At 49.6% G+C, this 71,477-nt stretch overlaps 2 long non-coding RNA genes across 2 annotated transcripts; one reads left to right on the forward strand and one right to left on the reverse strand.

Annotated features, from left to right (window-relative positions):
- Positions 1 to 32,417: 32,417 nt before the first annotated feature.
- On the reverse strand, positions 32,418 to 38,397 carry LOC117202500 (uncharacterized). Its single transcript, XR_007472052.1, has 3 exons — positions 35,375 to 38,397; positions 34,092 to 34,495; positions 32,418 to 33,899 (listed from the first exon to the last, which is right to left on the reverse strand). It is a non-coding gene; the product is annotated as an uncharacterized LOC117202500 (long non-coding RNA).
- Positions 38,398 to 45,778: 7,381 nt separating this feature from the next.
- Positions 45,779 to 48,786, forward strand: LOC117202499 (uncharacterized). The gene is made up of 3 exons (XR_004484927.2): positions 45,779 to 46,626; positions 47,497 to 47,674; positions 48,281 to 48,786. It is a non-coding gene; the product is annotated as an uncharacterized LOC117202499 (long non-coding RNA).
- The last annotated feature ends 22,691 nt before the right edge of the window (positions 48,787 to 71,477 follow it).

The raw sequence follows: 71,477 nt of genomic DNA on the forward strand, positions 1-71,477 counted from the left end.
TGCCCTCTCCTCACGCCCTGCCCCCGTGGTTGTTTCCTCCACTCCCAGTTCTCGGTGTCTGTCCAGCGATGAGAGCCCAGGCTCGCTCCCAGGGTTGATGTCCGCCTCCCACAGAAAGCCCACCCCGCAGCCCGGCAGTGCCCGGGGCTGGGGAAGCGCTGATGAATTTTCGTCTCCACCTTTCCCCCTGTTTTCCCATCATCTCTTTTCTTGGAGCCTCTGCCCTGAATCCCAATAACTCTGGAAGCCCCTGGTGACCTCCCATCCCGTATACACGTGTCACTTCTGCCTAGGCCTGCCAAGGCCAGCACACCCTGCTTAGCTCTGCCTCTGCTGAAACCGCCACGTTCACCCCTTCTGCCTTCCTCCCTCCCTCCCTAGTCCTATGGGAGTACAAGTCTAGTCCCAGGGGAAGCCACGTGGCATACCACACAATGCACCAACCCTGTTCTAACCCTGCACAGACTCCCACCCCGTCTATTTCCTTCTTCTGTTCCTCGGCGGTAAACACCCATTGGCTCTTTCTTCCCAGGGCCGCATCTGTGCAGAGGGGGCCAGGAAACAAACTCACTCAGAGCCTGAGGAGGAGTTGGGGCTCTTTGAATGCTGCAGCCCTGCACGTATAATCAGCAACCCCAGGGCCCTTCTAGGGCTGGCTGCCGGGGAGGGAGCGTGCAGGTTAAACAGAGAGCACAGGAGAGGCGCAAGCAGCAGGGGTAATTAATTTCTCTTGAAGGTTTATCACCCTGTCGTTAATTTCCTTGTTGCATGTGAAAAAGTAGGCACAGGCTCAATTAAGAGTGATGCTCTGGTGCCAACCACGCTTGTCTTTTAATCACACTCTTTGCATATTGATTTTGACATCTCGGTTTAATCACAGGCTGTTTCACTGCGTTGTGAAATCCTTGTGCAATTTGTGGGGCTTTTCTACATCTCCCAGAGTTGGGAGACAGCTCCCAAGATGGGACCGAAGACAGCACTCAGCTGGCAGCCTTCCCGCACTGCTGGGTTTCTGTGCTGTAAGGATGTGAAGATCCTACCAGAGAGCAGTTACTTTCTAAGGGAAGGAATACATTTCCAGGTTTGCAGAGGAACTTGTACTGGAGGTTGGGAATGAGGACTCCAGCAGGACAAGAGCATATTTTTTTCCATCCCAGTGAAGGAGAAATGGAGAAGGCAAGAAGCCTGGCTGGTGGCAGTCCCTGGAGTCAATGAGGTCGGTAGGCTCTGGTCACAGCAACAAAGGGCTGAGCCCCAAGTAAGTGCTGTGTAACCAGAACACAGGAATATGCCTCCATCCCAGCTGCGGGCATTAGACAGGGCCGTGGGGCTCAGTGGCTTATCTCTGGGCCCCTGTGATTACTGTGCTTAGCATGGGTCCCCTCCCCCACTCCCATGAGGTCCTGTCTGCACACCTCACTGGCACTGAGGATTTCAGACTGTCCTCACCCTGGGTGATAGGATGAACGCTGACAACTCATGATGCTACATTATATGAATATGTGGAGGGATGTGAGCATTTAGGAAATTTGTGCCTTATAGACCACTATGATTATTATCTCCACGCTACAGATGAGGAAACTGAGGCTTAGGGTAAGAAACTTGTTCAAGGTCACACAACTGGTAAGTGGTGGGGTTGGGATTGGAACCCACATCTGGCCTCAGATCCCTGACTTGTAACCTCTACCATAGCCCCAAAGGTCCTTCCTGTCTTTAGGGTCTGTGGTTCACTGGCCCCTTCTTACATCCCCAGTGAAGACAAGCCTGGCCTTTGTGTCCCCGGTCTGAGGGCAAGCCCTGGTTTTCTGGAAGATCGTTTGGTGTCAGGACAGAAGACAGACCTTTGGGAGTCTGAGCACTGATTTTCCTGGTTATTCTGAAAAGGTGCAATTTTCTCATTAAAGATGCCCCAGAGGTCTGATCTGATTGTGGGCTGGTTTAAAAGTGCTTGCTGTGACCTCCAAGGACATCTGCTGATTGGCTGTCCAGCCACTCAGACCCCACCGTGCACCAGCGCTGGGCTAAGTGCTGCATGAGGATTTATTCATTTGATCCTCTCAACAGTTCTGTTTTATTTCTAAATTGGGAAACAGGCACAGAGCAGTAATTAAGTTCGTTAGTAAGTGAGAGGGCTGAGATTTGAACCCAGACTGCCTGGTGCCGGGGTCCAGGCTTCTAAATACTATTCTGTGTGGCCCCCAAAAGGGCCCCAGGCTGCAAGCGCAGGGACTTTTGTGCGGGGGACGGTAGAGCCTGTTTCTCTCAGGGTCCTGCAGGGCCTGCTGGGAAGGGCGGGTTGCCGTGACTGCCTCTGCCAGGAGCCCCGTCCCTGGCCCCTCCCACGATCTGCTCCTTCTCCTCCAGGACTCAGGGCCAATGTCCCCTCCTCATTCCCTGAGTCCCTATTCAGGTGCACCCCCGCCCGCCACTCCATCACTTCAGCCTGGTTAAAGTTCTTCCCAGTACACGTCTCACTCTCTGGAATCGTCTGCAGGGTTGCCTTGATTTCTTGCTCACTGTGTGTCTCCCGTCACGAGGGCAAGGTCTGGGCTGCATCCCCAGGGCCTGGAACCGTGCCCGGCACAGAGCATGGGCTCCCCAGCGCCTGTGGGATGGATGACATGCGGGCGGAGAAATCCCCAAGGTCACCCCCAACCTGCTCACTTGACAGAGGACGTGTGCCCTGCCCCCCCGGCTGCACTGCCACGTGGACACACGTCCTGGGCACACATGACACAGGTCATCATCGACCCTCCAGCAAGAACGAAGCCGTGTGTGCCCAAGACTCAGCTCAGACCCCAGATCCCACTTCATGTGTAAGCTCCAAACCTAAGACCACGGCCCTGCGCCCCTCAGAGGGACACTGAGCGGGGAGGTGGCGCGTGGGCAGGACCCCTCCACACACACCTGTACTGGGGGGGATGGAACATAAATGGGGGAGGGGCGTGGCTCACCATCCCCAGCCAGGACGACGTTCAAGCCACCCCATTTCGCATGGCTTTTCTCCTCTGGAAAAAATCCTGACATTTCTTTCTTTCTTTTTTTTTTTGGCTCTTTTAGCCTGAGGAGTGATGAGCCACGGGCTGTGGTGGAATAAAAACCTGGGAGATTTGCTTCCCTTGTCACGTCCTGAGCTCAAACCAGGTGGCGTCCTTAGGAGCTGACAGTTGGTGGCGTTGAAGAAAAGCGTCACGGTCACAGGAGGAGGCTTTTCTCCCAGGAGGGGACTGTGGGGAGTTTGTGCCCATGAGGTCTTGGCGGCGGAGTTGCTTTCCTAAAATTCTACCAGCCTGTGGCTTTAACTGCAGAGGCGCCTGGAGATGGTGTATGGTGGGAGCGCATGGCAGCAGCAGAGATCCTGGGTGACGTGGGTGGAGCCTTTGTCCTGGGCGGCAGCTGGTGTGATGGGACCTTCCTGGGTCAGAGTCTGGGGCTTCGGGGTCCAGGCCTGGGGCTCTGGCCTCTCACCCGTGTGACCTCTGGAGAGCGTCTCAGCCTTGCTTAGCCTCCTTTCCCCATCTTTGCAACAAGAACTATCCTGTCTTGCCTTCTCTCGGGCTTGTTGGGGAATCATCTAAACGGATGCAGCATATGTAGTTGCTCTCTGCCTGCAAATTATTCCAAAATCTGATGTGGAGTTTCCAATTCCTGACATGTTTTATACCTGCTTTAAGATCAATTATTGCAGAAGTAGCCCCTTACACTGTGGCCGCTTACTCTTTGCTTCTGATCCATGATATGAACTATTTTGTATCACAAGCCAACATATACTCGAATTTACAGATCTGATGCTATCTGATGATATTCTATTCTACTCTCTTCCATTCTTTTCCAGCTTCAAACTACTGTCCAAGATGCACTAGATAGAAGTAAGGATCCACGATAGCTCCTTACCTGCCCATTTGAAAACACCACCTTGTCGCAGGGCTCGCTCCCACGGCTGTTGCTGCCGTGCATGATTTTTCTCTGCTGACCAGGCCATGAACTCCGTGAGTCTGGGCAGTTCCTTTGATTCTGTGCATTGCCCATACTGGGCACTGGGCCTGGCACCTGGTTGCTGGCTGGAAACCGGAATCCTTCTCTCCTTTTCTCCCATTTTGTATAATTGTCTAATTTGGGGATGCTGAATGCTCAGTAAGTAGCATCCCGTTCTCCTTGCAGAAATGGTGAGGGTTTAATGGGATTCTCTGACAGGCTTCAGCGCTAGGAACGAAATGGCTTGGCATCGTGTGAAGAGCCTCCCCCAGGCAGTGATGCCGCTGGGACTGTGTCCCCCACCCCAGTCCCCATCTCCACCCCCCCGGACTGAGTTCCAAAGGCATTTTGTGTGTCAGATTTGCATGCAAAGCTGAGTGAATGGAAATGAGCGAGGGTGTTCGGATTGTCACAATGGCTAGGGAAAGGGGTGATCTGCTGACATCTATTGGGCATAAGCCAGGGACATGAAATGTCCCGTAATATCTCTTGACAGTTCCACACAATGAAAATTGCCTTGCACAAAATGCTTGTAGCATCCACTGTTGAGATGCCCTGAGTGAGGCTTGAAGTTTCAAAGTTTTGAAATAAAGATGGTCATAGGAGAATTTGTTTCATCTCCCCAACTCTCTACCCCTATTTTCTTTCTTTACAAATGTCAGAGTCTGTAAGGCTTCCACCCAGAAAAGCTGACCCTAGGACAACTAGGGGGCACCGTTTAGAGAACCGCCTGGCCCGACACACCAGCTGGGTTAGAAGCAGCAAGTCCAGACAGGTCCAAGCTCCCAGGCCCTGGTGGATGGAATGCGCTGGGGGCTTTAATCACGGTGAGCAGAGGGATAAATCGGTTGCAGTTACCGCCTGGCCTGCCTTTCTAATCGCAGCCCAACCACAAGGAACCATCCCGCCTCGCTGCACACAAAGGCTCTGGCCTCTGGGAACAGTCCCCTGGGAGCAGAGGAATGAAAAGCGTTGGGTCTACTTCCTGCCTCGGGCTGGGCCTTGAGGGCAGGTGGGCTGGCCCCTCCTCAGGTGTCCTCAGCGCACTCAGCCCTCGCTCACCCATGCTTCAGTGAAAGCCTTGTCAATCCCTTGATCTCTTGCTTTTTCTCTAGTCAATTTGACAGGGAAAGAGTAAAGGGACAAAGGAGGTAATTAAATAGTTAGTCCCACTAGGGGATTGTAAGTAAAGAAAAAAGTATGGAGACCCCTGTAAGTTAATGGTCACTCCAGAAAGCAGGTTTGCTTAACCACGAAACCAAGCAGGCTTGCTTAGCAACAAAACCATGCAACAGAAGCATGAGACATGCCCCAAAACAATAAAACAATGGTGGCATGAGACCCACATCCTGCCCAGTGAGCTCAGTAAGTTAATGACCCCTAGGACATGCTCTTTGCACACATAAGAAACAATAATTTATGGAAAGGTGACATTTCAAAGTGAAAGACCCCCCCCCCCCCATTGCACTGAGACCTGAAATAATTTTTCCATAGTGCCATGACAGTCCTGGCTTGACCATGTGGGGACAAGAAAACTCCCCTGCCCAGCCTGGAGGAGGAGCTGATGATAGAATCTTATATGGAATCTAAAAAAAAAAAAAAAAAAAAAAAAAAGGTCCTGATGAACCTAGGGGCAGGACAGGAATAAAGACACAGATGTAGAGAATGGACTTGAGGACACAGGGAGGGGGAAGGGTAAGCTGGGACAAAGTGAGAGAGTAATGTCGACATATATAACTACCAAATGTAAAATAGCTAGCTAGTGGGAAGCAGCTGCATAGCACGGGGAGATCAACTCGGTGCTTTGTGACCACCTAGAGGGGTGGGATAAGGAGGGTGGGAGGGAGAAGCAAGAGGGAGGGGATATGGGGATATACGTATGCATATAGCTGATTCACTTTGTTATACAGCAGAAACAAACACAACGTTGTAAAGCAATTATACTCCAATAAAGATGTTTAAAAAAAAAAAAAGAATGAGGAAGAAGGTGGTCTTTTTTCCTCTCCCTACTTTTCCTTTGATTATAAAACTGTAGCCCACTAAGTTCTCATGGTGTGGCACCCTCTCACCTGCCTGCTTGTAAGCTTCACAAGCATCCTATTCTAATAAATCACTTCTTACATATCACTTTGCCTCTTGCTGAATTCTTTCTGCACTGAGACATAAAGAACCGGAGCTCCTCAGAGCCCCACGAAATGCCACCTAGCGGTCTCAATTTCATCAGCAAATCTTCTGGTGACCAATAGTCCTGGTGTGCCTGGGATTGAGCAGGTTCTCAGGATGTGGGACCTTCAGTGCTAAAGCCAGCAAGTCCCAGGCAAACCAGGATGTGTTGGCCACCCCTTTCTGCACAAAAGGCATTGGGTGGCTGGAGTGGATGATCCAGGTGGAGACTAATAGCCAGACTAAAGAATCTCGTTCTAGATGTGATGGGGAGACACTGAAGGGATTCGAGTGGGGATCATATCTGATGGGATATGATGTATTAGGTTGGCCAAAAGGTTCGTTCATTTTTTTCCGTAAGATGGCTCTAGTAGCACTTAGTTGTCTTTAACTTCATTCAAAACAATTTTGTTAGATTGTATGTGACAGCTGTCATATCAGCGTGCATTTTTAAAAAGACGTCAAAATTGGTGAATTTTTGTGTAACCACTTTTTCTTCCATTGAAGATGGAAGAAAAAAGCAACATTTTTGGCACATGATGCTTTATTATTTCAAGAAAGGTAAAAACGCAACTGAAACGCAAAAAAAGATTTGTGCAGTGTATGGAGAAGATACTGTGACTGATCGAATGTGTCAAAAGTGGTTTGCAAAGTTTTGTGCTGGAGATTTCTCAGTGGATGCTGCTCCACAGTTAGGGAGACCAGTTGAAGTTGATAGCGACCAAATCGAGATATTAATTGAGAACAATCAATGTTATACCACACGGGAGATAGCCGACATACTCAAAATATCCAAATAAAGTGTTGCAAGTCATTTGCACCAGCTTGACCATGTTCATTGTTTTGACGTTCGCGTTCCACGTAAGTGAAAAAAAACCTTCTTGACTGTATTTTTGCATGCGATTCTCTACTGAAATGTAATGAAAATGTTCCATTTTTAAAACAAATTGTGACGGGCGATGATAAGTGGATACTGTACAACAATGTGGAACGGAAGAGATCGTGGGGCAAACGAAATGAACCACCACCAACCACACCAAAGGCCGGTCTTCACCCAAAGACGGTGATGTTGTGTATACGGTGGGATTGGAAGGGAGTCCTCTATTATGAGCTCCTTCCGGAAAACCAGATGATTAATTCCAACAAGTACTTCTCCCAATTAGACCAACTGAAAGCGGCTGTCAAGAAAAAGCATCCAGAATTAGTCAACAGAAAACGTAATCTTCCATCAGGATAACCCAAGACTGCATGTTTCTTTGATGAGCAGGCAAAACCTGTTACAGCTTGGCTGGGAAGTTCTGATTCATCCACCATATTCACTAGACATTGCTCCTTTGGATTTCCATTTATTTCGGTCTTTACAAAATTCTCTTTATGGAAAAAATTTCAATTCCCTGGAAGACTGTGAAAGGCACCTGGAACAGTTCTTTGCTCAAAAAGATAAAAAGTTTTGGCAGATGGAATTATGAAGTTGCCTGAAAAATGGCAGAAGGTAGTGGAACAAAAGAGTGAATACGTTGTTCAATAAAGTTCTTGGTGAAAATGAAAAATGTGTCTTTTATTTTTACTTAAAAACTGAAGGCACTTTTTGGCCATCCCATTCTTTTCTTAAATTACCCCAGGCAGTGGTGGGGTGAACAAATCATCATGAGGACCAGAGTGGGAACCTGGAGACCAGCGAGAGGGCTGGGGTGTTTGTCCTGGTCAGCAAGCCAGTGGCTCGGACCAGGGCGGTTGCCGTGTACGCTGTGGCGTGCCACCCCATCTCCCCCTCATGACCCCGGCCCTCATTTCCCTGGGGGCTGGAGGTGGTGGGGTGTTGGCTGCCGACAGCTCACAGCTGGGTCCTTCCCTGGGTGTTACATTCTTGCGTAGCCCACATCCCGTGACTGGTTGACACAGGGCTGCAAAGATCCAACTCCCTATCCTCAACTGGGTACAACTCAACAGGCCATGCCGATGCCAGGGCTCCAGTGGGATTTGCGGAAGCCTCACAGTACAGGCTCTCCCTCCACCCTTCCCTGCTTCCTTTGCTTGGTCACAGGTGGTATTCTGGAAACAGTAAACCATTTATTGGCTACCCTCATCTCAGCCTCTGGGTCCTGGTAAACCTGATCTAGGACAGTGGTACAGTGAAAGTGGGGAGAAGGGGTGGTGTGTGTGCATATATATGATTGCATACACACATTTTAGAAAATAAAATTTGCATACTGTAAATGCACAAATCTTAAATATACATCTTGCTGAATTTTAAAACACATATTCATCTTTATAACCCCCACTCAGGTCATGCTATAGATCTCCTTCATGACTAGAAATTCCCTTGTGACCTTTTCCAGTCAGTAACATCCCCAAGATAACTACCATCCTGACTCCTGTAATAATCTCTGATCATAGATAATTTTTTGCCTGTCCTTGAACTTCATACAAATGCAATCGTAAGTAGTCATTCTTTTGCCTAGCATCATGCTTTTGAGATTCTTTAATGTTGTTGAATTTATCCATTGTTCTTTTTCATTTCGGAGTAAAATGTGTTTCTTTTAAAGAAGTTGAGTCTAGTTTTCTTGTTGGTTTATTTATTTCAATCTTGCCTGATGATCTCTGTCTTTTAAGTGGAGTATTTAGTGTGTCTTATTTATTCTTTGTTCCTTTGGCCCTGCCTTTATGCCTTATTTTGATTTGTCAAGACTTTTTATTACTTCATTGTGTTTCCTCTTTTGTCATCATTGTACCTATTCCTTTCAATTAATATTTTTGTGGTTGCTCTAGAGACTACAATATGCATTCCTAATTTATTGCAATTAATATATTTTTTAAAAAAATTTTGGCCGTGCTGTGCGGCCCGTGGGATCTCTGTTCCCCGACCAGGGATTGAACCCACGCCCCCTGCATTGGAATCGTGGAGTCTTAACCACTGGACCACTAGGGAAGTGCCTGTAATTAATCTTAAATTAGTCTCATATTCACATACCAAATAAGAACTTTACAACAGTGTAATTCCACTTCCCACTCTTGTCTGTTCTGTTATTGTTATATATTTTCTTCTACATATGTAATAAACCTTACAATACATTGTTGGTATTGTTACTTTAAGTCAGTACTTAATTTATTTGAAGTAGTATTTTATATTTACTTCAGTATTTATCTTCTGGTTGCTCTTCATCCCTCTCAGTAGATCTGTGCTTACATCTGGCATCATTTTACCTCAGCCTGAAGAACTTCCTTTACAGTTTTTGTGGGGTAAATTGATTGGTGACAAATTCTTTCAGATTTTGTTTGTTTGAAAATAGCTTTATTTCATATCCATTTTTGAAGGATATTTTTGCCATGTGTAGCAAATCTAAGTTGGCAATTTTTGTTGTTGTTTTTAACCTCCCAGCACTTAAAAATTATTCTTTGCCTCACGACGCCCACCGTTTCTTAGAGAAGTCAGCAGCCATCATTTTGATTGTTTTGCTGAATATCATGTATTTTCTTTAGCTGGATTTAAGATTTTCTCTTTACCTTGGTTTTTAGAAGTTTGATTATAACGTACCTAGATGTGGCTTTTTTTTTTCTTTTTTTTTTTTTTTTTGTATTTATCCTACTTAGTGTTCACAGAGCTTCTTGATATTCAGTTTCATGTCTTTAATCAATTCTGGGCAAATTTCACCCATTTTAACTGCCAACGTCGTTTCTTCTCTTTCCTTTCCTTCTGAATCTCCATTTACACGTATGTTAGACTGCTTGATATTGTCCCACACGTCGCATAGGCTCTCTTCTTTTTGGAAAAGTCTTCAGTTTTTTCTTTCTCTACTTCAGTTTGGATAATTTCTATCAACCTGACTTTGGGTTCACTGATTCTTCTTCCTTTTTTTTTTTTTTTTTTTTTTTTGCGGTACGCGGGCCTCTCACTGTTGTGGCCTCTCCCGTTGTGGAGCACAGGCTCCGGACGCCCAGGCTCAGCGGCCATGGCTCACGGGCCCAGCCGCTCCACGGCATGTGGGATCTTCCTGGACCGGGGCATGAACCCACGTCCCCTGCATCGGCAGGCGGACTCTCAACCACTGCGCCACCAGGGAAGCCCTCACTGATTCTTCTTTTACGTCCAGCGTGTTATTATGCTCATTAAAGACGTTCTAATTTCAGGTATTGAATTTCTTAGTTCTGAAATGTCCTTTTGGCTTTATTTTAAAGTTTTCATTTCAATATCTTTGTTGAAATGCTCCACTTTGTAGTCTTTTGTCCATCTTTTCCTCTAAATTCTTTAAAGTTGTTATTATATCTATTTTAAAGAACTTTTGTACTTTTATAGCAGTGAGGTTGAGAGCTCAGATATTCTTGCAGAATGCCTAGGTTCAAATTCCACTCTGGTATTTACTAGGTGCGTGATTTAGGAAAAGTGAATTCTCTGATCCCCAGTTTCCTCATCAGTCAGATATACATAATAATAATACCTACCTCATAGGTTTCCTGTGGCGGTTAAATGAGTCATGGGTAATAAATAATTGTTAAAACAATGCACCACACATATTAATATTCAATAGCTATTGTTGTTATTATTAACAGTTTTATTGAGATTTCCCAGAGAGCACCACTAGAATATCTGAACTCAGCAAAAGTGTATACCATTTCTCTATTTCAAGCATTGACGAAGGAATTTATTGTCACTTGGACTCACATTTCCTGGGTTTTTCATGACATTGAACATCTTTCCTTACCTAAGGCTAGTCATTGGGATTTTCCCCAGAACCACTCTGGGCTGTGATATACTTCCAGATTTCCTGATGGAGCTAATTTGCTCATCTCTCTCTTTAGAATAAAAACAGGCACCGTGTGCCGTGCATTCAGAGTCACCAGTATTGTCATTTGCTCCAGCGTTTCTGTCTGTACTCCTCTTGGAGATGTTTCAATAGCAAATATTTCTGAGAGCCTACTATGGGCTAAGGAATGTTCTATGGTTTGGAGGTGCAGCTGTGAACGTAAGAGAACTTCTGCTTTATGAAGCCCACCTGCCCTCTTCCAACCACCCAGCCTAGCTGTCCTCCCCTTCTCGGTGCTAGTGTATATAAGGTACTCACTAAGTGCTTGATGCATGAACTGATGCATTAGCAAAGGTGCAAAGTTTTAAAAAAGTAATGGCCTAAAACCCTCAAAGGAGATAAACTGAAGCCCACTTCTTCAGCCAACAAAGGTAAATGGGACATTCACTTGGCACTGACCTTGGCACTGGTATAACATAGAGGTTTTCTACTGGGGGCAAGTTTGCCCCCCAGGAGATAATGGCAATGCCTGCAGACTGTTTTGGTTGTAACAGCTGGGGTGGAGTGCTACTGCATCTGTGGGTAGAATCCAGGGATGCTGGTGAATCTCCCACAATGCACAGGATGACCCCCACAACAAAGATTACCTAGCTCAAAATGTCAGTAATGCTGAGATTGAGAAACTCTGGTGTCATACAAGAGGCTGACCACCTCAGGGGGTTCATCATTTCACTAGAGATGAGATCACACACAGGCAATGGATGCAAAGCAACACGTCCCCAAAGGAAAATGTGTGACACCACTTTCCATTAAGGAAGTAATAAATGAATTCAAGAGATATTTATTCAGTGCCTACTTTACATCAGAAAAGAGGCTGAGTTCTAAGCAAACAGCAGTGAACGAGGTAGACAAGGTTCATCTGTTTTCAGGAGTTTCAGTCTACTGAGGGATGATGGGTAATTTACAAAAGAACATAATATCAGGTTGTAAAAAATGCAGTAAAGGAAACAGATCGGGTGACAGGATAAATAGTGACTTGGGGTGGGGCTACTGTCTCATGTTGGGTGGTCTAAGAGGGCCTCTGTGAGGAGGTGACATGTGGGCTGAGTACTGAAGGATGAGAACCAGTCACCATGGAGCAATCTGAGGGAACAGTGTGCTAGGCAGGGGGAACAGCAAATGCAAAGGCTCAGAGGAGGGAAGAGATCTGGGAAGTCAAAGGACCAGAAATGAGGCAATTGTGTGTGAGGGCTGGGGAATAGTGAGTGTGGGGGAAATGGGGACACGGAACTACCTTACGAACTGCTTAGTGGGACAGAAAGAGGAGGGAATAGTGATGTTTGATTCCTGCAGCCACAGTGGGGTTTTTGGGTCCTCAATCCTTTCTCTCATTTTTTGGTCCACTCTCATTATCAGGGGAGAGGAGAGTTTCCCCACGATCACCCCAATTTTCTCTTGACTTTTCACCACTACTGAAGCCCATACTCTCTAGCCAGTTACTGCCTGTGACATTATTCTTTGTTTAACAGAAGCTAAGAGCAGACACATCAACATTTATCAGCCAAGCCCCAAATCAGATTGAAGATTTAGACAGAACATTAGATGAAATGGAGCCAGTGATCCTCATTAAACAAAAACATACCTCCTTTGTCCTGGCTAAGGAATTAGGGCCCCATACTGCCAGTTTAATATTTAAAAACAGGTAAATAAAACTTAATCTCTCCATAGAAACTGGGGGTTCTGAGGGAAATAAGGATTTACTGGCTTTAGTCTTCAGCAGTAATTTCCACAGCGCCTTTTGTTTGCATAATATGTCATACTTTACACACATTCTTTTGTACATTTTCCCCATTAATAAGTATTTATATGTAACACGTCATTACAACTTTTTTCTCAACCTAACAATAATAACAAAATGCCCACAGTCCCGCTGACTTTCTCATAAATGTATCCTTTCCCTGCCTCCAACTGCGTCCTCATATGTCTCACAGTGTGTTCAACACTCTATGTGGGTTTCTTTCTTGCCTCGTTCACTCACAAAGGGACAGTGGTTGCTTTTGTCTGCCGGGCACCTGTTTCTTCTTCTCCTGGAGGTCCAGCCTGATTTTCTTGTTGGTGACCTTTTTCTCCCCCATCCCCTCTTTACTCCATCTGAAAGAATTGACTGCACTGGCTTCCAGTTCTCGATTTAGGTTCATGACCTGGGTCTGACCAATCAATATATTCTACTCTCCCCTCTCCTTGGCCAAAGTCATTCACTGATGGTCAGATGACCCAAACCAGGCCGATAAGAGCTACCTGGAAAAAGAAACCAGAACCCCTTACTGTCAGGATGGAAAACTGGGCCCCCAAGCTGAGAAGGGCTTGCCTGTGTGTCAGGTCAGCACAGAAGAAAACAGAGTCAAGAAATGGAGTCCTGACATTGCTTGAGCTACTGGACCCAGCCATGTCTGAAGCAGCTATCTGCCCAAAGGAGAACTGTACCTTTGAATGGGTAGGGGGTATCAAAACTAAGTCTTTGAACTCTCTATGATGGAGGTAATGCCTGTATTTTAGGGACATCAGTTGGGGAGAAAGGCACCAGATCTGGGTTATGGATAAAGGACAAATGAGACATTCAAGCTGCAGGCACCATAGGCAGTCAGGAGAGGAAAAGATCCTGAGGAACTCTCATGCATAGGGAAGGCTTCCCAGAGGAGGGGAGATGTGAGCTGGTCTTGAAGGGAGCGGGAGGTGTGACAGGCGGGGGAAAAGCCCGAACGTGATCTGAATAATAGTTGTCCCATCTGGACTGAGTCACTGATGCAAAAACGCAACCAAGTTAGTGAATAAGAGGAATAATCAAACCCTGATCCCAAATACAAACCTGCTGGGTTTCATAAATCTGGCCGCCAAGAGTCTTACAAATTCCCCTCTTGGGAGTGATGACTTCCTGTCCGTCAATCTGATCGGCTCAGACAACACAGACTAGCCCCCGGTCTGTCTCAAAGGGACCTTCCAGTGTCTTGCAACTCATTCTAGATGAGAAGAGTATTTCTTAGGTCTGCGGAAATCCAGAGCTGAAAACTCATTTTATGATCTGAAGGGAGATGAAAGGCATGTCTTAACAGAGCATTTCAAATGCATTCGTGCTCCTCGCAGGAGCATCCCCAGTCCCTACATTATTTAGAAAGTTGCAGGAGAGGGGATAATGAAGGCAGAATATGCGAGCGATTCATTTTGATTTTTCAAAAATGCCACCAAGCCAGAGAAAGCTTTGCAAAATGTCGAAAGACAAAACTAAACAATATCTCTGAGATTCGCAAAGTCACGGAAATTAAAGCGATGATAAAGCAAAAGCAAACCCGATACCTTAAAGGACCCAAGCATTCTGATTTTTAAAAGGTGGCAAAAAGGAAAAAAACAAAAGCCATAAAAGGGTGTCTGAGGGGTAAGGAAACTGTTATGAAAATGGGAATTCTGTGCTCTGAGCTGTTCACAGCTCTGTCTCTGGAGTGTGAAATTAGCGACTGAAGGCAGATATCACAGGCACTTCCGAGGAGCCTGGTGGCGGATTTGCGACGGGGCCTCTCCGCCAAGTCCTGCCCACTTGCAAGCTGCTGTCGTTATTCGTGCAAAGCACAGATAATCCTGAGTGTTTGGAGCGCTTTGCATTTATATGGAACGCAGCCTCTCCCTCCTAACAGAGTGAGTCTAGTGCTGAATGCACGTCGGGGCGGAGGGTGTCAGGGAGCATCTAGGAGACCAGCATTCTCACGGAACTCCTATTTTCTCCTGACAAAAGAAAAATCTATACGGATCACATTGGGAATTATACTGGCAACTCTATAGGAAATAGGAATTTAGTGAAAATGTTAAACATTGATGGGGGAGGGATAAATTAGGAGTTTGGGTTTAATATATACACACTACTATATGTAAAATAGATAATCAACAAGGACCTACCGTATAGCATAGGGAACCCTACTCAGTATTCTGTAATAACCTATATGGGAAAAGACTAGGAAAAAGAATGGATATATGTATATGTATAACAGAATCACTTTGCTGTGCACCTGAAACTAACACAATATTATAAATCAACTATACTCCAATATAAAATAAAAAATTAAGTTAAAAAATGTTAAACATTAAAATCTTCCCAAGGGATTCTCCCGGTCTGGGTCTCAGGACTATAACAAATGATGACATTCTTTGTGTCCCCATCATGTCACCAACCTGGGAGTGGAGCTTAACAGGAAGTTCAACTGATTAAAAAAAAAGATGGGAGATGATGAATTTGGAGGCATGAGCTACACGTTTCTCATTCTCCCTTTCTGTGTATCCCTTGCACACTTATGTTGTGCACATGAAACAACAATCAAATAGAAAGTGTGGTCACAACTTTTACCTTTCCACACTTTCATTAGTGATCGTGGTCAGCTGGGCCAACTTGAAAAGGTCCCAGGAAAAAGAGATCATTTTAAGTAAGTACAGTTAACCCTTGAACAACACCGGTCCACTTATACGTGGATTTTTTTTTTCAACAGTAACTACTACAGTACTACACGATCCGCGATTGCTTGACTCCGTGAATACAGAACCGCGGATACAGAAGACTGGCGTATAGGGAGGGCCAACCATAAGTTATACTCGGATTTCCCACTGCGTGGAGGGTTGGTGCCCCTGACCTGCACATTGTTCAAGGGTCAACGGTAGCCGCTCATGGAACCAGAGAAAGGTTTGTTCTTGGGTAAAAGTTATCTTATTTGGTTTATCATCTTAGGAAGAACTTGTGATCGTTTTTATTCATTATTTTTAAATACCATTACATTTTCAAAAGTCCACTCATTCTTGATCATTAAACTATCACCTTTTTGGTGCTCTCCCTTCATGATCTCCAGGGTGATGAATATCAGGTAACTTTCAAACATGGTTCTGGGTATTCTTGCTAAAAGTAGACAAAACAAACAAATGACGGTGATCACAGTGACAGCAACAAAAAATCTAGCGCACAGTCGTCCATCACACACCATGAATTCAATATGAAGTAAGATGAATTTGCCCAACTTTCATAAAGGTTGCTCTGTCACACCACGTGTTGGCTCGTATCACTGGAAGGGAGGGGGCAGGTGGGCTGCAGGGGAGGTTGATTCGGCAACCTGCAGGTGTCCTCGAGGACACCTTGTCCTCAAGGACGCTCCTCAAGGGCACTCTGCTTGCCACAGTCTAGGCTTCATCTCCTTCCTGTCTGACCTCTTTGCTCCTGTCCAGCAGGGGAAACAGAGCCACTTCTGGAATCTCTCCCGGGGCGTTGCTCATAAACCCCCAGAAAATACCTCCTAGAATGTCCTTGGCCTTGGTTGGGTCACATGTCCACATTTCACCCAATCACAGGCAAGGAAGATGGGATTACCCTCGGAGCAGGGGTGGGGTCCTCCTCCCTGAGGCTCCCGGGATGCAGAGGGGAGCAGGATATTCCTGACCAGGCCAAGGACCGCTTAGTAGTGAGGATAGAGATGGGAGATGCCAGATCAGCAATACCCACCCCTGCACAGTCACAAAGGCGCCTTGATCACCTTGGGTACCAGCCTAAGCATGTGTGTGTTGGGCTGAATTGGCTAGAATTCCAAATGAAGTTAACATAGTGTTGGATGAGTCGTCCCTCCTCCAAAACAGAGTGCCTCCAAGGACGTGCAAGGAATGAAAACCACACAGCTAGTTGTCATGGGCATCCACGGGCTGGAAGGAATCAAGTTTGTGTTCTCAAGATGACTCTTTCTCTTTCTTTCTGCCCACAGGGTTCAATGTTTTTTAGGCAAGGCTGCCCTGCTTCCGTCCCCGTATTCTTAGTTTCTGTTCCCACTTCACTCTGCCCATCAGGGATCTGGGCTGGTTGTGGCACCAGGGCAGCACCCTGACATCCTGGGCTTTATGCTACAGAACCATCACTCACTCTTACTTTCTACCTGAACCATCCGTTTCTTTCTACACGTGGTTTTATAGCATGAGTTCAATTTTCTTTTCACGTTTTTTGCCTCATCAAGGATCATGATGTTTAAAAAATGATCAAAAAGGAAGAAATAAATGAAACCCCAGTTGGGACAAACTGGGCTGATTGCATTGGCTCCCCACTCGGTTCTGTATATCGAAAGAGAACAACAAAGCCCTCTGGGTCTCCAGATGCAGCCTGTTTACTTATTACATGTTGTGGCCTCTCCACATATTTGGCACCTCTTATGATTTATGGGAAACAGATTAAAATTAAAGTATCAGTAGGATTACATTCTACTGTGAGTGACCCAGGCCCCAGATAAAGGAAGGTTTAGCACAATATAAATTTATTTTTGACTCGTGTAACAGGCTGGGGGTGGGAGCTGTGCTCTACCAAGCTTTCAAGGGGCCTCATTTCTTCATTTTGTTTTTCTGCCACAAGAGGCCTCCATTCCCCGGGTTACCTCATGGTCCAAAATGGTGGCTCCAGCTCCAGCCATTATACCCACTGCCCAGCCAGCAGCAAAGAGGAAGAGATGGAATTGAATGGGGACAAAGGATACACTCCAGGATTCTTCTAAGTAGTTTCCATTTTTACTCCTTCAGTTACAAACTATACCTGGCTGCAACTTTTTTTCTGATGGGTTCAAAATTTTAAAATTTGATTAATGAATACTATGTAATAATAATCATTCATGCTTAACTAGTTGTTACAATGTGCCAGGTCCACTTGTAAGTGCTCAACATATTTCATTCTCATAGCAGCCCCATTGTGCTCACTGAATAATGTCTCCTGGGAGACGACCATGTCCTAATCCCCAGAACCTGTGAATATGTTGTTTCACTTGGCAAAAGAAATGTCACAGGTGTGACTAAGTTAAGGTTCTTGAGATGGGGTGATGAGCCTGGATTATCAACGTGGGCCTAACGTAATCACAAACCTCCTTATAAGGGGAAGGCAGGAGGTCAAGGAAAAGAGCAAAATCTACGCTGCTTTCTTTCAAGATGGAGGACGGGGTCTTGAGCCCAGAATGCAGTCAGTCTGTAGAAGCTGCAAAAGGTAAGGAAACAGATTGTCCCTGAGAGCCTGTAGAAGGAACGCGGTTCTGTGGACTAATTTTAAACTTCTGACCTTCAGAAACATAAGATACTAATGTGTCGTTCTAAGCCGCTAAGTCTGTGGTCAGCTGTTACAGCAGTTATTGGAAATGGATGCCCCCATCATGCAGTTACTATTATCTCCGTTCACAAAGGAGGAAAATGGGACTTCCCTGGTGGCACAGTGGCTAAGACTCCGTGCTCCCTATGCAGGGAGCCTGGGTTTGATCCGTGGTCAGGGAACTAGATCCCCCATGCGTGCCGCAACTAAGACTTTGCATGTGCTGGAGCCCACGTGCTGCAACTAAGACTTGGTGCAACCAAATAAATAAATAAATATTTTTTCAAAAAGGAGGAAAATGAAGCACAGAGAAGCTACGTCACTTGCCCCAGATCACATGGCTTACTGGTGGGAGGAAAGTTCGGATCTGAACGCCGGCAGTTCCTCTCTGGAATTTACCCTTATAAGCACTGTTTACCACATGGAATACATGTGCCGTCTGTCTGGGGTTTGATTTTGTTTACAATTTTTTATGCAGTAGATTTTTACAGCCTTTCAAAACTTTATTGCAGATTTTGGAAAATTTAAAACAGATGTGAAAGGAGAATGACGTAGTGAACTCCTCAACACCTATGGCCAAACTCGTTTCATCTGTGACCTCGCCTTGTTTTTTTTTCTTCCTCTCATTTATTTTGAAGTAAATCCCCAATATTACTTCATTTGTACATATTTCTTAAAAAACTCTCTTTTGTAACAGAATCATCACCCCTAAAATTCTAATTTTTAATATCTTTAATATCACCAAATACCGAGTCAGTTTTCAAATTTCCCCAATTGTCTCATTTTTTTTTTCAGTTTGTTTCTTTGAATGAGGATCCAAAAAAGTTCTATATATTTCCTTAGATTGATGTGTCTCGAGTCTGTTTTAGTTTATAAAAGCACCATTCAATAATAATACAAGCCACAAGTGTAATTTTGAATTTCCTAGACGGTAAATTAAAAAAAAAGAAATAGGTGAAATTAATTCTGATATATTTACTTAATCCAATGTATCCAAAACATTATTTTAACATATAATCTATCGAAACATTATTAAGAGATATTTACGATATTTTTTTCATACTCAGTCTTTAAAATCAGATGTGCATTTTACTCTTAGAACACATCTCAGTTCAGACTAGCTGCATTTCGGGGGCTCAGTGGACGGCAGGTGGCTGGTGGCTGCTGTATTGGATGACGCCATCCTGTCCTTTTTGCTTGATATTTATTTTTTGAAGAAAAACGGGTCATTTCTTGCATTGTGGAATTTGCTGATTGCGTCTCTGGGGACATAGGAGCTTTTCATTGAAAAACTATTATTCCAGCATGCTCTGATGCCAGGCATCTTGCCTCCTGGGGTCTCTTCTAGGGAAGCATCTGGAGGAGCTTGTCTTTCAAAAACCAAAGAAAGAACAGGGCCCTCATAGAGCAGAGTTCTCAGGCTGAGCTTGCCACCCATCAATGGGTCATGAAATCAATTTAGTTGGTCACCATCAGCATTTTAAAAGTAGGAAACAGAAAAGAAAATAGCAGAATTGAATAAGATGGAACGCAATGGAAGAGAAAATACCTCGTGCCTGTATGTGGCGAAGGTGCTGTGTTCTCATGCAGTGTGAGTGTGTGTGTGAGTGCACACGTGTGCTTGCACTGTGTCTGAGAAAATATGCATCTCTAACTGTGGGTCGCTGCCTTGGTCAGCTCGGCTGCCAAAACAAAATACCACAGACATTTATTTTCTCACAGGTCTGGAGCCTGGAAGTGCAGACTCAAGGTGCCAGCAGGGTTGGTGTCTGGTGAGTGATCTCCTCTTGGGTTGCAGATGGCCGCCTTCTTGTTGTGTGTGTTCCCATGGCCTTTCCTCCACACATGCAGGTGGAGAGAGAAAGAACAAGCTTTCTGGGATATCTTTTTATGAGGCCACCATCTTGTCAGATCAGGACTCCACCCTATGACCTCATTTTACCATAATTACTTTCCTTAATGACCCCAGATACAACCACACTGGAAGTTAGGGCTTCAACCTAGGAATTTTGGGAGGACACAAACACTGAATCCACAACACAGTCAAAAAAGAGTGAAAGAGCCTGCTTTAGAGAATTTGCCCACCCATCTTTCCCAAAGTCAAAAGGACCACCACTTGCAGACTCCTCTGACTCAGCTATCATGGATATCTTGGCTAAGGCGTTCTATCTGATTCACTGGGACCGGGACACTTTTCCCTCTCTGCAGGCGACAATGAGGGGCTTGTGTGTTTTCAGGGAGCAGATGCTTCTATGGAAAGTATGACAGGCCTCCTCTGCCCCTCCGCCGAGTATTAAATATGATGGCACTGAAGTCCACGCCACCCACCTGCCCCGACTTTAGAGGGAGAAATGCTTACATAAAGGGGCATTGATCCTTTTGCATTTTTGTAGCCAGAGTCATGTCTGAGAAAGCCAGGGGTCTGGAAAAACCACCTTAAAAATCCCACTGCAGCAAAGGTAGGAGGGAGAAGAGACATGTATTGATAGCAGAGTTGAAGTTTGGAATGTCAGAGCAAAGTCAGTAATTATAGTACAGATGAGGTCACTAAATGTGCTTGATTATGCAAATCCAGGTGGAATGCAGAATGCTAATTATGTCAGCTTCTCCAGCTCAGAGGGAGGCTGTCAGAATGAGAGCCCAGAACTGAGGAAGCAGGAGGGATGGGTCAGGCCGGAAGAGACAGGAGCCCCAGGAGTTGGATATGGTCCCACGTGGGCTTAGCCTCAGGCAGTGAGGGGTCCTGTACCCAGAAACAGCCGGGTGGGGAGGGCGAGGCCCGAGATGGAAATAAGGCCCTGCTAGCATGGGCAGGTCCACCGAGGCGAACAGCAGGAGGGATCTGGGGCAGGGACAATGCTTCCAAAATTGTGACCTGCTTGCCACTGGTGCTTGGAGAAGTGAGTTAGGTGGCACGTGGAAATTTTTCTACGTGGCAGTTACATTTATGGCTATGTTTGTATGGTGACACGTTCCAGGAGCAAGTGTCCCGATTCTGTCCATTGAGCTTCTGTGCCATGCAAGGCACCAGGGATTCACAATGAGCAAACCAGGCATAGCCCTGCCCTCATGCAGTTTTCATTCTAGTGCAGGGAGACAGATGGATACCTGCTTACACTTATTCTACTTAGATGTAGCCAAGTCTGCATCTTTATGGAAACAAGCCTCGAGCTTTTTTTGCCTCTGGTGCCAGGAAAATCACACCCCCCGAGGGGCGACACACTTTAACGTTTATGTGAAAAGGAATTACAGCCTGTGTAATTCCAATCTTCTCTGTCACGGTTGTCTCTTTGGTCTTGTGGGGTATTTTTAAGCAATAATAGGAAAAAGAAGGAGAAAATCCAAAGAGACCACCCCCAAAGTCTGCAATCCCGTTAAACCTCAGACAAAACCAAACCCACCAGGGCTTGACGGAGTAAGCTCATAAGCAGAAAAGACTTAGTGGTGAGATTCCGTGTGTTCCTTTGTAACCCCAATTCCTTCCATCCGGACAGCAGGGGACAGGGCAAGTTTCTTATTTTCTAGATATTCTGATTGAGCTACTTGGAACAGAAGGGACCCTTCTTTGATCTGTGGATTTTGTTCTTATTTTATTTTATTTTGTTTATTTATTTTTTTGCAGTATGCGGGCCTCTCACTGCTGTGGCCTCTCCCGTTGCGGAGCACAGGCTCCGGACGCCCAGGCTCAGCAGCCATGGCTCACGGGCCCAGCCGCTCCGCGGCATGTGGAATTTTCCCGGACTGGGGCACAAACCCGCGTCCCCTGCATCGGCAGATGGTCTCTCAACCACTGCGCCACCAGGGAAGCCCTGTTCTTATTTTAAAGTTACATAAAGAAATGTATTATTTTTTGTATAGCCCTGGTCCTTTTAAAAGGTAGGGGCAGAAATTATTACGTAAGGTATGTAGTAGAGCTAGAAATAGGGCTTGAAAATATTTTATTCTCTACTATTTAAAGTGAACATCCTGACAAATTAGGGGCTTGCCACCAGGAAGTAGAGGAGGGAAGGAGATATTCTCCCTAAAATCCTAAGATCTTAATCAATGCAGGACATTTTTCTAAGATAGAGCAGAGCTCCTCTCTATAGCACTTTCCTGAAGGCATTGTAATATCCAGAGGACGATTGCTATGAAATTCTCAAAAATAACACAGATGCAAAATCCCAAAGCTGGGAACAGCCCGAATGTTCTCCAATGTGTAAACAGATAAACAAACCCACCATGGAGTACGATGCATCTGTACAAAGGGAGGAATATTGCTACACACTACAATTTAGATGAGTCTTATAGGCTCTGTGCTGGGGACAAGGCCAGTCCCCCAAATTTACGTACTTCGTGATGATCCCATTTATTTGACATTCCCAGAAAGACAAGATGGTAGTGATGGGAAACAGATCAACACTTGTCAGGGATTTCTTAAAGGTACAGCATGAGGGAATTATGAGAGATGATGCAACTGTTTTGGATCCTGATGGAGGTGGTGGTTGTATGAGTCTCTACATGTGTTAAAATTATTAGAAATATACACATAGAAAAGAAAAAAAAATCAATGTTCCTGGATGATAATTAAAAAAATTATTTTTAAAATTTATTTTAATAATTTTTAAACTTTAAAACTGTCAGGAGTGAAGTTTGAATTCACAGTGGTGTATAACTCACCTGTTAGTCGCCCTGTGTGATGTACATGCTGTATGTGGACCTCTCTGTGCTCCCCTGGGACCCCTCTTGGACTTCATCAGCTTCCATTTCCAGAAATGCTCGTCCCACTCAGCCACCCTGGGCCCTGTTCCTCCTTCAACAAGCCAAGCTTGCTCACCTCTGATTTTTTCTACTCGCCATTCCCTCCTCCGGAATGCTCTTCCCTCAGGGAGTCCTGGTTTGTCTGAGACTTTCAGTGCTGAAAAATCCCTGGGAAACTGTGATGTGTTAGTTGGTCACCTTCAGCCAGATTTACACCCTCACTTCATTCAGATCTCTGCTTAAATGTCTCCTTTTCAAATTGAGTTTCCCCCAACCACTATGGAAAATCACACCCCTCACATCCCCCTCGATCCTTGAACCCCACTTGATTTCACTCCATCCTACTTCTTATGTCCTGTCCCTACGCAGCATGTCTATTTTTATTTGCTTATTACACGTAGATCCAGTGGAATGCTTTATGGTAGTTAGGTTTAAACAAAAAAGCAAGCTGCAGAGAGCCACCTGGCATGCACACGCCATTTGAAGCATACAAACCGTGCTAATATTTGCAGACACACAGACATGGTAAGTCATGAAGCTCTACAGGGGAGGCACCAGGTGGAGGCTTGTGGGCAGACAGAGAAGGAGCTGGGGTGAGGGGGCACAAGGGACTTTAATCAAGGTGTATGTTTCATTTTAGAAGAAAAACATCTGAAGCAAATACAGTATGATAAGATTTCACAGAGCTGGCTGATGAGATCATAGTCATTCGTTTTATTCTTCTTTATATTTTTTGACTGGCTTGAAATATTCATGATGGAAAAAAAGGCAAGACCAAAGATCTGTTGCTGAAGGAAAAGTGATTGCTCTGTTTAGGATACCCCCAGAGTGACCACACTTTCTAGATGATGACTGTCAGCTCTTCATGTCCCTTACAAATCACTTCACATCACATCTGAGACATCTGCTGAGCTCCTGCCCCAGGAGAGGGAGACACAAAGATACTCAGACACAGCCCTTGCCTTCAGGGGGCTCTCCGTGGAGCAAAGGCATGAAAAGAGAAACCAGAGTAAACGATCTTTGTTCATTCGAGGCATCACTAGGTGATCGCTGAGCACACGTACTTGGGCTTTGGTGCCCAATGACTCGTTTGGTAAAGAAAAGTAGAAAACACCACCAGGGCCTTTCTAGGCACCAGAGACAATACTGGGAAAATTTTCCATTTTCTTGGATTTGTGGAGGAGATGGCCTTTCAGTCCTGGTATAAAGAGGGCTATAGTTGCATGGAGGGAAAGAAGGGACAGCTTGATTTCGTCACCTAAGATTGAATCTGCCCAACGCTAAGACATCCAGGCAAAGAGAGGTGGGCATGTTTCCATAAATCTTCCCATCACCTGGGCACCTGACTTCAGCGTCCAGTTTGCTATGGGGGCTCTGTTGGTGCCAACGGGGTCAAATGACCAGTGAGATGGGGGTTCACGCAGGCTGAGAGGAAAAACGCTCAACAGTTCTAGGGCAAAATGATCCAGCCACAAATGCTTACTGAGGAGCTAGTGACCAAGTCATTCATTCATTCACTCATGCATTCATCCACTCATTCACCTAACAGGGATTTATGTATTGAGTACTTATGTATATTATGTCCCTGGCACATTCTAGGTGTTTGAGGGAGAGAGAGGTAAATAAGAAAGATGAGATCCTTGTTCTCCTGGAGCTCACACTGAAGATACACTCAGAATATTTAAAATGGTGACAGGGCTATGAGGCAATCCAGCAGGGCGGTGGACCGGCAGAGGGCGGGGGCAGCATCGGGGCCCCTAAGACACTGTGTCCCTCTGAGCCGCTGTTAGAGCCTAGAGTGGAGGTGGAGGCCGGCGTGTGAAGGTGGGGTGGAGCGAGCATCAGTGACAGAGTCTGGGGAGGGGACATCACCTGTCTGTGTCTCGGGGAACAGCAGGGCGCGCAGAGTAAGACGGGGAGGCGGCAGGGCCGGGGTCAGGCTCGCAGCCCTGGTGGGGAGACACTCTGTCCCCAAATGGAAAACAAAGGACCGAATCCTTCGTTTTCAACTCAGTGCTGGGAGGTGCCCACTCCTCCTCTGACTGGAAACTTCTCACAAGAAGAAAGCACTCCCTGCATTTAATTTAATTTGGGCCCTTGGAGCCTATCAAGTTATTCTGTTCCCATCCCCTCGGGTCCTTCTCCTTCCTGCCCTTGACCCTCCGTCTTCCACCTGGTCTGTCCACACGGTGACAGCTTGCCCCCTGACGCTGCATCCCTAAGCCACCCAATTTCCTGTGCGTTGTTAAAATTGTGAAAACACAAGATCCAGGTGCAGCTGTTATCTTACTGTTGATCTGGACAGGAAAGGAACAGGCAAAGGAAAGAAAAGAATAAAATCCCTTGACGTTGGGTCATGTCAGCCCAGTGCAGGGAGACAAAGGCTGGCGAGTCTCTGGTTGTTTTGGAGCCAGGACTCTGTGAAACAATGATACCAGCGTGACTCTCCTTCAGGAAGGCAGGCAGTGGAGTCAGGGAGAGGCCCGCTTATCCTTGGGGCAATAATTATATCAGCCAGCAGGTATTGAACACCTACTGTGTGCCAGGCCTGGCTCTAGCCACTCACGGGTGTCACCTCATTTAATCCTCACAACAGCCCTTGCGGGGAGGATGCTCGTTGGCCCCATTTCACAGGTGAGAATACCAAGCAAGCGAGTAACACTTTGAGAAGAGCCCTGACCTCCAGCCCGTTCAGAGCATCCCCAGTAGGATCTGTGAGCTTGCTTTGCGCGGATGGGGGCTGACTGGATTTCAGCTCTTCGGTTTATAATCTCATACGAGTAGGGACGAGGGTAGCACAGAGTCTTGAAGTCCATCGTTTCAACCCTTGATTATCTGCTTTATTCTGCTCCAGATGGGGAGGCTCCACAGTAACCAGACTGGGATTAAATTCCGGTTCTTAGTTCTGTGGATCAGCAGCAGAACCCTTCAGCCCTTGCGATTTAGTTCCCTTGTCTTCCGTGTGCACACACGTGTGTGTGCACGCCTCACATACACGCACGTGTGTGTGTACGCTAACACGTATGCGCACACACTCGTGTGTGTATGTACAACAGTTATGAGCAGGGTCTCTGGAGTCAGATCGGCCTGGACTGAAATCCGGGCTCAGCCCTTCCCAGCCCACAGCCTCAGTTTCCTCCTCCGTCACACGGTGACCATCACCCCTGCCTTATGGGGGTTGATGTGAGGATCAGATGAATTAGTCCGTGTGAAGTGCATAGAAGGGGCCTGGCACAGGGTCAGTGCTGGACAAATGTCGCTGTTAGTACTGCTGTTCACTGGTTGCCAAGTCTCTGAGCAGGGCCCTGGGGGAGTGCAAAGTGAACCCCCTCCCCTCAGACCTTTCCCATCATGAGCAGACGGGAGGAACATCCTGGCCCCACCAGTAACCAGCTGGATGACCTTGGATGGGGGGGATAGGGCTCCACCTCCCTGTGCCTTGGTTTCCTCCTCCAGAAAATGGGGCAATAAGGGCACATCCCTATGAGGCTGTTAGGAGGATACAGCAAAAGTGCTTAGAACAGTGCCAGGCCTACAGTCAGTGCCTTGTGTGCATTGGCTGCTATTATTATCATCATCATCATCATGTATCCTGTTTAGGTTCATTCTGCAGGAGTATTGGCCAATATGCTGATCTTGTTCCTGCCTCAGGGCCTTTGCACTTGCAGACACTCAGCCTGGAACGCCCCTCCCCCAGACCTTCACCCTGCAGCTTCCATTGCCTTGGGGACAGCCCTCTCTGACGGAGCTCCTCACTCACCCAGCTGACTCTCTATCTTATTATCCCAGGTTCCCACTTGATTTCTATGTGGCTTCAGTTGGGTTTCCCAGAAGCAGACCTCTAGACGGGGATTTGAGTGCAAGTTGTCCATGTGAGGGGTGGTCCCAGGAAGCACACTAGGGAAGGGGAAGGAGCCGGGGCATTCCTCCTAGGGCAGCTGGAGCCGACTTCTGATCACTTACCCCCCGATTCCCATGCGCCACTGGTTGAGGGTCCTCAGAACCACCAACTGTCTGCACCCCTGGCCACAGGCCAAGAGAAAGCTCTCAGGTGGATGGTCTCGGGATGCCCATGATGGCAGGATCATGTCTATTTTTTCACACCAGCTTCTGGGACATTGCTTCACATACAGGAGGCATCCCACAAATGTTTGTAGAAGGAAGGAAAAAAGGAAGAAATGATGGGAGGGAGGGAGGGAAGGTGTTGGGGGCATAAGAGAGGGCTGTATCAGATTTAACCAAATGGACATAGGTCATCATCGGAGCAGGAATCCGTTATGACCACTAGTACTTTAGACTCCAGAAAACTATCATATACACGGTTCTCATTTAATCATAGAAACTTCACAAAAGGAAGGCGTTTAAAGGGTCATCTAGTCCAACTACTTAATTTGATAAGGGAACTGGAGCCCAGAGAGGGAAAGGACTCACCCAAGGTCACCCAGAGAGTGAACTGCAGACAATGAGACAGAATCTGGCTCTTCTGATTTCCAAACAATGTGCTGTTTCCTCCATGGAATTGATTTGGAAGACTTTTTCTTTGTGGGTTTCTTTCTCTTACTGCACAGTGGGGTTCTGTCACCTGTCTTAGGGACTACCCTCCCCAGCCCACCCACCTTCCTTATCCTTCAAAAACTGCCTCAGATGCCTCCTCCACCACGAATCCTGTCTTGTCCTGCCCCTGGCAGAATTTATCACTCCATCACCTCTGATTTCAACACATGCATATGTTTCCACCCAGCGGATCCTATTTTTAGGAATATATCCCATAGAAACAAACGTTCCCCGGTACAAGGACATGTATTCCGAGATATTCATCGCAGTGCTCATCATAGTTGATTACAGTTGACCCCAGACTCTGCAGCAGACGCACACTGTGAGCTGGTGGACAGCTGGTTCAGGATGATGAGCTGGACCTTGACCTGCTGACCCAGAAAAGATCCATAATGTATTGAGGACTGAGAAAGCACAGTGCCGAGGAATTTACGTAGTAAAATCGTATTTGGGGGGGGAACCCCGCCCAGATCCTTACGAAGAGAGGTCAGGAAATCCCTATCAGTGTGTCTAAGTTTGGACGTGAGTCTGGGAGTGCGTAGGAAGTTGTGGAAGGATGCACGTTTTATTCAGCTTTTCACTGGGAGTGGGGCAGGGAGGGGGAAGGAGACAGGGGGTAGGGGGTGAACACTGGAGCAGACTTGGAAAGGAGGGAGGCGTGGCGGAATATTGGGAGAAGACTGTGGACGATCAGAGCCCGCCTGTATGTGAAAATGGACCACGATCACGGACATGCGCCCTGTTGGTTAGCGTGTGGCTGGGTTGACCAACCATATCTTGAGTTATGCAGTTATCGTGATAGAGTTTCAGTAATAAAGATAATGGGTAAACTAAGAAACTGATAAATAATTAGAGGCCCCTTGGTAGAGACCCTCAGGACCCACATGACAGGCACAATTGGTGTTGAGGGGTTTCCCAAGTCAGTGTTACGGGGGGAGGAGGTTTTCAGGCCCCTGGGGAGCTGGGAACGGAGGTGCTGTCGGCCCCTTCGAACCTGTGAGTTCAACCAACCTTGGATAGAACCCGTGGATGTGGAGGACGGTCTGCAGAAACTTGAGCATCCTGGGATTCTGCGGAGGGTCCTGGAACAAATGCCCCGAAGATACTGAGGAATGTCTGTATGGGAACCCTCAAACACCAGGAGGCCAGCCCCCTCTGCAGGGACAGGGTTTGAGGACTCTGCCCTTTTTTTGCCTGGGGTGGGGTTGGGGGCAGGGGCGGGGGGGGCCTGAGGGAGTTGAGGTGTCCTTGGGCTGCCTGTCTCCTTCTGGGCGGGGTGGGCAGCCAGCCAGGAAAAGGCCACATGCAAGGGGAACTTCAGGTGCGACAACAGTAGGCTTCAGCCTCTGACACGTGTGTGCTGACTTGTGGGGCCGTGCTTACCAAACGGGGGTGTTGTCCCCTAAGAGGTGACGTCGGTGGCACAATGATGGGCTGTGTGCTACTGGTGTTCAGTGGGCGGAGGCTGGGGACACCAGGTGACCACAGTACACGGGCCAGGCCCACACCCTGCAGAACTGTCTTGCATCTTGCATTAGTTTCAAAGGTTCCACTGGATGTTTGTGTGGAAAAAAACCCTATTTACAATGCTCTGAGTCCCCAAAGGAGAATCCATTCTACGTGGAAGCAACAATAATGCTTTTTGCATTGTTTTAATATTCCCCGAATTTCCTGGGGCAGCAACCGTGCTGTAAATCAAGGGACGCTTGTACTCGTTTTGTTGAGAAAGTTTGCCGGTGGTGGTTCATCCCTTTGAACCACCACATCCCTCAATCCGACATTTCAGATGCTAGCGCTGCACGCTAGACCCCCGTCTGCATCTACCGCTTCCTCGGTTCTTCCAGTGTGGTCCTGACAGGGCATGTTGAAATATGCATTGCTTTATTGCAAATTACTGGACATAAATTACTTTTCTTATAGTTCTTTTTATATTACAGTTAGGGCATTAAGTTGAATTTTTAAAAAACATGTAGGTAGGGTTATATTATCTATGAATTTTGTTTCAAAATGCCAATGTGGAAATTATAAAATATTTGTTTAAAAAAGGTGACATGGGGGCTGAGAGACGTGATACCCACATTTTGAAAAATCAGCAAGTCTTCTCTTTCCCCAGGGAAGCTGCAGCCTCATTTAGAGACAATTTTGAGCTTTTTTGTTAAATTTAGCTAGTTTTTTTTTAACCACATAAGAGGATCTTTTCTTTCCTTCCTATCCATCAAGGCTTCCTTTGCCAAGATCCCCCTTCATGAGTCAGCTGGAGACCAATGTAATTCTGATCCTCACATCCCTGGAAATCCTCCTCCTGGAATTGCCTCGACCAGGACAAGCAGGGCTGTCGGGCTCCAGTTTGCTGCAGTCACGGCTGAACCTCCTGCCAAAGTTAGGCCACTGCCCGGTGGGCAAATCATTTGTTCCTCTGTACGAGACACATCAATAATCAACAAACAAACACATTAAAAGAAAAAGCAGAAAGCTCGGCCATGCAAATCAGGGCGGAGGAGGGAGGGTAAAGGAAAGGACCTCATTCTTATTCTGCAGCTTCAGCAGGGCCCTGGCCCATCCGCCGTTTCTATTAAAGCACTGGGCCCAGCACAGCCAACGCACTGGCAAACTAACGCACAGTAATGAGGGTTTGTCCCAATCAGAGTAAACACCACCCGTTCCCAGGACACCGAGAAGCAGAAAATGAACCAGAGGTTAACTGGGTCACTGGCTGCGGCACAATGTGGGTCATTCTAGATGTAATTTAGTTCCCTTCAACGGGAGGCCCCAATACGGCCACCGGTTCTCACAGCGGGGACGGTGACTTAGCAGCAAGCCGAGGTCTCTTGGATACCAGGCCTGGAGCCGTTGCTGTGATTCATGGTGCCTCTGACATCACTGGGTGTTTTTGTGATGCAAAGTGACATGTTGTCTAAACACACAAGGGGCCCAGTGAGTCTCTGTGGTGCTTGCTGTATGGGTGTGCCCACCAGTGGGACTCGCGGATGCACACAGGGCTGAATGAGTAACTCGGTGTCTTTACAGTGTCTTCCACTCCTGTGAGCCGTGGTCCTATCACCACTGTTCCCGAGAGTGTCTCATGCAAAGGTGCTCTTTAACTGCGTGGATATTTGAGAAATTGCAGGGATAAAGTTAAACAAATCCATGTGTCATAATTATGCCTTATGCATGTGTTCTGCCTTTACATCTTGTTTGGAAGGTATAAAAACCAAACAGAGAACAGGAGGCGCAAACAGCCTGATTTCGCATGGGCGGAACCAGAAGGGGTTTAAAAGGGAGGGAAGCCCCTTGTCAGTGTCACCGCCAGCGGCACAGGGAAGCCGGTCACAGGCCGCCTCCTGAGTCCGGAGATTTGGAGGCAGGTGTTCGCAGTGACAGTCACACTTCCTGCTCCTCATTCTGAGGTGCCCCAACCAGACGGCGGAGGCCTGATGAGGAAGGACCCAGCCTGGGCTGAGGCGGGCGGCTTAGGCGGCCTGGGCTTCCCCCAGGGTCATCAGAGGCATGTCCTCTACGTCCCCCACTCCCTCCCCGTCCACACAGGGCGCCCTCCCTGCCCCACGTGGGAGTGTTCTCTGCCTGGAAAATATGCTTGAAGACACAGAGATGCTTCCAGAAGCGCAGGCCCTGAGGTCGAAGCGCAGGCGGGGGGCCTGTCCACCCTCCCCCACTCCTTCTCCTGGACTCACTGCCCTTCCTTCTGTGCCACTTACATAGCAGGTTCATCCCCACCCAGGGCCTTTGTCCCGGCTGTTTGTCCTGCTGGGACGCTGTCGCTGGGCGAGCCCCTCCCGACCACCCTGCCCACAGCAGCCCCCTCCCCACTTGAGTGTGAGCTCCAAGGAGGCAGGGACCTGCCTGTCCTAAGCCCCATGTGCCCAGCACCTCCAGCTGCCCCTGGCACGGGGCTCTGCCCAGCAAGTGACTGGGGACGACTCAGTGGGTGAGCCTGGCCTCCGAAGTCCTGAGCTTACATCCCGGCCTGGCGGTTTACTGACTGCTTGACTGTGGGACAGGGATGCCTCCTCTCTGGGTCAAGGTTTCCTCCTCTGTGAGATGGGCCTGGTGCCAGCGTACTCACCTCTCACAACAGTTGCGAGGCTCAGAGACCTACATCAAAGTGCTTTGCCACTCAGAGAGCTACAGAAATGGAATGGACTGCATCACAGTTATTGCTCATACCGGATGAGGTCAGGGCTTAGGAAAGCCCAGGGCAGCCGCCCCTGGGAGTGCTGTGTGCCCTGACCGTTGTTCAATTCTGAGTACTCTCTCCCTAGCTACGTGGATGAGTGCTTACTGACTCTGGGCCAGGTTCTGTTCTGAATGTTTCACATAAATTAATTCACTTAATGCTCATAGCCATAACCACCTGTGGTTGTTATCATCTCCATTCTACAGATAAGGAAACTGAGGCACAGAGAGGCTAGGTTACCTTCCTGTGGTCACACAGAAGCCAGTGGTGGAGACCTGGCTTCTGCGTAAGTGTGACCCCAGCTGGAAGCAGACAAGGAAGGGGCTTGACCCTCTACAGGATATTTGTTTTAATTTCCCTTAAGCTGGGCCAGGCTTAGGTGGTCCTGTGGCGAGATCATCTATCTTGCCAAAGGCTTCTGAGCAGGATGGCTTCTGCTTCTCGATGTCCCTGCTCCCTTCTTTTATAGGGACAAAACCTCAGATGCTTACCTGGACACAGGGCTGCCCAGAACAGTCCCTCAGCTTGGGGTGATGTGGGTCCAAGTTCTGGCCAATGGGATGAAAGAGAAACACCAGGTCTGACTTCCAGGCTGTGCCCCTCACAGTGAATCTTCCCTACCTTTCTCTCCCCCTCCCCACTGGCTGGAAGGTGGGCCTGAGAGCACCAGCCCAGGAAGATGTGACAACAAGATGGGCAGAGCCTGGCCCCCAACCCTGGGAGCTGCCAGCTTTCAGGTACCAAGGTGGAAGGGGGTGACATGGAGGGTTGGGCAGGATTCTGTTCAGGGCTTTAAATCTGGTCTCTGTACCTGGTTCACCGTCTGGACTGAGCCTCTTCCTCCCTCCTCCCTGGCATCCTCCTCTGCCGGCCCCGCCCCAGGGTTAAAGCCCTGCCTCCTGCCCCCCTCCCCGCCATTTGTCCTCTGAACCACCACGGTCCCTGCTCCAGGGGACTGTCCAGCCTGTGTGCAGCCTGTGGCCCAAGAGCCCTAGAAGAAGCCTGGGTGTTCCCTCCCTGCCCCTTCCCTGGCCATGCCCGTGGCCCCCAATCTGGGACAGGAACCCAAAAGGGACCTTCGTTCCAATCTGCAGGAGCCCGCACCTCACCCTCCAGGGGTCTGGGGTGGAGAGACTCCTGAGGGTCCAGGCAGCTCCCCCCTGGCCTGAGCGCAGTGCCCACGCCCCCAAGGGCGGCTCTCAGGCCTCCCCGGGGCAGGTTTGTAAGGTTCGCTGCCCACTTCGATGAGGACATGATTCGTGGGGGACACGACAGGCAGACCTGCTGCAAACCACCCAGCGGCCGCGCGTGGGAGGCCGGGCTGCACGGTGGGGGGAGGGGTGACCCCGAGGGCGGACGCGGCTCCACGCAGAGGAGGGTGGGCTCCGCGAAGGCAGCGGGCTCGGCTCCTGTCTGCGCCCCGCTCTCCTGGCCAATCGACCGGGGCCCATCGGCTAATGACCGCCCGGGGCACGGGGCCCCCGAAGCAGCGGGTGGCTGCCCTCGAGTTCTGCATACGGGATGGAGGGTTGCCTGTCATTTTCAGGGCTGATGGGCTCGGGGGTCGGCGCCAGCCCGGGGTTCACAGTTCTCGGAGCCCAGATGATGGCTGGAAGCTGCAGGCAGTGCAGCTCCAGGATTTCTCTAGGGCTGGGGCTGGGGGCGGGCAGTCCCACTGGAGGGGGGCCCGGGGGTCCTGCAGAGGCTGCCCCCATAGCAAGCCCCCTGTTTGACAAGGATTCCAGGCTCATCTGGGTGGCCGAGAAGGGGAGTGGAGATCATGACTGTGCCTAAAACGCCCTCCCACACCTTGGTCCCTCCCTGCTGTAGAGAGTGGCCAGGGGGGAGGACTTGAAAGTCCCTGTAGCCTGGGTGTCTGGGGTCCATTCACCATGAGGTGGCCTCCAAGATGGCAAAGCCCCCAAAGAAAGATCCACTCCCACCCATTTTGCTCACCACACAGGACTCAGTGCAATGCACACAGCAGTCACTCGATAAATGCTTGTGCAGGACAGGACAGTGTTTCCCTGCGGCCCCGTTTATCCCGTCAGATACCATCTGCCCACAGCTCTCGGTGGAGAAACTGGCATCTCCACGCTGTTCTTGGTCTTTCCTCAAATCCTCCCTCCGTGCCCCGCCCCCACCACTGTCGGCTACATGTTACTGTTAAGTCCCCCAGGTTTATAAAATGCACACAACACAGGGTGTCTCTGTGCTCTGAACACGGGCTCCACGAAGGGAAAACCAGAAAGTGCATCGATGGGGCCGGGATCATCTGGGCGTGGGGCCCCCGCTCACCTCCCTCCCTCCACTGCGAGCCTGGAGAGGTTGAGGCCGTGCTGTCGCTCACTTCCCCATCTCCAGGGCCACTGCAGCCCAGCAGCAGCTCAATAAATGCCTGTGGAAGGAGTGGGAGGACACAGGACGGGTTTAGAGAAGTGAGGGAGGTCATGTCAGGGGCACCATGTAAAGGCGCCCACGTTTGACCACTCTGACCTTCAAAGTCCATCTGCTGTAAGTAAAGCCTGGAGCACAGAACTTGGCCCTCGGAGGCCCCAGACACATGAACACCTCTGCTTCTCACTCTCACCTGGGCTGTGAAGTGACCAGGGCCTCAGACTGGCTTGGACATAAACACGCTGCGTCCTGAGAGCTGTTAGGATCCGACCATCTTTCTCCCAACAGGTGGCAAGAACCCCCCATGAGCTGTGAGCAGAAGCGCCTTTGGTGGAAACGTCCTCATGGCTGCACCCTCCTTGTGTCATCTGTGGTCAGGACGACGGCGCCAGTCCTACGGAGCGAGGGTAGGGGGGCAGGAGATGGAGAACAGGAGGAGGAGCGCTGTTTCCATCAGGAGGCGGGTCTGTGAGCCCAGCTTGTCTGATCTGCGTCAGTCCCAGGGCTTTCGCTGGAATACTGGGAAAGAGGCCTTTCTTTTTACTGTCCTTGCTGGACCAGTGGGATGGGACTCTGTTGCGCTGGGGCATCTTTGCCCTGTAACGAGAAACATGTGACCAAGAATGGAGCCGACCCAGGAGGAAGGGGCCTGAAGGATGGGAGAGCCACTTCCCGATGACGTCATTTTGCCCCAGATCCGGCCGCGCCTGCAGCCAGGTAGCGCTGGACCGCGCCGTGCCTGCAGTGAGCGGATTTTTATTTCAGCTCATGTCCGTTTGCACGGTGTTCTGTCCCTTGAGATCCAGTCTTGGCTGACACACCTCAGCCCCCCTTTTAGTCTCAGAGATTTCTAGAGCTTTGGGGTCTTTTGTGGGGAAGCCCAGACTGGCAGAAGGAGTTCCTATGTGTCCTGTATTCTCGGGAAACCTCTGACCTGAGTCCAGACTGAGAAGGCCTCGGAGGCTCTCATCAGCTTGGGGCCTGGGCACCTGAACCGGCCCTGAACCAAAGGCGAATGAGGGGCCTGCCTGGGAGGCTGGCGACCCCCAGGCTGAGGACGGGGGATGAGAGCTGGGAGTCTGGAGGGGCCAGGCAGGCAGACAGAAGGACAAGATCTAGAGAACACGGCCAGGAATGACCCCGAGGATGGAGTCCTGTGCCATCCTCCACGGTAGCCACTGGCCACTTGTAGCTATTTAAGTTCATATGAATAAAACGAAATAAATTTAAAAATTCAGCTCCTAAGTCACACAGGCCACATTTCAAGTGCCCTTAGTCACATGTGATTAATGGTCACCATATTGGACAGCACAGGTATGCAGCATTTTCATCATCACAGAAAGTTCTCATGGACAGCACTGGCCAGACAGAGTAGGTTTTGAGTCCAGCAAGTTATCAGGTTGGAAGGAGGTGCCAGGCAAGAAGGAAATGAGAAATAAACACCAGAGCTTTGACCAAAGGTCCGCTCTCACTCACTCATGTGTTCACTCCTTCTGTCAGTCGTCTGAGTAATCCCACATTCACTGAGCTCCTTCTGGGTACCGACTGCTGCCGTGGGCTCCAGGGAAATAAGAGAGAAGGAGGCAGAGGCAGCCCGACCCCAGAGAGCTAGTGTTATAGTCTGGGAGGCGGACAATAGAGAAGGAGGTAAATACATCAATACCCAAGACAATTGCAGAAAATAACAAATGCCACAAGTAAAGAGAGCAGGTAATATAACAGTCGCGGGGTCTGCAGGGGGAGGGCCAGGCCTTAGTTCAGGGAAACATGTCATCTTTGGGCAACCATAAATTATAGGGCCTGGAATAAGGTGAGGCCGCTCAAAGGGGAGGAGTGTGATGCTCTAGGGACCCCTTGCTCCCAGGCTGGGAGAGGCCTGGTGCCCTGAAGCACCGAGTTCTAGAATTAGAACGTGGACCCCGCCCCAAGGCCTGAAGTGGACAGGGGCCCCTAGAAAGCAGAGAAGCAGCGACTGCAGAAGCGGCCAGGGGCCGTCAGTGGAGGTTATTCCGTGGATAGAAACAGAGGGGCTGTTAGGAGTAAGCCCACCCAGCCTCGGCCGGGACCTGACACTCGCAGTTTGTGAGGGTCGATCCTTGAGGCAAGTCCCAGAGGCGTTTGCATCTCTCCTGTTGGCGCCTCTGCAGGGGACCATGTCTGGGCTCTCAGCTCATTTTGCCCCTTCAAGGAGGCAGCGGCTTCCATTTAACAAAGAGACAACCAAGACCACTGCTCCTCGGAGCTCTGCAGACAGAGCTGCCCCGTCATCCCCGCCTTTTTAATCCCCAGAAATAGAGCCTTTGGTGGTGGCACAGGGGGAGCTGAGAGACCCGGGGAAGGGATGGGGCAGAGCCCTGGATGCTGGGATGCAGGGAAGGGCGCCACGGAGCAGCTGCGACCACAGCCTCTGACCTCCCGGCACAGGGGTCCGAGGTAGGCTTGCTCGCTTACAAACCTCAAAAGTCAAGGTGCCCACAATTCCCTCTTCAAGTAAGAACAGTCCATTTCTGCACACAGAGGGCACGATGATATTATTCAGGTTCTAAAACAGACCCAAGTGTGTTCTCCTGGCAAGAAGTGGGGAGAGCCAACCCCAGTTACGGTTCCCTGACAGCTCCCTGAATTCAGCCAAAGAAGATGACTCCACGTGGCAGAGGGCAAGCCTCGCAGAGGAAAAGACTGAGCAGGTGTAAATGTCCTCCTGGTTTCTGGGCAGATTGGAGGTTTCCCAAGCGGCCAGGGAAGTCCCTGCCCCTAACGGAATCTTTTCCTGCAGGATTCTCTCGGTGACAAGGGACAGAGACCTGACTCGGGTGGCTCAGGCCGAGGGCATCAACAGGCTGGTGCACGGTGCTAGGTCTTCAGGCAGAGCCGGGTCTGCGTGTCACACGCCGCCCCCTGGACTCGGCTGAGTGGCCCCGACCCCCACCACGGCGCCGGCTCCCGCCAGGCTCCGCTGGGGCCCAGGGGCTGCAGGCGCCCCGTGCGGCTCCAACACAGCTCCTGCCCTGCACTCGCTCAGGTTCAAGTCCAGGGACAAGAGCAGGTGCCACGAGAGCCCCAAGTCACTGAGTGGCCAGCTTAGGTCCCATCACTGAGTCCCCCCCGGGCCAGGCCTGGGGTCCTGCATCAGCCCACCCCAAACACGCAGGCTGAGGTGGGAAGGCGAATTCTCAAATGATGATCAGGTTCTGTTCATTCAAGAAGGGGAAGTGGACGCTGGAGGATGCACGGGGGACGTTCTCTCCACGAAGGGAACGTGCAGGTATCACACTTCCAGAGTCTGGAAGGATTCAGATGGCGGGCGCAGAAGAAGTTTCCCTAATTCTGGGTTTATTTTTGAAAGCGTCGGCTGACCTGGCCCGTGAAGGGGGTCGCTGGGTGTCCCGTGATGCTGCATTCTGTCTCCATCCTAGGACAAATGAGTTTGGGGACCCCCACTGCTGTGAACCCAGTTCACAGGTGAGCGGACCTCAGGGCCGCCGTTCTCAAGGGCCAGCTGTGACCGCTTCCAGCCAGGACTGCGCTCGGCTCGACTCCACCAGTTCCAGTGGCTTAACCCAGGGTGACTGGCCTGTTTCCGGTCAGTGAGGCCAGGGGGCGGCGGTCCAGGCCTGGTGCAGGGCTGCACGATACGCCAAGCGCGTCTCCTTCCGCCGTTCTGCCTCCGTCCTCGGCTTGCGCCTTTCCTGCAGGGTCCCTGTGGCTGCGGATGCTGCTGCTCCTCGGCGTCGTGTCTGCCCCCCGCCAGGAGGGAAGCAGGAGCGGCGAGAGGAGGAAGAGGCTGAATCGGGGCAGCCGCGCTTTCCCAGGATCCCCAGCGGCCGCCTGCCTCCACCTTGGGGCGAGAATAGGGTCACACGGGCACAGCGGCCAGGGGGCTGGCCATGGCTGGAGCGCGGGGCCATCAGGGTCCTGTTAGTGAGAAAGAAGGGCCCTGGGTGGACACCTGGCGTCGGCACAGTCCAGTTAACTGGCGAAAAAGGCTTGCACTTGCGTGCAGCTGTTTTCAATCAAAGGTACGTCACTTGCATCTTCGCAAGCACACATTCCTGCTCTAGAGAAATGAAGGCGCCCAAACCACGTGATTCTGCCTGCAGACGTTCCAGCTGGACTCTGAGTCACCCAGTTCACCATCATGTGGTTCAAATTCAACAGAAATTTCCCAGATCTCCGCCCTCCGTGGGGTGTGTTTCTCTGCCCGGCGCAGGTCACCCCAACTCCCGGTCACCCCGGCAGGCGGAGCCTCGCTGTTCCCCCTCTGCAGACAGGCCGCCGAGGCATGAACAACGTCCCCCCGGCCAGAGCCTGGGATTGTCCTCCAGCAGCGCCGGCCTGGATCCATCCCGGAGATAAATCATGTCTCTTTAAAAAGCTGCAGCGGCCCATTATTTCTGCTTGCAAATACCCCTGGATCTTCACTTGAGAGCTGGGTGACAGGCCCCGGCTGTCGTGCTCAGGTCTGCATAAAATCGCCGTCGGGCTTCCCTGGCACAGTGGTTGAGAGTTCGCCTGCAGATTCAGGGTACGCGGGTTCCTGCCTCGGTCCGGGAAGATCCCACATGCCGCGGAGCGCCTGGGCCCGTGAGCCATGGCCGCCGAGCCTGCGCATCTGGAGCCTGTGCAAAAAAAAATCGCCCTCAGCTGGTGGACTTCTGTGATGAGCAAGCTGCTAGCTTCAGATGGAGGGTAAATAAAATCCCTCCCCGGCGGGCGGGGCTTGGTCGAAGGTTCCAGAGTCCTGTCTGCAGAAGGAGCGGGAACGTGTACAGTCACGGCTCAGACCCGGGGGAAATGCCCTGTTCCCACGAGTTCACGTGGGGAGGAGCCGAAATGACAGAACGGAGATCCCTGTTGTGCGTTTTGCAGTGTCGTGCAGTTCTTCCCCAAGTAAACAGCAATCACATAATAAACTGAGTACAATCAATTATTATGGATATTTCAACCAGAATATGATGAACCGCCACGTACCCATCACCCAGATTCCACAATTACCGGGACCCGCCCCACCCCCTCCAGCTCTCCCCTTTCCCACAACGTATTGAAAGCAAATCCCGGACATCATGTGGATGTTTTCTAAGGCTTCCTCATCACCTCTGAAGTTCAAGTCCCTGCAGTTGTCTCACAGACGCCGTTTTCTCATTGCTTTTCCAGAATCAGGATTTAAACAAGGGCTGCCCCGCATGTGGTGAAGTCTGTAAAGTCTCTTGGTCGACGTGACCCGCTTTCTTCAGTTGACTTTTCATGCCCCTCCCTTGCTGATTCCAGGATCAGTGGTCCTGTGGGTGCCCCCCTTTCTGGATTTGTCTGTCTGCTGCCTCACGTGTCACATCCGAATTCCCTCCACCTGGAAGGAGAAGTGGCTGCCACTGGGCGCCCTTGTTGGAGGGGTGGAGTCGCATGAATTAGCTGCCTGTCTTTCCCAGGTGAGACGTGGATTAGGACTCCTTGTCTAGCTTGGCCTCTGTTCCCCTCTTTAACCCACAGTTTATTTCCTGTAGGGCAGTTTCACCCTCTTTATCAATCTTGTTTTTTATTAACATGTTTATTGTGTCTCACTTATTTGAAGGTTCTCTCTCTGAGGCCAAGGACCAGGTCAGGGCTATCTTGCAGGACCTAGAACAGTGCCTGGCATGATATTTGCTCAGAAAATAATTAACAGGGACTTCCCTGGTGGTCCAGTGGTTAAGGCTCTATGCTTCCACTGCAGGGAGCACGGGTTCAACTCCTGGTTGGAGAACTAAGATCCCACATGCCACTTGGCATGGCCAAAAAAAAAAAGAAAGAAAATAATGAACAAATGAATGAAACAGAGGCTGGTCTTAGATGAAGCCTCATGTACTGAGCCCTCAAAGGGCATCTGGGTCCTTGACTGTTTGTATTTCCCTTGTGGTTAAATCCCAAACGGCCCCGAAAGAATCCTTATTTTCTTTCTATCCCTTTCTCTCCACTGCCTACCTGAGGAGATATTCTCAGGGCTAATGAAACCACCGAGGGCTGAGGAGCAAAGCCTTTCCCCGTCAGCAGGGAGCCGAGGCCCGTGTGTCTGTTTCCTGCCTCACCTGTGTATCAGACCAAGGAGAGGCAGCTTTATCTTCTGATTGAACCAGTTTCCTACAGCAGCTGTAACCACCTCAGTGCCTGAGAGAAAAGAAAGCATTTCCTTTTTCCAACCTCAGCAAAGCTGCAGCCTCTCGCCTGGTTCCTGGCTTCTTTGCCCCCAAGTGCTGCACAGTGACCACGCCCCACAGAATCCAATTTGGGGTCTGCTCTCACGGTCCCCAAGATAGTAAACGTCAGTCCATGTGTCCCTGCCTTAGGAGAAATTAGGAGAGAGGCGATCACCAAAACAAACAGATAACAGCAACGGAAACAAGCTCTGGGCTGACACCCTCCTATCTCCTCGGGGATGGAGGGTCCTCAGATGTGTGTCAAGAACTGTGACCCATCACTGGGGAGAGAAGGATCTGGAACCAGCTCTTCCCTCTGCCTGCAACACCCTGTCCCCACAAACCCCAGGCCGCCCCCTCCCTTCCTTCCAGCTTCAGCTCAGATGTCACCTCATCAGCCAGGCCTTTCCTGGCCTCCTGGCCCACCTGGAACCCACCCCTGCGCCCTCTCTCCCATTATTCTGCTTCATCGTCTCCATGGCATCGACCTGCATCGGGTGTGGTGCCTGTTCCCCCTGTGATCTGTCACTGTCCCTCGTCCTGCCACAGTGTCAGCTCCACGGGACCAGGGCCACCTGCTCTGCTCAGGGCTGAGTCCCCAGTGCTCAGAGTAGGCACCAGGTGCATACGTGCTGCGTGTTTGGGTGAATGAATGAATGAGATCGTGTGCTCACAGCAGGGTTATACTGCTCCCAGGAGGGCAAACTTGGTTCTTGGGCCTGATAGGATCTTACTCTCTTATATAAACACACAGATGTACCTACAGTACATAAACCATTGTCTGGTAGTTCTGTAGTATTAAAATTTCATGAGGGGCAATTAGGAGAAAAATGTCTGAAATGGCTCCTTAGGGGGTGATAATGAAGTAGAGTTTGAGGAACACTGAATTAAAGGAAAATCAGTTGAAACTGCAGCCTTTTCCTCCCACATTTTGCCAAGGCCCTGGTAGGAACTCAAGATAAGTGAAAGTATGTAAAACAGTCCCGGGCATTTTCCTGGTGGGGAAAAGAATAGAAGGGCCTCGTTGCTTTGGGGAAACATTTTTTTTTCCTGCCAAGGGACAGACTTACAAAGGATGATATTTACATTTTCCTGAAGCCTCTAATTTTCTCATTTATCATCTGTCAGCGCCCGAGGCCCCTCCACAGCACGTGGAACGCTTGCACGCATCTATTGATCCCTCTACCAAACAACGTCTCGGTCACCGGGAGAAACTCGTTCCTGTTGCTGAGGCTCTAATTTCATCCATGAAAGCCACACTGTGCTGTCCTCGCAGGTGGGATCTGGGGGCGTCTCCTGCCACCCTGAGCTCTGCGTCCCCCGAGCTCAGGCTCCTGTAAGACAAGGGAACCGTGGAAACCTTCCCGCAGCCCGTTCCTGAGAACGTGAGCAGAGCGGCTTGCATGAGGGTGGACGTGGACCAGGGCTTCGGGAGTGAGGCCGGGGCTTCTGGAACTCCTGACCCCGCTTGCTGGACTCAGCCAATGGGGACCTTTACAGAGGGGCTTTAGCCAGCCAGAGGGAAGGCAGAGCGGGCTGGTGCCTCTGCCCCTAGGAGAGGGTGCCAGGGAGGGCTTCCCCAGGGTCCCTCTGCCCCTAGGAGAGGGCGCCAGGGAGGGCTTCCCCAGGGTCCCTGAGAACCCTCTTCCCTTTCCTCACCATCAGCTCACCCCAAGCCGCTGACAAACACCAGCCTCTTTAGAGAAATTCAGTTCGACCCTCAGGGCAGTGGTTCCCGGGTTCCAGCTGCCCCTGTGGCACTGTCCCCACTTTACAGGTGAAGGACATGAGTGAGGGAACCACCTGAGGTCACGTGGAGCCGGATGTGCCGCACCTTGGAAACCAAAGGCCAGTGTGCATCTGAGTCAGGCAGGCGCTAGGGGACAATGAAGCTTTTGTGCGATGCAACTGGGGGAGGGGCCAGGGCGGGGGTGGGGTGGGACAGGGCTTCCCTGCAGGGTCTGCAGCACAGGCCTTAGTGAGCAGGTTCAGAAAGGGACACCGGAATGTTGGGCCACAGCACAGCAAAGTGGGTGCTGCAATAAGCACCTACCTAATGCGGCAGGTGCTCAGAGACACTGCTCTAAGCCAGCCCAGCACCTGGTGGCTCGTGCTGTGCCCCCCACGGTGTCTGGAGCTGGGACAGCGCCTGCGGAGGCCTCAGTGCTTCCCGGGCTGATGTAGGTTGACTCGTGCTGTCCTGAGAGGACGTCTGTGCTCTGACCCCTCACCCGGCTGCTCTGCTGCTCCCAGGTCCCTCACGTCACCTTTCCCAAGTGAATGTGGATTCCAGGGACAGGCCACCTACGGAGCCACCAAACAGAAGTCAGTTCCTGTCGGGCACGGTGCTTCCCAAGCTTGTGTCACTCAAGGGCACCTTCACAGTCATTGCTCATTGTGGCATCCACGCTGTTATCTTATTTAATATTCACCTTTAAGCCAGACCAACTCCTAGTTTTCTTAAATAAATCCATTCTTATGGTGCGACCTACTTCAACCTCTTGACCAATTTTAATGGAATTACAGGTTTGATGAACAAGCTGGAATATTTTCTGCCCCTTCTGTGATCTCCTAAGATCATCTCCTCTACCACCAGGGGCGTGAAAACCAGCCTTTTAGGAGAGCGCCCTTTCTGACACTGCTATGGGGGTGGGGATCTGCAGTCCTGTGAATCGTGGCTACAGGACCTCACTCAGCATGGGGAGCAGAGGCTGCCCACGATTCCACCGGCACCAATGGAACCCACACACATTTCCTGACGCCTGCTCTGTGCCTCGTGCGCATGGCGTCGACATTACCTGACATAGAGACAAGGCGAGTCATGCTCAGTATCCCGGGCTACTTCACAGCAAGACGCAGACCCCAGGGCTGAAGGAGAGGTCGACATAATTCGGTCCGACCTCTGTTTTAGAGACTGCTCACCTGGAGTCAAAAGCTGGGAAGGGACGGGTTTGAGGTTACACAGCTGTAAGTGATGGAACCAAAAGCCACTTCAATCCTCGGACTCGTTTCAGAGACCCCACCACACCCTCACTGGTCCTGTTCCCCTGCCTGTGAGCCCCCTTTTTAAGTAAATGGATACATGATCACCAAATCAAACACTGTTGAATCTGTCTGTTCCCCGCCCGTCTCTTTCCAGAGACGTCTACAGTATTCCTTTAGCCGTATCTGCAAGTTTCTTCCAGGTCTTGTAAGAGTGAGCTATTGGTGGAGCTTTCAAGCTGTGCTGGTGTCTTTCAAATGTCTGCACCCTTGATGAGGGGTCAGAGTCCCTCCTCCACCCGCACCCCACCTCCCACCACCCTCCACAGGCTAATCATGATTTTAATTACGTCATAAGCAGCATTTATGTCACGTGACCAGGTAGATGTTATTCACTGCAGAGCCCTTTTTTTTTTAAAGATTTTTTTGATGTGGACCATATTTTTTTAAATTTTTGAATTTTATTTTATTTATTTTTTTATACAGCAGGTTCTTATTAGTTATCCATTTTATACATATTAGTGTATACATGTCAATCCCAACCTCCCAGTTCATCCCACAACCAGCCCCCCCACCCCCACCCCGCCGCTTTCCCCCCTTGGTGTCCATACGTTTGTTCTCTACATCTGTGTCTCTATTTCTGCCCTGAAAACCGGTTCATCTGTAGATGTGGACCATTTTTAAAGTCTTTATTGAATTTGTTACAATATTGCTTCTGTTTTATGTTTTGGGTTATTGTTTTTTTGGCTGCGAGGCTTGTGGGATCTTAGCTCACTGACCAGGGATTGAAACTGCATCCCCTGCGTTGGAAGGTGAAGTCTTAACCACTGGACTGCCAGGGAAGTCCCATGCAGAGCCCATTTTCTTTTTTATGCATCTTTTGTTCTCCCAGAGTTAATAATTTCCTTGTTCTTTTTACTTGCAAAATTGCTTACATATACTTTGTTCTCTTCAAATTCTCCAACATTTTTCATCCAGTCCAGTGTTTTCCAAGCTGTTTTGACTGCAGCCGATCATAAGAAATCTATTTTACAACAAGGCCTGGCATATGCACACACACACAATATAGGAAGCTAAAACTTCACAAAACAATATTCACTTTCATGGTAAAGGATGCCCTTTGATAGTTTCTACTTAATTCTGTTATTTCATGTTTTAAAATGCTGGTCGAGGCTCATGGAATTGATGTCAGGCCCTGCTAAGGTGGCTCGATCTGCCCTTTGGGAAGCTCCGCACTAGCCCAGCTCAGCCCCGCTCTCCCCGGGCCCCCAGCTCCTCTCTGGCAGGGGTGACTCTCATGTGACTGAGCAGCTCTCATCTGGAAACTTTTCTTTTTTCCTCTTCAGGGATGATCAACTTTTTGATAAACTCCATGTCTTGTTTTTCATTGATTTTCTGCTTTCTGTGACTCACTTCCAAATTATTTCTTTTTCACTGAGGAAAAGAAATTTGTAGTGACTCTCCAGCCTATTTGGTTTGGTCACCTTTTCTCCAGTAACAGAAAAATAAAAGTGGGAAGGAGACAGTTACAATAGGAAGAAGCCAGAGAGCAAATAGGAGAATTGATTTATGCATGGTTTTGGTTCTGCACGAAGCCAACGATACTGAAAAGCCAGGCCTCCAGCCATGTATCATTTCTGCCGACACCCAGATGATGGAATGAAATGTTCACTGTGGCTGTAAAATCAGTGTCTCACCCTCAGCAAGCTAGACTTTCTGGGCAGGATAAGTCTTTTATTTTATTTTATTTTTTTTTTGTGGTACGTGGGCCTTTCACTGCTGTGGCCTCTCCCGTTGTGGAGCACAGGCTCCGGACGTGCAGGCCCAGCGGCCATGGTTCACGGGCCCAGCTGCTCCACGGCATGTGAGATCTTCCTGGACCGGGGCACGAACCCGTGTCCCCTGCATCGGCAGGTGGACTCTCAACCACTGCGCCACCAGGGAAGCCCAGGATAAGTCTTTGTGGTGGAGACTGTCCTGAGCGTCGTGGGATGTTTAACAGCATCCCTGACCTCTACCCATGAGATCCCAGTAGCCTCCCTCCCTTCGTTCTGACAACCGAAAGTATTTCCAGAAACTGCCCGATACGCCCTGAGGGCAAAATCACCCCTGGCTGGAGTCTCTGCTCTGAAGGTCTGGGCTCTGCCTGTGCCTGTGATTCCAGGCAGCATCATGGCCTATTGACGATGCATCAGGCGGAGCCTGAGTTGGTCGATCGCATCCTCCAGAAGCTGCAGCCCGTGTAATGAGCAGACGCCTGTCCTTTACCGCCTTGGTTGTGTGTGGGACGCCACGGGGACTCGTGCAAACCGGCAGCCCAGGGCCTGCTCCAGGCCAGCTCTCCACTGACTCAGCGCTCCTGAGGACTGATCTCGGCCTCCTCTGAGTTATTATAAAGTTATTAAAAACTAAAATCATTGATGGCCCGGAACTGACTCTGCCTCTTCTTAATAGGCTCACTAGCAAATTACAATAAAAATAACCTGGGGCTTATGAAGCTATTAGTAAAATGGGCCATTTACTGTCACCTGGGGACATGTTACTGTACTGTTTCAGCATCAATATCTGAGATGAGGTCCATGGGAAAAGGTGACCAGAGCTGCCACTGAGACAGTTAATTGGCCAAGATGTGTCACTCACCGAGCTGAAACCAAAGTCACAACTACGGGTCTAACGTTGACCTAGGAATTCCTTGCAAAAGAGGCAGGAGTGGTTTACTGCAGTGCTGAGTGTCCCCTGGGTTCAGAGCAGGCCTGTCCCCGCCCAACAGGCTGAGGCGCGGGGAGAGTGGCCGGTCTCTCATCAAGCCAGTGCTGCCGAGTCTGAGTCTGGAACACCAGCGGAGGGACCAAGTCATTCACTCTAATGACTGGAATTTCACCACCATAAACCAGCAGGAGGGCTGATCCGGTGCAGATCAGCGAAAGTGGCATCAAAACGTCGGGCAGCTGGTTAGCAGGGATGCACAGATGTTTGTTTCCTCCTCCTGAGAACTGCCTCTCAGCCTCCTCAAAACAGTATTCCTGCATTTCCTTTGTCAGCCCGGGGGTGGGTCCCTGGGCTGGAGGCCAGCTTTGGGCCCCTCCACGTGTCACAGTCCCGCTGCCCCTGCTCGGTAATCCCGGGTAAATCCCGAGCCTTCCCCCGGTCAGGAAACACACCCGAGACCTGATTACACAAGATGCAGGAGGAGCTCTGAGCAGAGATGAAATGTGGGGATCGGCCACGTCGTCATTCGTCATCCTGTCTCAGCAAGTTCGTTTGCAGAGAGTAACTTGACAGTCCTTTCAGAATTTGGAACAGCCCCACATCATGTGCCCTAGAGGGAGGTATTAATGGATGAGGCGGCAGCCCTGTGGTTCACTTAATTAAAATCACTTGTTCCTGCAATACTTATGGGTTAAGCACTCATCCTGCAATTCCTGCGCCCAGGGCAGGGCTGGAGGGGGTCCTGGGCTCTCTCTGCAGGCGCTGTTTCACACTTGGGCTCCCCACATGCTCGGGACACGTGGTGCTTCAAGTCTCCGTGTTCACGCCTGCACGTGAGCGCGTTGTGCGCTGGGAGTGGCTTCACAGGTACGTGCTGGCACGGGGGGTGCTGGCAGGGGGCTGGGCGGCGGGCGGGCTGGGAGGGTGCGGCGGCCTGAGTTCACGTGGTTCTCAGCTCTTAAGCCCTGAGGCTGGGAGACGATAACGTTCCTTCTCTGCCATCGAGCAGAGCTCAAAGCCAGGCCCACGGACCTGCTCGTTCAGCTCTCCAGTCCTTCCCTGTCCAGATTGGCAGAGAGAATTCCGTTCATGGAGGCCGCACGAGGAAGTCCGTTTGTGGCCCCAGGTCAAGCTGCCTTGTCCAAAGCAGCCTCGGGAGAGACACCGTGTCCTCGGCCCCCATGCGATCCCCGCATCTCTCCTTCTGGCTTCTGGACCAGGAGCGGGGAGGCACGGGATTCATTAGCGTCCACAGATCCCAACACACATTTTAAAAGTTAAACGCGACTCCCAGGTTCTTCTTAGAAGAGTTGTTTATGTGATCAGTCCGAGTGCAGTCTAGTGAGTGTCCATGGTTTTCACAGTGTGGGTGGTGGGGTCTGGGAGGAGAGGTGTCTTATAGAGATGGTCCTCGCTGGGGAGGAGGAGCCCCGGGGCGGCGGAGCCCAGCTCTGGGGAAGGAGGGCCTTTCTGGCGGGGCTGGGAGGAGCCACCGCTGCCTGGCCAGGGTGGGATGTGGGGTCCTTGGGGACGTCACTCAGGGGAGGGCAGCCCCCGAGCGAAAGGACAGAGGAACAGAGGCTGCACCACAGCTGAGCTTGACCCTCCCGTTTGTTCTCCGAGAGGCCCTTGCAGGCAAAGGTCTAAACACCCGCCTGCAGGCGAAGAGAGGGAGGCGCTCAGTGAAGAAAGAAACCCCTTGGAAATGTTGCCTGTGAAACTCAGCCTTTGTTGCAGAAATGCGTCCAGGCCTGAGCTAAACGTGGCCGCCCCTGGCCCCTGGGGGAGCCTGGCCCCGGCCCAGCGTCTGTCCTTCACTGAACACAGTGGGCCGTGCCCAGATCGCGGAATAAGAGGCCACAGGAGAGATGCAGGACATCCGACTGGTCCAGCCACCTCCTTGCATGTGGGGCAGGTGAGGCTCAGGGGGCAGAGGGACCCCTCCAGGCCCGCGGGTGATGGGTACAGAGCCGAGGGCCGAGGTCCCAGCCCCAACTCCTCCCTCAGCGCTCTCTCTGCTGCCGGCATCACTCATCGCAGGCCAGGCCTGCGCTGAGCACTTTCTACCTCAGTGAGTTTCATCCTGACACAGGAGCCCGAGATGATCCCCATTCTACAGACGAGGAAGCCAGGCTCTGAGCGGCCGCGTGACTTGCTGAGATCCACAGCTGCTCGTGGCAGGGGTGGGACTGTGACCCAGGACTGTGTGACTCCACAGGGCCCCGCCTTCTTCTGCACCCTCCTCAGAGGGAGTATTCCACCCCGTGACAATCAGGTTTTCCTCACATTAAAGAAAGGAAAATGTAAATTGTCAGGAGAGTGATTCTCTAATGAGATGCTCAAGGGAATTTCTACAACTTTGAGCATTAACAGAAATGCTAATAGCTAATATTAATAGCTAATATTAATAGCTAATATTAACATCTGCAAAGTGTAAGCACTTTGCTGGGATTCACTGTTTAAACTTTAAACAAACTTATGTGAGATGATTTTATGTGACATCATTACCCCTGTTTTACAGATGTGGAAATTTCATCAGGGAGAAAAGAAATCACTTGCTCCAAAGCCCCGCGTCCAGAATTCTGTTTCCCTGGAAATATGCCCAGGATGGGGATTTTCATGCCTATGGGAAGTTGCATTGTTGGGCCTCATTGTCCTAATTCTTCACCCTCCCTTCCCTGGATCCTTGCCCTTTGTCACGTGACTTTGTAGGTTTCCCCTCTAGATGTGGAGTCTCTTGTCTCGTTGAGGTTGGATTTGGTTATGTGATTTGCTCTGCCTGATGGGATGTGGGCAGAGGGTTGAATGTGCTTGCCCAGCTGGTCCTGACCTCCTGTGCTCCGCCTTCTCTACGAGAAGAATATGCCTCTGGTGTCACTGGTCCTGGGAAGATGAGAGACTCGTGGACAGACCCGGACTCAACCCTTAGCTTGAAGCCAAGTAAAGCCAGGCCCGGCCTGGATGTGATGAACCCCAGCAGACGTGTAGACATGAGAATGAGAAATAAATGCTTATTGTTGTTTGCAACTGAGTTTGGGGGCGGTTTGTTATGCAGCTTAATTGGGACGATAGCTAACGGATACAAACCCCTGTGAGTGAACACACTGCAGCCCTCGGAGCATCCACACCACTTGCCCTCAGCACCAGGGAAGGAGCCCATCTTCTCCCCGCCACGCCACGTGTCCCACTGCCCCCGAGCATCTTCACATTAGACGGCACGTCCCTGACTGCTGTCTTGTGTTGGCATGCATTCCAGGGGACAGGCACCGGCACCTTCTTTTCTGTGTTCATGGAGCTTTACCATCATGTGCCCCGTTTGTTTGTTTCATTTTTCTCTGATTAGATATTCAAGGGCTCATCAAATCCCACTAATGCTGAGAAAGCCTTTCAGACCTCATGATGTCCGTTCGTTTTCTACTTTACCAACCATTTTTCGCTAAGCCTTTGTCAGTCCTAGAGGCAGCCAGCGACCAGCCAACAGCAGGGGTGGTCTGCCCCTCCGCTCATACATCGCTCTCTTTTCTCATTCACCCTGAGGTCTTTGCTGGAGGGAATCCAGCTGTGACCCCTCCTGATGACTCTACTCGCCGTGGAGTTTATTATTAAGGAATCAGCAGCAGCAGCATCACTGCTCATCTTTGGGGGCAGAAGGCGGGGGGCAAAGCTCCTGCCTGTTAGGATCAGGAAAGACATGGCAGAAATTGCCCACGACCAAGTGCTTCCCCCAGTGGTGCTACGGGGTTGGCTTCTCAGTGTCATGAAACCAATGCATTTCTTAAAAACTTTTTCCTTAAAGCTAAGCTGAGTTGTATTTCTACTGTTGCAGAGATTCCTGACTCGTACTCACCTGAACTTTCAGGAGTCATGGATTAAAGAAAATGGTGTCATGTCCAGTCAAAATGGCTCCTCCACCCAGGATCCACGACAAGGGGCCTAAGGACTATAAAGCCATGGGGAAACTTTTTTTTTTTTTTCCCAGAAGTAGAAATTGTGGCAAAGATGGTGCATTTTTCTCCTTAGATGCAGAGCCAGGGCCAGAGCAGCTTATGAAAGAGGAAAAGACAACTTGTGAAAAGTCATTCACAGACAATTCCATAAAAGAGCCAATTCAGTATTAAGCTCTCGGGCTGAAAGTTCAAGCTTTCATATTAAATCAAAATGAGCTTCAAAATATATATGAGCTGGTTTCATAGAACAAAGAGCCTTGCTGACATGTTAGTTTTAAACTGGAGATGTCCAATATTCCACCATTCTTCTGTCTGCTGCGAGCAAGTGGGAGAGAGAAGTGTCCCCGGCCGACTCCCCACTAGCAGCTCTGAGGAGGCCCCTGTCCCCTCCATCCTCTCTCAGTGGAGACACAAGAGCCAGAGGTTTGTTTCTGCCTCAGTGGAGCTTCTGTTCTTGGGTGGAGCTCAGAGCCTCGTTGGTCTGCCCCCAAACAGACACTCTCTTATACTGAACTAGAAAATAAGAAGAACACCCCGAGATGCTCCATTTTAAAATTATTTAGAGTTTCCCATGGCCCAGTGATTTGTGGACTGAAAGGTCAGGTCCAGCAGGCACCTGCACCCTGTGCTGGGCTTGCACCTGAGAAGCACCCCCGGATGATGTCCTGGGGAAGAACCCGGTGCCCAGGTGTGGCTCCTGGGTGGCCACAAGCATTTTCACACCCACCTTCCCCTCTGCTAACAGAGCCCTGAGAGTACCTGGGATTTATGTCCAGTGTGGGCTTCGGTTTTCCTTCTTCCCCATTTGGAACTTAAATGATCTCAAGAATGACTCAAGATTCCTAACTAAGGATGTTCACGGCCATGTTAGTTATACTAACCCCAAACAAAAAAGATAATGGAAATGCAAAAACCAACCTTACAGTCCAGCAATAGAGGAATCATTGTATACCTATGTGATGGAATATTTCATAGCTATTAACATTGATGTCTCTAAAGATGATTTTATGGTGCAGAGAAATGTGTACAATATACTGTGAGGTAAGTCAGGGGAGGACCTGAAGACGGCATATTCACACTAAATTCTAAATTTATAAACCGAGTAGACTGTATGTGCAGAAAATACTGGAGTTGAGTTTTATTTTTTCTCTATAGGAGTATTTTATAAACTTTCTATTACCTTTTATATCAGAAAATAAAAGGACATCATCAAAAATAAAGGGATAATAAAGGCATAGAGCAGGCTTGAGTCATATGTCACTGTCTTTTCAGCTGGAACATTTTGAAATCGTGCTGTGATGATTAGTCAAATCCATTTCACCTGCCTTCACTAATCCAGGTCATTTTAAGACTGACATGTCCTCCAAGCAGCATGTATCCTAAATAATAAGATGTTTGCCTGAGTTGTTTTCCAGGAACTTGGAGTCAGCTCTGCATATTTTAAGCTGAGCTTGTTAAGACTGGATAGGACCACTGATCCACCAACTGGGCATGCGCCAATGTCCGTGCTCCGTGACCATTTTTTTAAAAAATAAATTCATTAATTTATTTTTGGCTGTGTTGGGTCTTCGTTGCGGTGCATGGGCTTTTCTCTAGCTGTGGCGAACGAGGGCTACTCTTTGTTGCAGTGCGAGGGCTTCTCATTGCGGTGGCTTCTCTTGCTGTGGAGCACGGTCAGTAGTTGTGGCGCACGGGCTCAGTAGTTGTGGCGCACAGTCTTAGTTGCTCCGTGGCATGTGGGATCTTCCCAGACCAGGGCTCAAACTTGTGTCCCCTGCATTGGCGGGCAGATTCTTAACCACTGCGCACCCGGGAAGTCCCTCCATGAGCTTTTGATATCAGAGGGCTGAAAACTCCACCCTCGGGTGGTGCAGAGGCCGGTAGCTTAGTTACACCTGCACAGAATGATAATTGCTGCACCTTTTTCCAGTCACCTTTCCCCACGCTCCCCATGCTCAGACCGCCCTCCTGCTTTATTCATTACCCCATACCCTAGCCTTTGGGGAGGCAGATCTGAGATTTGTTCTCCCGTCTCTGTGCTTGCCTGCCTTGTGACTGAACTCTCTTCGCTGCAGACCTCAGTGTCTTAGCATTTTGGCTTGCTGTGCATCGCACAAAACGAACCTGTTTCGATAATCATTTTTTTTAGCCCCACAAACTGTCCCTTCCCCCTGGCAAGCCCCCGGGGCAGGGACCCTGTCTCCTTTATGTCTTGATGGCTGCTGGGAACATAATCAGGGCTCAGTAAATAACTGATAATCACAAAGACCCCAAAAGGAGCCCATTCTCTTCCCCTGGGTGGTCTGCTAACCTTTCAAGGCATTCTCTTAAGTGCATTTCATTTCTTTTTAATTTTTCTCCACTTAAGTGGATGGAAATGAAAGTCAGGAGAGAGCGGCTGGCTTGCTGAGAGCCAGAAAAGGGAAGAATAAATGAATGAGAGCAATCACTGCGGGGCCCTGCGTGGAGCCTGAACCCCAGGCAACTGCAGGGCTGAATGTCCCTTCTCAGGTGGGGGAGGGGCCTTTCATACCCTTCCCCACACAAGGGAAGCCACCATCTAATTTCCTTTTTGAAAACGGGAGTTTTTTGCCCAGCAGTTTTCCGAGGCTCTATGATCTAAGAATCAATAAAGAAGTGGGTGATGTAGGAAACACCATTCAAAATCAACAGGAGAAAGAGCGACCTATGAAATTAGAGAGCAGGGCTCTGCCCTGAGTCACTTACTAATAGGTATTTACTGAGCACCCATCCCTGCTGGGCACTGCTCTGGGTGCCGGGACAGGGCAGGGAACCAAACAAAGTCCCCACTCTCACGGAGGTCACTTTCTAGTCTGGAGGACAAGCAATAGCCATTGGACCAACCATTGTCTGACATGTAGGGAGGTGAGAGTTGCTAGACAGGAAATAGAACTGATGGACAAAGTCGCATAAGTGGGCAGGGATGCCCTCTCGGAGGAGGTGAGCAAGCCCTGGGAAGAGCTCCCCAAGCAGAGGGAACAGCAGGTGCAAAGGGCCTGAGGCAGGAGGGGGCCCTGAGTGAGGCAGAGAGAGACTCATGCCCCTGTCTCAGGTGGACAGGCTTAGTGGAGAGCTGTGGTTCTCGGGGTGTCATTCCAAGGTTAGCAGCATCAGCCTCCCGGGACCCTGTTAGAATTGCCAATCCTCACGCGTCACCCCAGACCCACTGAATCAGAACCTCTGAGCTGGGACCGGCATCTGAGTTTTAACAAGCCCTCCAGGGGGTCCAGAGTCTCACTAGAGTCTGAGAAGCCCCAGTAGTGCTGGACCCCTGGCTCCAGTCTTCCCCCAGGAGACCGGAGGAGTTAGTGCTGAACCGCAGGAGGGGCGGAGGGTCACCCATGAGCAGGATGGAAAACGGTCCCAGGAAAACAGTCAGGTGGAGGCTGTGCATTTGTTTGTCCTGAAATCTCCTTTGGGGTTTCTCGGGTGGGAAGTGATGCTCTGGGTGAGGGGGTGGCCTGGTCCTCTAGGAGGCAGGAAAATGGACAGAGGGAAAGAGGGTAGAAGGTCTTGATTAGAGCTTCTTAGTGACAGAAACTTGGAAAATCAACACACAGAGACCCCCTGCCCAGGGCTGAGGGGCAGAACGAACGAGGGGTTGGAGCCCAGTCACGTCCTGCGGGGCCCCTGTCATCACTCCCCTGGCACCCCTCCATCCTCGGTCCCTCAGCTTGGACCCCCCGAGCCCTGCCATGTACCAGGTGTGGGCAACGCAGTGGGGAAGAGGCCCTGTCCCCTGGGCTTGTCCACAATGGAGTATGACTCAGGGTGATGGTCCAGAGCCCCCAGGACAGTGTCCCCAACCCTGAGGAGCCCGAGAAGGAGTCTCTGAGGAGGTGACATCTGAGCTGAGACCTGCTGGATGAGTAGCGATGAGCTGGGGACTTCAGGGGCTCTGGGACAGGAAATAAAGACCCAATCAAAGGAGCCATTGTCCTGGGTCAGAAGTTCCAAGGCAGGAGGTGCCGGCTTGGGTTTCTGGGCAGCTTGGGGCCCAGGACCCACTTCCCAGCCTCGCCTTCAGTTTCCACCTCCTGGTCACAGACACAGCCTTAGCCTCAGGCACTGGGCGTCCTGTGGGACCCTCTCACCAGGAAGGGGGGCCTGCATGGGTGAACCAGTGGAAACCCACATATGCCATGACCCTGCAGTAGTGACAGCCACCACAGCTGTCCCCTCTGTGCTCCAGACACAGCTCTCAGCAGCTCTGGACATGCACTGTCTCACTACAAATTAGTCCAAGTGCCCAGTTATGGGAGATCAGGAAACCAAGGCACAGACTGTTTCTAGGTCCTGTGCATGTTCACAGGGGGCAGAGCCGGCTTTGTCCCGAGGGCTCTGAACCCAGCAGGAGTGCTCACCCCAAGATTCTCACACCAGGACCCCAGTCGCCTTGAGTGAACTTGCAGGAAATGAAGGCATTTCCCATCTTCGCCTGCGTCCAACGCTACCTCATCTCCTAATTAGCGCAAAGCCTTTATTAGAGGTGCCTAGTGGGTGCACTACTTTGCCGCATCGTCCCTACAGAGATCAGATCTGCGTGTGTCTCAGAGTCTACAGGATTCTCGATCTTCTAGCAGGAACTCGTCATGATTTGCCTCATTTCATGGAATCGCATTATATCTCTTTGCACACTTCATCACACCTAACAGTGTTTTGCATAGACTAGCTGTTTAACAAATGCTTGCAGAATGACCACATGACCAATCCATTAGTTCCCTTTCAACTGAGCACTTACCTTTGTCCCTACAAATGCATAAAATAAAATGAGTGCAAAAAAGCTTTGATTTCCATACAACCTTTATCCCAATTAAATGCTTCTCTAAGCTTCGGAGAGCAAGATAATTCGGTTCTTTTGATTTTAAGCTCAGATCTTTTCAGTTTTGATCAATGCAGGTCTGGAAACCTGTGAAATTTGTCATGGGGTGGCTGCAAAAACGTGATGCTGGTGGCCAATTTAAAAATTTCATAAGGAGATTTGTACACTTTAGAAATGATGGCAAGTTCTGGAATGGGACTCAACAGAGTCAGTTTTAGGGAATTTGTTTCAGGGAACGAACTGAAGAGCAGGCAGCCAAGCAGCCAGCTCGGATGTTACGCCCAAGAGACAAGCTCGCCCCGATGAAGCCAAGCTCGACGAGTGCAGAGTTCCCGTCCCAGAGGGGCCGCCTATTTTCTGGCAATCCGCAGCTCTATCCGTTAGCTCCCCATGTGCTGTGGGACAAGGAAGAAAATTGTCTTCAGCCCTCAGAGAATATGGCAGTTGTCCTCTTGATTTCCACACAGTCCTGTTTCTAAGTGAGCTTTTGGGATTCATCAGTGGTGAGATTCTAATCACACGCTGATTTGTTCTGAAACGAGGACTCTATGGGAAATAGAGCTGAGGCAGGCGAATATGGGGGATCACTTCTTCCCCGAGCCCGTTCTCCAAAAACGATGCCTTTGTGACAGTGTTTTGAAGGTGATATGTTGATGCGAGTGCAGGTAAGGCAGTGATGCAAGGGCTTTAGAGAGGGCAGCGTGAAATAAGCATCCCTGGCACCGTGCTAGAGATGGAGGTGGTGGCTTTCTGTGTGCTCAGTCATTCACCAGCCTCCAAAGATGCAGGCATTACCCTGACCTCCCCCAGCTCACTCAGCCTCCGTTAGAATCAACCTGTGCCTCTGGATCTGATATAAACCAGAGCGAAAGACTGGGAGAATTCATGCCCCTTTCAGAGGAGGAAGATTTAGGGCTGTGAGAAACCCCTCCCCTCTGTCTTCAGTAATGGGTGTGGTTAACATCACAGCCCCTGTGGTGACTTTCAGAGCCCAAGCTCAGGACTCCATACGTCAGTCACTGGAGCTGCTTCCGAGCCGGGGATTCGCCTCTCCTGCTGGGGGGCGGTGGGGGGCTGGGTGCGGGGTACGGCACACCTACGCTGTCCCTGGGCAGGGACTGAGAGGACCAGAAGAACGGCTCCTGCAAATCGTTCTGCAAAATCAACGACCAAGATGTAGGTCTTTGAAATGGGACCAATGCCATTCCTGCATCACCGAGAAACTTTTTAGCCGTCGCACCTCTGCACCCGAGAGGTCAGCCAATGCTGATGAATGCTTGTGGCCGTCTCATTCCACACCAGGTGACAGCCGTGCTCTAATGCCAGCCTCGCACTCATGTGGAAGGGGCAGCTGAGTGTTAGGTTTCAAAATCTCTCATTAAGGGGCTTAGGACTGTCCACCGATTGACGAATGAACAAACAAATGTGGAATATCCATTCGATATAATATTCAGCCATGAAAAGGAATGAAGTGTTACAACATAAATTAAAATGATGAATTTTATGGTGTATGAATTCTACCTCGATTAAAAGAAATTACATGAGAAAAAGTAATCTAATGGCGCACAGTCAAGGCAGATATATTAAGTTAAAACAGAGAAAAAAAAGTCCCAGTTTCAGGCACTCATTGAAAAATGGTAATATTGTAGAATGCAGGCCCGGGTTCTTCCAGAGCAACAGTGGGCTGGAGCTGAGTGGCAAGTGCTCCTTTAGAGGGGGCCCGGGCCCCCCAGTTTGCCTCAGTCCCCTCCCCTCTCTGTATTCATTTGTTCATGTGGTCACCTGGTCCCTGAGGGCACTGAGTTTCGTGGGGTAACCATGTTGGAGGGCTCCAGCTGCACCACCGACATGGTACTCCGTGGGAGCAGTGCCCATGGAGCTGTCCAAAAGGTGGTTACCCCTACTTTTTACCCTTCCTTGTCCCACCCCTAGAATCTCTTACAACAGTGCACACAGGAGGTCCGAGGACGGCCAGGAAGACCCAGTGATGGGGCCAGCCCAGATCTGTGTCCAGCTGGGATCCTATTGGTACTTTCTTGTCTTTCTTCCCTGCTTCATTGTCCTTTCCCCTCCCTCCTGCATCCTGGGATCGCCCTCCCCTATGCTTTAGCACATAAAGTTTTTCCTCATCTCTGTCTGTTTCCTGGGGAAGTTGGGCTAAGACAATCATTACTAAGACAGTTATTATTGTTGGTTATTATTGTTGTTACAAGCAGACCTCAGAGATATGTGGGTTTGGTTCCAGACCACCCTCAATAAAGTGAACGTTGCAATAAAGCAAGTCACATGAGTTTTTTGGTTTCCCAGTGCTTATAAAACTTGTGTTTACACTATATTGTAGTCTATTAAGTGTGCAATAGCGTTATGTCTAAACATAAGTACGTACCTTAATTAAAAACTACTTTATTGCTAAAAAATGCCAACCATCATCTGAGCTTTCAGCAAGTCGTAATCTTTTCCCTGGTGGAGGGTTTGAAATATTGTGAGAATTACCAAAATGTGACACAGAGACAGGAAGTAGCGATGCTCTTGGAAAAAATGGTGCCAATAGACTTGCTCTACGCAGCGTTGCCACAAAACTTCAGTTAGTAAAAAAAAAAAAAAGCAATATCTGAGACGCACAGTAAAAAGAGGTATGCCTGTATTAACCAGGACCTTCTGTCTACATTGAAGCGGCATGATTGAAGAGACTCTAGCCCTGAAGTTTGGTGCATAGCCACGGTTTATTGGAAACAGCCCTGGACTGAGATTCAAAGGATGGGCAAGAGGTTCCCGTTTCTCCACTTAGTGGCTGTCTGTTTTGAAGGACGAATAGAGGTGATCTCACCAAGTGGCTCTGACTCTGGGATGCAGCCGAGGCTCTGGGGTTCTCACACTCTGCACCTGCATCACGACTCCTCTGTGAACCCCACTCCCGCATACCTCAAGATTCCTTCAGCTGTTCTTTGATATAACCCAAGGGATGGATGGTAATCTACCCATTTGTTTGATAGGAAGACTGAGCTCCAGGGACAGGAGAAAGCTTGAGCCAACCTCAAGCGGGGGCTGAGCTGCAGGTCCTGAGCACTAGGACATCTGCAATCATCCACTGTCTCTGTGCCCACCTGACCACTGGGCCAGTCCTTGCCCCCATCTGTGGGGAGGACCCCTGACAGGCCGAGGAAGACCCCAGGCCCAGATTTCAGCAGGTCCCTGGAGTAGTCAGAGCCACACCAGGGCACCAAAGGTGGCTCACGTGAATCCCTCCGGAGCTGGGGCTCTGAGTCCCAGCACATCAGCCAGAGGAGAAATCAATACCCATCGCCTCCAGGACTTGAGTGACTAGTATGTTTTTGAAGAGGCCCTGGCCTCGGCTGACTTTTGGGCCTCTCCCCGCTCCTCTCCACGGCACAATCATCTCTCCATAATCCAGTCAAGACTGGAGAAGATGGAGAGAGAAGCAGCGAGCATTTTTCTCTCTGATTGGGCTGCCTGGCCGTGACCCGCTTCAGAAAGGCAGCATCTCCCCCTTTCTGGAGCGTTGCCTTGAGAGAAATATCCACAGGTTGAGACATTTGCTCAGATGCCCCCAACTCTTAAATCACTTTCAGTTTGGACAGGATTGGATGATGACATCGGGCTGTGATCACAGTTCGCTCAGCCATGTGCCCCCTGAGTGTCCCGCCTGCATTTCTTTTCTGTCCGGTTTTCGAAGCTGCCTTTAGATATTTATTTTCACCATGATTAGAAGGAAGCAGTCAATGTGGACGTGTCAGGGGCTGACCCCATTGGTCACTTGGTCAAACGTGTGGTGACGGTGAGCTGGGGGACGTGGCGGGGGGGGGACTCAGAGAACATGACCCGCAGTCCTTTTCCTCGAGCTCTTGATCCAGCTGGGGAGAGAAGACAGATGAAATAACTCCTCTATACCAAACAAACGTTTGCTGAGGCCCCCCCACCACGTGACTAGCGCTGTCCTGGGAATGGACCAGGCGGCCACCGTCCTTTGCTATGGCAACAAAGAAAGTGACCAGCAGTGGCCCCTGGGGGGTCCTGTGTGTTTGGGGAGCAGGACGGGGAGACATCACCCAGTAAAGTCTTCCAGGGGGCGAGATGGCTGAGCTGGAAACTCTCCGGTGAGTAAAGGTTTCAGTCTGGTAAAAAGAGCGAGAGAAAGGAATTCCAGGCAGGGGGCACAGCACATGCAAAGGCCCAGAGGCCAAGACGGTACAGCAGGTTTAAGAAAGGGAATGAAGTTCACTGTGACTGAAGCAAAGGATTGGGGACGAGGATGGTGAGGGAAGAAGGTGGGGGCTGGGGCTGGGGTGCAGACAGAGGCCAGGTCACGCAGGGCCTGGTGAGCCAGTGAGGGAGCTGGGAGGGTCTGGGGGAGTGGCAGGGAGGTCTCAGTGAGGGCTAAGCAGGGATGTTACCAGGCCCCTCTGTCCGTGGTGTGGGGGATGGGTGGCAGTGGGGGACAGGGGTGAGATGGTCCTGTGGGTGACAGAGGACAGTCCCCTGAGCTGGAGGGTGACGGCAGATATAGAGGGAATGCAGCAGAGTTGACGGCAGAGTTTGAGACGCGAGGAAGAAACAGGAGAGAGGAGACACAGCCAGGATCCTGCCAGGACCTGGGGGCTGGAGTCACCGCTCCCTGAGGTGGGGACGTCCAAGAGGCCGCGTTTGGCGTGAGCTCATTGAATTGGGTTGGAGGCGCCTGTGCAGCCCCCGTGTGGACATGTAGGTCCGCAGCAGGGGAGCCGTCTGGGCTGGGTGTGGGTAGGGTCCCCTGCGTGGATGGGGACCCTGAAGTCATGGGGGGCTGAGACCCCCCCACCTAGAAGGGGAGCAGAGGAAGATGAGAAGACAGGCTAGACCTGCACTGTCCACTATGACGGCTACAAGCCCCACGTATGCATGGGAGTGTGAGTGTGCATGTGCGTGTGTCCTCTGCCGGGAAGAAGCCTGCAGCATGTGTGCAGTGAAGGCTGGAAGAAACGAGGCCTGAGCCATCCAGGGTGAGCCCCAGACACGAGGGAAAAACCAGAGCTTGGGTTACAGAGCTGGTCCTGATGCAGGCCCAGAACCGAGCACTGTGCCTGAAACATCTCAGTTAAGCCTCCCCGTCATGATACCCACGTTACAGAGGAGGAGACTGAGGCCACAGAGGGCAGTGATGGCCACACAGTCACACAGTGTGGGTGTCGAGCCCGAGCCCCTCACCACTACTCTCCAGATGGTTCAACTGCAGGAGCACAGTCCCAGGGCCGACCGTGGCTCTGGGTGTCCCAGGGCTTGGGGTGCACAGGGCCAAGGAGGCCCAGGGCTGGCACGTGGAGGCCACTTGGGGCGCTGCTGGCTTCTGCAGACTCGGGCTCCCGCCTCGTGCTGAGCCCCCTGGATCAGACAGGAGTCTCCGTGACTGACGGCCTTCAGGGCTCTGGTCCAACACTTTCTATCGGTCACGGCGCCTGCAGGAAAGAGAGGCTCGCTCTGGGGGGCTTCGAGCAGAATTAAGGGAACTCTTCAGGGATGGAGGCAACAGGGAACAGCAGGAGAGAGTAGCTGCTGGTGCCCCTGGGTCTGACGGGGCAGGAGGAGAGAGGAGAGGGCTTGGGGAGCCCAGGGAGAGCCGGGCTGGGGACGGGCTGCCCACAGGGGCTACAGCCACTCCGGGCACAGCAGGGAGCCTGTGGGCAAGGGACACGGGACCTCCCTCTCCTCCTGCCCTCACCTCCAGCGTGCCTCCCGCAGGCGGACCCTGATCACACCCTAGAGGGCAGGGAGCTCAGGAGAGGGAGTTCTCAGGGGCCAGTTGCCAGGATGCAGCATCATTGGGCCGGGAAGAGCAGAGGTGGGCCTGGGCAGAGGACAGGGAAGATGCAGAGCGACCCGCTCATAGGACCTGTGAGTCTTCCCACAGCTTGTGTTCTGGTGCCCCAACCGCCGCCAGGAGTCCTGACAACAGTGTCCCTTCCAGGCCCAGCCGGACCTTGGGACTCACAGCGGGGAGGGCGCCAGCAGGGGCGATGGGGGCAGGCTTTGGGGAGCCTGGGAGAGCAGGTGGTGCTTTAAGAGGGAGACTTCAGGTGGTCTGGAGGTTAGTGAACAGGGCGGTGGGAAGAGGAGGGCAGTGATGGAGGCGTGTTGACTTGGACGCACGCTCAGCACCGACCAAACATGCGTCATTCTACGGTTCTCCTTTTTCTGTATTAATTTTCTTGGTCAGCTTACATCCTCTTGCTGCCAGGTCTGTACGGTATAAATGAAGGAATTGGCAGCCGCCTGGTTACCCATGCCCACTGCCCGACAGCTCTTCTGGCCTCAGAGCTTCCCTTTGGAGCCTGGAATTTCTGCTCAGATCATGTGTGTGTGTGTGTGTGTGTGTGTGTGTGTGTGTGTGTGTGTGTGTGTGTGTGTGTGTGTGTGTGTGTGTGTGTGTAGGGCCTCCAAACGTTCATATTGAAAGATTACTCCACTTTTTCCTCTATTTGAGACTACAGATCATTTCAGACTGTTAGGGACGGGGCCTTTTCAAGCAGCTGTGTACGCCCAGGCACAAACTGAGAGCCCGGCCCAGGTTTATATTCAGGTCACTCTTGGCTTCGACAGGAAACATACATCATATTTCACTCCTGGGTCTCATGCTTGAAAGTCGTGTCAGCTTCTGAGAAGATATAACCCCTGTGCAAGGGAACATGACGATTCCGCCTGAAATGAAGACTTCTCCTTTAAGACTCCTGCAGCCCACATGGAGGTCTGTCTTCTCGGGCTTTCTAGAATCGTTCATTAAGTTGTCGGTCAGAACTGACTGAGGACTTCTTATTCTTGGATTCAAGAGGCGGTAGATGCTTCTAAGACCATCACACATTAGACCCTGAAGTCGTGGCATCTGTGGTCCAGCTGGGGAAGCAAGGATACTTCATTAAAACACAGTTCACAATGGAAGCACTTTTCTGGAGGTCAGGCTCCGGGAAGCTGCATTTTTATGTTACTCTGGCACAGGGACAACAGACACACACACATCCTTCTTGTAGGTTTTAAAATCTCATCTTCGTCTAAATCTTGTGGGTTCCCTAAAGAGAGAGGTTTCTCCTGCGTTTCTTTCATAACCCCTAAAATGTTCCCCGGACACTTAGTAAATATTTCTTGACTCATTGAGATTCTGACAGGTGGCCAGAAAGACTCCCTTTCTCTGTCACCAGGAAAAGCTACAAAAGAAGAATCATTCTCAGAGAGCATCAGAGATTTGTCTGACCAGCAGGATTTGTTGTATTTCGTCTCTTAGGGGATATGCTGAAAGTTGCTTTTCTACTGGTTCCAGAGCCCATATCTCTGCCTGGAGAGCTGAAAATTGGGCCATTTCTATACCAGTGACTCAGCACTGAAAAAGTTATCAGTCTCAGGTTTAAAATTAAGTGCAAAATGCAAAAGAGGCACTTCCACAGAGGGGGAAGGTAAGCAGTAAGCACATTTTGCAACATAAAAAAAAAAAAAAACATTTTGGAATGTCAATCTGGAAATCTGGAAATGGGAGGCAAAAGCTGCGAATCTGGGGGTAGAAAATATTTTATAGCTTAAAACCCTTTAGGAATATTTTATCAAAAGATCCGTTCCCTGTGATGTTATTTTGGGTAACTTTTCTAACCAGCTGACACGCTTCCATTTAACATTTTCCTTACTTGAAAAATCACAGCAGTCTAATTACAGCCTCTCACAAAAAGTGAAGTTGGTCTGTGAACAGCACCTAATGGATACATTCATTTCTACACCCATCTCTGTCTTGTCTCAGATGATCAGGGTGAAAATGTTCCTGAGTTCTTTATTTGGGGAGCAAAGAGCAAGAAGACGGGGATGGAGTGGGCTGGGGAACCTCCTCTCTCTCCTTGATCTTTTCCTTCTTGGGTCATCCAGTGGAGGGGGAGGTCACTGGACACTGCCTGGACCAACGGAGATGGCTTGTGAACCTGGCTGACCTGCTTTGAGGTAGAAGGGTTGAGAAACACCGAGATGACCTGTAGTTTGTCCCATTGATGGCAAGAGCAAACCCTCCTGGGAAGGTGCACACCGCCCAGGGCTTTTGTTTATCTGTGGCGGGAGGGACCAGTTTGGAGCCAGCTTCCAGGAAGGGCAGATGAGGAAAGGCCCATTTTCCAAGTAAGAAGTTATATTAACCAGTTTTTACCACTTCAGTGATGTATAATGCACCAGCTCAAAATTCAGTGATGTATAAACCTTTCTTTTCACACTCAAGGGTGTTTGGTGTTGACTGTGGTCTGGCTGATCTTGGCCAGCCTTGTCTGGTCATCTGTAGCTCAGGCTGCTGACTAGCTGGGCTTGGCTACAGGCAATGGGATGGTCTCAGTTCAGCCTCATCTGTCTGTTGCTCTGGGACTCTGGCTGTAAGAGGAGCAGCTGCCTGGACATGCTCATATGTGGGAGGGCAGAGTACAGGAGGCCATTGCAAGTCATGCAGATGTAGAACCTCTGCTCAGTCATGGGCTACACGAAGTCTGCCCACATGGGCCAAAGCAAGTTACACAGCCCAACTCAAAGCGAGTAGGTTGGGGATGTCCGCCCTGCTCACGTGGGAGACACTGCTGAGGTATTGGGTTGGCCAAAAAGTTCCTTCGGTTTTTAAGTAAAAATAAAAGACACATTTTTAAATTTTCACCAAGAACTTTATTGAACAACGTATTCACCCTTTTGTTCTACTACCTTCTGCCATTTTTCAAGCAACTTCATGATTCCATCTTCCAAAACTTTTTATCTTTTTGAGCAAAGAACTTTTCCAGGTGTCTTTTACAGTCTTCCAGGGAACTGACATTTTTTCCACTAAGAGAATTTTGTAAAGGCTGAAATAAATGGAAATCCAAAGGTGCAATGTCTGGTGACTACGGTGGATGAATCAGAACTTCTCAGCCAAGCTGTAACAGTTTTTGCCTGGTCATCAGAGATACATGCGGTCTTGTGGTATCTTCATGGAAGATTATGCATTTTCTGTTGACTAATTCTGGTTGCTTTTTGTCGAGTGCCGCTTTCAGTTGGTCTAATTGGGAGCAGTGCTTGTTGGAATTAATTGTTTGTTGTCCGGAAGGAGCTCATAATAGAGGACTCCCTTCCAATCCCGCCATATATACAACATCACCTTCTTTGGATGAAGACCGGCCTTTGGTGTGGTTGGTGGTTGTTCATTTCGCTTGCCCCACGATCTCTTCCATTTCACATTGTTGTACAGTATCCACTTTTCATCACCCGTCACCATTTGTTTTAAAAAAGGAACATTTTCTGGACTCCCCTCGTTGTCCAGTGGTTAAGACTTCACCTTCCAGTGCAAAGGGTGTGGGTTGGATCCCTGGTTGGGGAGCTAAGATCCCACATGCCTTGTGGCAAAACATAGAACAGAAGCAATATTGTAACAAATTCAATAAAGACTTAAAAAATGGCCCACATCAAAAAAATCTTTAAAAAAAAAGATGTGAAAGAACTTTATTAAAAATGAAACATTTTTGTTACCTTTAAGTAGAGAATCACATGTGGAAATATGATCAAGAAGGTTTTTGGCACTTAACTTATGTGGAACCCAAACAACAAAGCGATTTCATGTATCCAAGCTGGTGCAAATGTTTTTCTACACTTGATTTGGGTACTTTGCTTATGTTGACGATCTCCCACGTGGTATAACATTGATTGCTCTCAGCTAATGTCTCAATTTGATTGCTATCAACTTCAACTGGTCTACCAGACCATGGGGCATCGTCCAGAGAGAAATCTCCAGCACAAAACTTTGGAACCCACTTTTGACATGTCTGATCAGTCACAGCACCTTCTCCATACACTGCACAAATCTTTTTTTAGCATTTCATTTGCGTGTTTACCTTTCTTGAAATAATAAAGCATAATATGCTGAAAATGTTGCTTTTTTCTTCCATCTTCAATATTAAAATGTTACACAAAAATTCACCAGTTTTAATATTAAAATGTTACACAAAAATTCACCAGTTTTAAGGTTTTTTTTTTAATGCACGCTGATATGACAGCTGTCAAAATACAGTCTAACAAAATCGTTTCAGATGAAGTTAAAGACAACTAAGTGCTACTAGAGCCATCATACGGAAAAAAAGAATGAACATTTTGGCCAACCCAATATATGAAAGAAGGTGTATGTGTATAATCCTATTACAGAGGTATGCAGGACTGGACCAATTATTGGATATATCACAGAACCACTCCCTCCCCCCACTTTAGTGTACCTTTAACTAGGAACCCAAATAACCTCATAACTGACTTCAGTGCTGACATCCCAGATGATTCTCATTGGATTGAGGCAGTAGGTTCTCCCAGACAGCAACTCCTGAGACACCCGTTAAAGGAGAATCGAACCTGGGAAGTGACTGCCATATTGGAATTTTAGGGCTCATCTGGGTTCAGGTGTTTCTAGCTAGTTGAGTTTCTAGAGTTAAGATTTTTAAGTGATTACTCAAGAATGACTCAACAGAGTTAAAATTATAATCAGATTTCCTAAGGAGTCAAATTAAAATACCAAATGAATATTTTGTCATAAAAATGTTTATGCCTGATAACCTTTTTGTTCAACCAGTGTTTCTTTATGGATATGACTTCTCTGCTGTGACTTGGGAGATAACTTTAGGTGTTATTTGGATAGGTTTGTTTAAAGGTATGTATTTATCCTCACAGTTACCTTCAATTTATAGCAAGGGATGGTCGGTTTTCCTTTTAGAGGTGTGACATCAAGTTTTCTGTTTGAATACATTTATTTATACAAAAAAAGTGAGTTGAAAGAAATAAGCAAATCATAGTGTAAGTGGGATGTGGATAAGTCAACAAGTCTGAGGAAGTTTTTGAAACACCTTCCTGACTCTATACAAATGCAGCGTGGGTTTAGATGACAAATACCCCCTCACCATGATACTGGTTATTGCTTTGTTTCTAGAAGTAGCCACACATTCAAGCAGTTCCTTCTGTCCCCTTGGTCTTGCTCCATCATCCTCTTTACGGGTCTCCATGGTGACCAGATAAGTCCCTCAGACCACGCCCTCGCTTTGTCCTAGGTCCTCTCTGGCAGCTAAGTGCTGGGCCATGTTCTCAGCACTGGAGAGTCAGTCATGTGTCTGCTTCCAACAGCTGCACCCCCTTCTTTCTGGCTGACAGAATCTAAGGTTACTAGATAAAATTCGGGGCCATGCAGCATTTGGTACCTACTTAGAGGAAAACTAGGCATCGTTTAACTGGGTGGGCATCCTGTACGTTTATTTACTAATTCTGGCTGCCCAAACAGAGCCCCTTCCGATGTGACCATGTAGGCAGTGGATGGTTAATGGTCTATATTCTGGAGTCAGTGTTCTGAGTTCAAGGTGAGGCAATACGACCCGCCAGCTGGTCACACGGGGGCTCTGAGCTTCAGTTTTCTGCTGTTTGTGCTTGAAGTAGAAGATACTAGTATCTTCCTTGGAGGGTGTTGGAAGGAATAAGTGGGTTGATACCTCACGTGCCCTTAGAAGAGTTTCTGGACACAGAGTCAATGCCCAGAATGATGTTGTTTTCTTTGGTTGGGGAACATGTTTTTTTCCTAAATTGAAGTATAGTTGATTTACAACATTGTGTTATTTTCAGGTGTACAGCAAAGTGATTCAGTTATACATATATATATATATATATATATATATATATATTCTTTTTCAGATTCTTTTCCCTTATAGATTATTATAAGATATTGAGTGTAGTTCCCTGTGCTATACAGTAGGTCCTTGTTGGTTCTCTATTTTTTATATATATATATATATATATATATATATATATATATATATATATATATATATATATATAGTGTGTGTGTGTATGTGTTAATCCTAAACTTCTAATTTATCCCTCCCCCTAACATGATGTTGTTGATTCAGGTTTCCTGATGTAGAGACCAGGCAGCATCCTCTCAACCTACAGTGCCGTTTGGTGGCTCTATGAGAACCCAATCCACACGAGGACACTCTGTCCTGTGCCTCACCTGTCCACCTGGCGAGCTTTGGGAGTCTTTGTGTCCGGGTACCCTTATACTACCGCTAACTTACGACATAACCAAATGTTTTTTTGGCCGTGCTACGCGGCTTGCAGGATCTTAGTTCCCCGACCAGGGATTGAACCTGGGCCTCAGCAGTGAACGTGCTGAGTCCTAACCACTGGACCACCAGGGAATTCCCTCACATACCCATTTTGAAAAATAGTTTCCCCTAAATAAGATCAAGGAAATCAATCAGAGGCTTTCTTTCAAATGACTTCTAAATCATTGAAGATTTTAAGCGTGCTTACACTGTTCTTCGGAGCTAAACATTTGCAGGTTACCTCTTTTGGGAAAGGGAGGGAAAGCAGAGGCTGAGATAACCCTGAGTAAATGGTGAATACTTTGACATAAACCAGCTCTGTGTTTGACCTCCAGTTTTGAACTGTACGTGTTCGATGTAGATGGCGGTAAAGTGAATCAACAGCAGAGAAAGCAAATTCTAACTCCCGGGGGACTTCTTTGTAAGGGGGCCACTCAGACGCAGTGCAGCTTGAGTCAAACCAGACCCTGCTGCATGGTGACGAAGCCAAATCAGGAAGAGGGAGCCAGTTTTTACCTCCCTTGTACACATGCTGATGCATCAGAAAATTGCAAAAGAATTAAAAGATCATTAAAAAGCTCTTCCAAATGATGCGAGGTTCAGGGAATGCAGGCAGCCAGGAATGGGAGAGGTTTAAAAAGTGCAAGACAAAGTCGTCTTGTGGAAGAAAGCGGCGGATATGTGTAGGTGGAAATTTACTCCTGGGGGAGTTTGCTTTTCTCCCAAAGACGATCACACATCCTAACTGAAGCAAGTTCAATGTAAAACTCATGTCTATCTGAACTAAACTTCATCAGATAAGCCTGGAGGGCCCCTAGTTGCTTGAGGAATGAGGCTACAGATAGCATCTTCGCTTGGGTTTCTCCCATAAGCAGAGCTGGAGATGAAAGCTTGTAGGCAGGTAGGTTACTTAGGGAAGTGATTTGCGGACTGAAAAGAGTGAAGTAGGAAAAGAGGAAAAGCCAATCTTAGGATGCAAAGCTGATTGCCATGTGTGGTAGTTTTAAAACATGACTGAACGTTTTTGGATGCCCCTCTCATGAGAGGTGGGTCTACTGCCCCTAAACTTGAATCTGAGGGCTGGTTTTGCTATGTTACTTCCAAGGCTGGGTCATAAGAGGCCACGTGGGAACTGGTGATTCTCTCTTCTCCTTCCATCCCGCGGCACAGCTCTTAAACAGCAAAGCCTTAAGCCTTCAAAAGTTTAAGTCCGGATACTTTTTCTGCAGTAGAATGAACTTGAGCCATCAGAGTGTTCCATGCCCTTGGCCACAGAGATTGGATAAAGGATAAACACATGATTCAGTAAGACTCATTTCTGGAACTTCTGTTGAAACTGTGGGTAGAAAATCATTTTTCTCCCAGGGCTGCTGAGGGTGTGAATAGGTGCTAGGAAAGTAGAGCCTGCCAGAGAATGGGGCCTACAGAGGGACAAGCAGAGCCAAGAGGTGGAAGGGGATCACTTCCTGATACCATTATTTGAGTACCTGGATCTAGCCATGCCTGAAGCTGTTGCCTTTGTACTTTTAAATGACGTGAGCTAATAACCCCTCCTCCCTGTTTTGTTTTGTTTTCTTTCATTTTTTTAGTAATTTTTATCTGGATTCTGTCAGCTGCAATCAGGATAGTCTGACTTTTTCAAGACCAACTTAGTGAAGATCTGAGAAGTGCTGAGAGATGCTGACCTATTGGTTGGACACTTCAACTACAAGACCCCTCAGAGGGCATCCTCTCTGGTCATCCCAAAGTGTTCCCTTTTAATGAGGGCTGATGTAGGCTCTCATCTTAATGTTGTTCTCACTGCAGCAAGATTCGGTTTGGGTCCTGGTGTGCTGGATGTGCCCCCGATGCCATGGAAATCCAGCAGAGGCTTCCTGCGAGAATGGAGACTTCACAGGCTGACCCAAGGCTAAAATTCATTGCTCTTTATCATTTATCTTTTCCTATAAGACAAAGAAACACAATATGTGTAATTAATGTTTGGCAGAAAAAGATACATAAAATTAAAATTAATTTTTTGGAAACTTAAAAGCAAGTATTGTTTTGTCTGGACTTCCTTTTTACAGTCCAAATGTTTTCTTCTCATTCATTATGGAATCAAAAATGGACTCTAGTTCAGTTTTTAAATTCCTTCCTAAATATTGCTGTTAATTCCCTGATGGTCCCATGTCTATTCAAGACATCTGAACATGATGCATTCAGGGTTTACAGCGATGCTTCAAATATCTTCTTAAAAAGTATTTTCATTTTGGCAAGATCCAGAATCCATAAACACACACTGCTCTGAATTCTCTTACTGTTTACATATTTCCTTAAAAAACAGTGACTTTCCTTCTGTTTCAGAGTTATGTTCATGTCCTTTCTCATTTGCCCCATAGTTTGCAGCCATGAAACAAAACTGTGCTTTAAAAAAAGAATAATTCCTATCACCTTCCTCAACAACCTTTAACAAATCTATTATATTATGAAATCTCTTTTCTTCTCGAAGGAATAAAACGGGTCTTGAAAATGCATACTGTTATGTGCATATCAGAGGGGAGGAATGCCTTCCAGCATTTCTATCTTTCCATCCGGGGCTGTTAGGAAGCAGAGTTGTGAGACCCAGTGTTGCAACCTTCCTGAAAGAGAAAGATGTAAGGCAGGGTCTCAGAAGAGGGTAGAGAAATGACTTCTTCACTGAAGCTGGGGCTCCGCTCAAAGCGCACAATGATGGTTCAGCGTTTTGTGTAAGTACACGTGTAATAATCAAGGCGCCCTACAGCATTCTCCATAACGCACTGTTTTGGTTGTGATTCCTTTTTGCCAGGAGGAGGCCTGAGGTTCTTAGACACAGGCTGGCTTTGGCTCCTGGATGATGTCGGGATGCACTGTTTTGGTTGTGATTCCTTTTTGCCAGGAGGAGGCCTGAGGTTCTTAGACACAGGCTGGCTTTGGCTCCTGGATGATGTCGGGATGCACTGTTTTGGTTGTGATTCCTTTTTGCCAGGAGGAGGCCTGAGGTTCTTAGACACAGGCTGGCTTTGGCTCCTGGATGATGTCGGGATGCATCTTGAGGACCAGCTGCCTGTGGCTGTGAGGAAGGATGCACCGCCAGGAGCAGCGTCCATCCTCCGCAGCTCTGACCCCGAGGCTGCAGGGCGGGCGGCTGCCTGGGGGCAGGGAGCGCGGCACCCGAGGGGCAGCATGGGTCTCACCTGCGGGACTCCGTCCAGAAGTTGGACTCAGCCAGGAAAGCCAGCCCTGCCCAACTTGCAAACCCTCTATTTATATCCAGGTCAGGTCCCCTGAAGGCCGAGGCCAACCAGGAATGAATCGCCCGTTTGTCCAGAACATGACACAGCTGAGTCCCCAGGCCGCCTCTTCGGCGAGAGAGGGGCGGGTGGACGGGGAGGCGCTGGGTTCCCATCTGCTCCCCCGGCCACTGTCCGCCCGGGGAAGTCCTCCGCGTCTGGGCTTTCCTTCCCTACCGGGAGCAGGGCCGAGGGCAGCTCCTCTGTCATGGGTCCTGGCAGGGCCGCCCCGGCTCCAGGGGCCCAGCCCCGCACACAGCACAGAGCAGGGCTGCGCGGTCTGAGGTGAGCTTATGCTGGCGATCGTTATGACCAGAGGCGAGTTTCTGGTGCTGATCTGAGGAGGTTACCAATGTCTCAGAAAGGAAAATGCGGGCAAAGTTTGGGTTCACAGGAGGATGTTTGTTTGCCCAAAACCCAACACCAAGCAGCACTGATGTCTCAGAAATTTAAACGAGCAGAACTGGCTGAACGTTTGGCGCCCGGTCAGCAGAGCATCCAACAGGCCTGAGGATCTTGGATTCTCGTCCTGATGTCGAGCAGCCTTTGCTCTTTTCTCATGTTTCTCTCCTTCCTCCCTCCCTCCCTCTTTTCCTCTTCCTTTCTTTCAAATTGCCCTGAAAACGTGCCTTATCGTATGAAATGAAGGCCCCACGTCTTCTGAGAAGCAGAAGAGCCGGACAAATGAGAAGTGAGTCCTTGATGAAGCCGAGCGTCTGAGATCTTGCCATTTTCCTGTGGCTAAATTCACGCCCAGTTTGTAGCACAGGCTCCTGGAGGAGGCTGGTTGAGGAAGCGGCCTCGTTCAAGTCCGGTGGCAGCCGTGAAGCGATCTGTCAGGACTGACCATCAAGGCTCCTCCGGCGCTCGTTTGGGGTCATGGAGGATGTGGGCGTGAGGCTCTTAGAAGGATCACGGGCCCCTCAGGGCTCCCTCTGTGAGTCCGGGCAGGGCTCGTTCCAGGCCGCCCTGGGCGCCGGGCTTCCTGCTGCCCCTATGTCTGGGCCGGGTCTGTCCTCAGGCCGAGGTCGGTGCTGGTGACCTGTGCAGGGGTCCCTGCAGCTCCCGGTGGCCCTGAGGGGCTCCCCCAGCTGCTTGGGAGGCAGAGGCTCTCAGGCTCCCAGATCTGGCCAGTTCTCAGCGAAGCTCAGATGACCCAGTGCCCCCTCCTCAGTAAGTGACGCCCCCAAACACCAGTACTCGGGCCGGTGACCACCCACGTGTCATCCTGGGGTTCCCCCTCTTTTTCCAGCCACAGTGAACGCACTAAATTCAAACATGCGCTGGTCTGTCTGCCCCTCTCCCCGCCCTGCTCTCACCTGAGTCGGCACCTCCCTCCTCCTGGGGTCATGGCAGTTGCCCCCCCCCAAGTCCTCCTGCCCCCTCCTCTCTCCACCCCAAAATCTACTCTCTGCTCATACTCAAAGGGAGAATGAGCTTAGTAAACACAAAGGAGACCCTGAGTAAAGGTCGCAGTGACTTCCCACTGTGCCCGGGAGAAAGGGGACCCCACCCCTCACTGGTCCCACAAGGCCCAGCCCCA

Source organism: Orcinus orca, chromosome 16, assembly GCF_937001465.1.
Source record: "Orcinus orca chromosome 16, mOrcOrc1.1, whole genome shotgun sequence".
Classification (NCBI taxonomy): Eukaryota; Metazoa; Chordata; class Mammalia; order Artiodactyla; family Delphinidae; genus Orcinus; species Orcinus orca.